This window comes from Athene noctua, chromosome 30, assembly GCF_965140245.1.
Source record: "Athene noctua chromosome 30, bAthNoc1.hap1.1, whole genome shotgun sequence".
In the NCBI taxonomy this organism is placed as follows: domain Eukaryota; kingdom Metazoa; phylum Chordata; class Aves; order Strigiformes; family Strigidae; genus Athene; species Athene noctua.
The window spans coordinates 873,391-940,509 of record NC_134066.1 but is presented as its reverse complement, the minus strand read 5'-3'; the positions used below and the strand labels follow the sequence as shown (position 1 = coordinate 940,509).

Here is a 67,119-nt window from a genome sequence, read left to right as displayed (position 1 = left end):
GTGGAGATGCCTCTTAATATCACCACTGGCCACCTGCTTGCCCATTGGTATCCACAGATCGCAGCTCTGCAGACGGCCATCTGCGACGCTGAGCAGCGGGGAGACTGCGCCCTCAAAGATGCCCGGCAGAAGCTGATTGACCTGCAGACTGCGCTGCAGCAAGCCAAGGACAAGATGGCATGTTTGCTGAGAGACTACCAGGAGCTGCTGAACGTCAAGCTGGCCCTGGACATTGAGATCGCCACTTACAGGACACTGCTGGAAGGAGAAGAGAGCAGGTAGGAGCATCCCGGGCTGGTAAAATCTGACAGAAGAGAGAGAGGCAGTGAGACATCCTGGGGGGAGGCAGCTCCCCATGGGTGCAGAGGGGAGCACAGTCCCTTTTCTCTCCCCATGGGTGCAGAGGGGAGCACTGCCCCTGTGTCCTCCTCGTCCTCCCAGGGCAGCTGGGTCACAGGCAAGCTGCAGTCCGATCTCCTGCTTGTGGTACAAAAAGGGGACGGGATATTAAGATGTCTATGGGATTTGGGGACGCAACCCTGCAGTGCTTTGACCAGCACCTCACACCCGGGTGCACAGAGAAGCTGAAGGACCTGCAGGGTTTCTAAGGAGGCAATGGCTGGGCCACACCTCCACTTGCTTGTGTATTTGAGGAATATTCCCCTAAATACATCTTTGAGACATTTCTTTTCTTAACAGGATATGTACCGGCAACCCTGTGAGCGTAGGTAAGCTAATGAAGCATTCCCTTAATTTCCTTTTAAGCTTTACAAGTTTCCTTACAAACTGGGTTTTAGCTGCTCCGGGAATGACAGAGCCTGTTTTTCTCCCACAGCTGTGGTCAGCGGCGGTGGCACCGTCGGGGAGTGCCGATCCCTATCTGGAATCGGAGGCAAATGCACCGTCAAGACAGGGGGGGCTGGCGCAGGGTTAGGGGTGGTCTCCTCCTTCGGTGTCAGTGGCACTGGCTTTAGCACCCGGAGTGTAGATTGCCTCCCCAGGGTGGGGGGTGGATTTGGGGCGAGGAGCGCGGTCAGCTGCATGGGGCGAGAAGTCATCTCGGGTGCGGACGGGGTGCAGTGCACCACCGGTGTGGGCAACCTGGGCAACGTCGTGTGCGCTGGCATGGAGCAGTGCAGCCCGGGAGCCGTCATCATTCCCGGGGCAGGGGTCTGCGGCACCGGGAACAGGTACAGCACAGCTGTGCGCGTCGTCAGAACAACCCGGTAGAGACCGGAGGGTAACAACACATCGTATTTTAAAATAGTCAGCATTTCTGCATTAAAACAGTATTCCCCTTCCTTCTGACAGCTGTAGGGATCACACAACCATGCGCCGCCCGTACCCACACAACTAGGCTAGTTGCTCTGCCAAAAACTCTTTGCATGATCAAAACCCACCTTCTCTTGCATGTTCTTCTTGGGGGAAACTTCCCCCGCGGTCTCAGCCAGGTGAGAGTTTCGTTTCAGAGAGTCCGTACCTGCCTTCACACGTCATCTCAGCTCTTAGATCTGTCTCCTCTGCTTGACCCCTTTTCAGCAGGGATTTTCTTTCCCTAACGCAGCTATTGCAAAAGGATGAAAAATTTTGCTCATCCCAACTTCAGAAAGAGCAGCCACATTTTAATTGTCCGAGATGGAGCTGCAGCTATTATTTAACTTCTTTAATGACACGAGAAAATCCAATTTTTCCTGTTTATGAGAGGGTTGGTAATGCTTATGTAAATTGGTCCAAGTCGCTACACCAGGTTTGGTAGAGCAGATTTTAATTACACACCAACGAGCACCTTATATTTCTGTAGTTAAATGCATGCGTTGTTTTTCCTGTGTGTGTACTAGATAGACAGATTTAATGCTTTTAATGTGTAAGTGAACAGAGTTGATTATCCTTCGCTTACTCCAGACTCTCAGCTGTACCTTCAATAAACTACATGCATAATTCATGCTTTGCTTCATGGGTCTTATTTCCCTCCCTGATACTACAAAAGCATTGATATTTTTCCTCAAACATGAATCTCCAAATGGGCGGGGCTGTTAGCTTGCAAGAAAGTGGAATTTTAACAGAGTTTTTCTGAGACTTTGTCTGCTCTCCTTCCTGATGGATTTTTGCATACCTTTATTCCATCCAGCGATGAGTGTGGCCACAAGGAAGTCTGGAAACACAGTGTAAACCAGGATATTTAACTGCTCGTGGGATGTGCAGCTCACTTGGGATCTCTCACGCTGTCTGGGATCTCCGGAGGCAGAACAAAAAAGCAGCCAGGCCCTTGTTTAAAGAAATCAGTGAGAACCAGCTCAGGTAGTAACAAAAAGTGAATAATCCCACACCCCACCCCTGAAACCCTCTCACAAGAGGAGGCTAATTTTAAAAAGGAAGCAAGAGAAAAGTTACCGTTCCAAAACGCAGCATCGGGGCCTTTCTTCCTCAAACGCCCCACCTTCCCTAAAACACATGAACCTACACAAAGAGCAGAGTCTGTAGGATGTGCCTGGACGCCCCCCTCCAACATCCCTTGCAGGGAGGGGAAACCCCTCTCCCATCATTTCAGGAGAAGGGGATTTAGGTGAGATCAGGCTGCCCCCGCCCTTTTCTCTGCGAGGGTCCCCAGTTTCCAAGGGACCCACTGAAAGGACTCTATAACACCCCTGGGAAGGGCTTGCCACGGTGGCACTCACCACAGCTGGATGCAGGAAAACCAGACAGCTGTGCCGGCTTCTTCCCTCCCACTGCTCCCCTGGGAGCAGCCGAAAGCCCCTGAGAAAACTTTTCTCCAAACTGCCCTTTGGAGAAGTCTCTCTCTTCACCCCATCTGGGAGAAGCACAGGGTGAGGGCAGCTTAATTTACCCCACAAAAGGTGCACCGAGGACCGGGTGTTGTAATTTATTCCCCAACGGCCCACTCTGCTTCCTAGACTTTCCCGCCGACTCATGGCTTGTCTGCCCCAATCTCTCCATGGCTGGAGGATGAGTTCAACCACCCTGCCAGGCTCGGTCTGTCCACGCCAGCGTGATGGTGATGAACCCACCACTGGTTGAGCGTGTCCCTCTGCTTCCCTCCCAGCACAGAGGCTCTGCCCAGCGTGGTGGATTCAGGCAGCCCAAGTCTGCGGTGCTTTTCTGAGGGAAAGCAAGATGGTTTATCGGGTGTGATGAGCAGATCACTAATTGTTTTCTAATAAATGACATCCATTAGCAACACCGTCTGGGCTGGGGCGGTGGTGGTGAAAGCCAGATGGATCAGCTCTTGCTGAGAAGGCAAAACCCATCTGCCTTAAGAGGATGTTTTTCAAAATGGTTATCTTCATCTTCTCTGTCTCAATGCATACTGCTCGGACTTCATCTCATTTGTATGTAAATAACAAGCAGAAACACCCAGAAGCTTCCAGGGCCCAAACAGCTCATAATTTATGTTGATCACCTCCCTGCAAAACAATACCTGCACAGCAAAACCCAGCCAGCTCCCCAGGGTACCAAAGCAGCCCAGCAGCTCTTGCATTTCTGGGAGAATACCTTTAATCATCCCTGCCCTTCTCAGGCCCCAAGTATTGCAAAACCCATATTTTCTGCTGCCTGTTCATGTAGATCGGGCTGTTTTGGAGATAAAAAAGGCCATAAGCATGTTTTGGGGGGTGGTTACAATGACAAATACTGTTTGGTGTCATCTCTGGACATGCCCTTTGGTAGATTGACAGAGTCTAGTAGAGTTGATCCGACTTGACAGATGCAAAAAGCCACACCAGCCTCTGGGTACGGAGCCCACAAACCTCAGCTCCCGCACACAACAAACCAGCCTTGTGCATTTTTCACCCAGCCTTTTCATCACTTGCATACCTTGTGGACAGTGGGCTGAAGGAAGAAGAGTGTGGGAGCTTAAAATGACAATTCCCTCTTTCTTGTTGGCAGCCCCACCTTTAATCCCATTATATTCATTCAACTCTAATATCTGATCCGAACCCGTTTGTCAGCTTGAGGACAATCTGCCTTTACTGGGGTCAAGAAAGCATGAAGACAATCTCATTTTCCCATCGCACCCGGGTTTTGAATTTTATGCAAATAATCGAGGCAATAAATGTTCATGAATTTTAAGTGACATCATGGATTTGACAGACAGAGCACTCGGTGGATCAGGAACTGGCTGGATGGTCACACTCCAAGAGTTGTGGTCAACGGCTCCATGTCCGAGTGGAGAGCGGTGACGAGTGTGTTCCTCAGGGGTCGGGGTGGGGCTGGTGCTGTTTAACATCTTTGTTGGGGACATGGACAGTGGGACCCAGTGCACCCTCAGCTCACCAACGACACCGAGCTGTGTGGTGTGGTGACACACCGGAGGGGAGGGATCCATCCTGAGGGACCTGGGCAGGCTGGAGGGGTGGGACGGGCAAACCTCATGGAGTTCAACAAGGCCAAGTGCGAGGAACTGCCCGTGGGTGGGGGCAGCCCCAAGCACAAACCCAGGCTGGGCGAGGAGGGGATGGGGAGCAGCCCCAAGGAGAAGGACTTGGGGTACTGGTGCGTGAGAAGCTGGACACGAGCCCACAGTGTGGGCTGGCAGCCCGGAAAGGCCCCGTGTGCTGGGCTGCACCCAGAGCAGGGTGGGCACAGGGCGAGGGGGGGATTCTCCCCTCTGCTCCGCTCTGGGAGACCCCCCTGCAGGGCTGGGTCCAGCTCTGGGGCACCAACAGCAGAAGGACACAGACCTGCTCGAGCGGGGCCAGAGGAGGCCACGGAGATGCTGGGGGGGCTGGAGCCCCCCTGTGAGGACAGGCTGAGAGTTGGGGGGTTCAGCTGGAGGAGAGAAGGCTCCAGGGAGACCTTAGAGCGGCCCCCCAGGGCTGAAAGGGGCTGCGGGAAAGGGGGGAGGGACTCTGGCTCAGGGGTTGGGATAGGATGAGGGGTGACAGTTTTAAACCGAGGGGGGAGATTTAGATCAGATCTAAGGCAGAAATTCTCCCCTGTGAGGGGGGTGAGGCCCTGGCACAGGCTGCCCAGAGCAGCTGTGGCTGCCCCCTCCCTGGAAGGGTTCAAGGCCAGGTTGGACGGGGCTTTGGGCAACCTGGGCTAGTGGTGGGTGGCCCTGCCTGGGGGCTTAGGACTAGATCATCTTTATGGTCCCTTCCAACCCAAACCAGTCTGTGATTCTGTGCTCATAGGTAGATTCAGACCAACATTTTCCAAAGAGAAGCAAGCCAACCAGGAATCTCACACTGCAATGGGAAATTCTGAGTGGCCCAACTCTCCCAGTTTGAGCCTGCCTGGCAGCATTTCTCCATGGATAATCAGATATTTGGTCTTCTGTATTCAGTAGAACATGAAGCACCTGCTTAATTTTTCTTCCAGAGATGCCAGTGGGATTTTAGCTTCTACTTAATGGTTTTGTAGCACTGGGGCACATGAATGCATCTTGAAGGGCATGTAGAGTCCTGTCCTGCAAATATGTTTAAGCTCCAGTCATGCACACAGCATGGGCAATGCCACCAGCACTGCAACGTGTTGAAAACGAACTGAGCCCTTAAATATGAAGAATAAAATACTCTAAACATTGCAGTTCCACAAAGTCTGGGATGCCAGAAAATGTTCACCACACCCTATTGAATTTGCTCTTTTTCCCAAGGACTCCAGGAAGTAAAATAAAGAGAATTTGTGGGAGTGTTTTTCATGCTGGTTAAATCTTAGCTTTTGGCAACATTTTGAATGGAAAGGTTCGGAGATCTTTAAGAGAAATCACAGAGAGAAACTCAAGACTGATTACATATTAATATTAATATGGAACTAATACCATTTCAAAAATCTGGGCAAAGTGTTTTTCAGAAAATCTGCCTCTTTTCACTGAAATGCTTTTTTAGATCAAGATGAAAATGCATCAACCAGATCATCAGCTGGCTGGAGACGTTGCAACAGCAACCCCTGGGTGGGACGGAATTGTCCTCTGGAGATGCCAATATCTCCAGAAAGGAAGCCTGGGAAACCTGCCAAAGACTAAATACCTAATGCTAAATGCACAAAACTTGAGGTGACATATAAATAACAGTATCTCAGAGGAAAATCACGGATCAGGACCTCTTTGCACTAGTCAGCTCAAAAAAGATGGTCTCTGCCTAACCAGTGTGAATAGGCAGGCTGGATACATTAGAGCCCTGAAAGAGGTGTCAGGCCTCATGAACATCACACCTGCGCTCTGTCGTCAGATGAAGAAGCCCCACAAAATATTTTTGTTCAGATTTCGCCGTTTTATTCTAACTGCCTTTCACTCTAGTTAATTCAGAGGACTCTCCACTAAGCTCTACACTGATCTACCGCATCTTATAATTAGCATAGGGGTGTCTGGGGAGCTATTTCTCTTCTTTCACCCTTTTTTATTTATTTTCTTTTGCTTCACAGCTAGGACCTAAAACAAGACATCCCTGCAAGCATACAGAGGTTTTGCACTAAGGCTGAGCTCTCCCTGCCAAAAATCAGGGAGTTAGATAACTCTTCTAGCTGAGCAGATTCGCCCCGGTTCCAATAGGTGTGTTTGAGTGCACTCGGTGTTTAACAAGTTTCAAGAAGACAGCTGGCTGTCTGGCACGTCAAAACCATGAAGGCACTAAATTGATCACTGGACTTCCATGCAACCAAGCCCAGATCCCCAGAGGGATAAAAAGGGCATCCTGCACTCCCTTCCATCAGAGCTGCGCTCTCAGTTTTCCGCTGTGTCGGGCTGTTTTCTCCTGCTGCAATGAACCGGCAAACTTACAGCATGAGAGGGGGAGGTGGAGGCAGATCTTACAGTGCTGCCTCAGCAGTTATTCCAAGCAGCCACAGGGCTGGCTTTAGTTCGATGTCTATGGCACGCTCTGGAGGAGGTGGAGGAGGTTTTGGAAGGTTCATCGGAGGAGGTGGTGGTGGTGGTGGTTGCGGTTTTGGCAGCAGGAGCCTCTACAACCTTGGCGGTAGCAAGAGAATATCCATCGGTGTTGGAAGCAGCTTCCGAGCTGCTTTTGGGAGTGGAGCTGGTGGTGGCTCTGGCCTGGGAGGTGGTGGTGGTGGTGGTGGCTGTGGTCTTGGTGGTGGCGGTGGCTGTGGATTTGGTGGTGGTGGAGCTGGTGGTGGTCTTGGTCTTGGTGGTGGTGGAGCTGGCGGTGGTCTTGGACTTGGTCTCGGTGGTGGAGGTGGTGGATATGGCTTTGGTGGAGGTGCTGGTGGGCTTGGCTTTGGTGGTGGACAGGGAGGTGGTGGGTTTGGCTTTGGTGGAGTAGGAGGGCTGGGAGGATACAGTGGAGGGCTGGGTAGTGGCAGGAGCCCAGTGGGATTTGGTGGTGGCCCACCTGGAGTTGGTACAATCCAAGAAGTGACTGTCAACCAGAGTCTCCTGGCACCGCTAAACCTGGAGATAGATCCAAGCATCCATCAGGTGCGAAAAGATGAGAAGGAGCAAATCAAGACCCTCAACAACAAGTTTGCTTCTTTCATTGACAAGGTAAGACTTTATCAGGTGCTGTGGAATTGTGATTGAGAGGGAGACAGTCTTGGAGCTACAAAAACACAACTTCATAGATCTACAGTCCACTGCATGTTTCCTATCTGCACGTCTTCATTAAAGTAATCAAAAAAGAATGTTCTTCTAAACAGTTACAAGGCAGAAAATTAGGCTAGAAGCTAGTAATAAGAGGATTAGATCCAGTTTTTGTGCCTGAGAGATAAGATATATTAACTCAAATGGAGTAAGGCAGTTTCAGGTCCAAATCTGGCTGCTTAAGCCGGCTCTCTCTGTGGGGAATTGCAGCAGATGTGTTAGTCCTTACTGCTTTATTGCCTGCAAGCTAAAGTCCTTTTTATATTGACTCAGCTTAGGTCCTTCCTTGGCTTTTACTTGGGTAAATATGTAGTATATATGAGCAATTAAGTACTTGTCTTTTAACCTGTAGTACTCAGATCTTAGCTTTAATGAAGAAAGATAAATATCTCTAACAAAGAAAAAAAAAACAAAACAAAGGATGTTAAAGAAAGCAAGTGATGAAAGAGCTGAACCCACATTTTCTAATGATTGCTCATTGGCTTGCTAAATTAAATTGTCTCTGAAGAGAACTGTCCACTGAGGGCAGATTTCTTAGCTACTGGATGGGCTAACACAGCCCTAGATAATCTGGAGGATATTCACAGCTGGATTTAGTGCTCCTGGTTTGGGATTTCCATGGTTTGTGCATCAGGCCTGGTTGCTGATTACTGGCCATCGGCATCTTCTGCTAAGCCTCTTCTGCTTCCCAATGCTCAGGTTCGCTTCCTGGAGCAGCAGAACAAGGTGCTTGAGACCAAATGGACCCTCCTGCAGGACCAAGGTCAAAAAACCAACTCAGGCAAAAGCAATCTGGACCCACTCTTCGAGGCTTACATCAACAACTTGAAGCGGCAGCTGGCCAACCTGCTCAACGAGAGAGGACGCATGGACGGGGAACTGAAGAACATGCAAGACCTCGTTGAGGACTTCAAGAACAAGTGAGGGTCTGTTAGTGGCACATCCAGGCACCCTGGGGTGAAACAGGATGCGTTAGGCAGTAGGATTAATCTCGCTTAAATTCTGAAGGTCAAACATCTAGCCTGAGATATTCATCAAACTTTCTATGGGAAAGGGAAAAAAAAGTCTCTCCAGTCTGTGCTCTAGCCCTAACTAATCCCATTCTGATATATCACTCCCGCGAGGTCTCTCTCCTTGCAGAACCCCCCTCTTCCTCGACAGGAGCAGAAAGGTGATCCATTGACATTTTTCTAATCAGAACATCCAGATTCAGCCAGGACACAACAAGTTGTGATGACACTTGCAAAGGAAAATAATCAAAACCAGTTTTCCCCTCCTTGTTCCATCTCCATTGTGTCAAAATGTCGTTTCAATCATTCGAGAAATGGGATTCCCACAAATTTGATTTGGGCAGTTTCCAGGAAAACACCATACCCAGCCCAGAAAACTTTGCAGTCCTACCCCTACAACTTTTCTGCTTACGGAGGTAGGATACAGTATGTCTTTCCCTTTATCCCTGCAGATATGAAGAGGAAATCAACCGACGCACAGCAGCGGAGAATGAATTCGTGGTGCTGAAGAAGGTGGGTGAGACGGGAGGTGTTATGGATGCTGAGCTAGACCGAACCATTGCACAGGTTGGGAATGTCCTAGAGGATGGGAGATCTCATGGAGCTGCATCCTCATCCTCATCCAGCTGTCATTTGGATTGTGGTTTTGGGGGAAAGGAATGGAAGGGCTTGGAGGATGGAAATAAATTCTTGTCCCATTCCTGTCTCACAACATACACACATGCTTGCCTGGGCAAAACAGATCATGTAGAAGCAAAGATGGTCAGTAGTGCCAGGAACCCCAGGTACAACGGCCAAATGGCCTGCACCCCCCTCCTTACCCAGTACCAAACTTACACCCAGTACTTCTTTCGGCCAAGAGATGTGCTCCTGGTGCTCTTCCAAGCGGGATGTGCCCAGCACAGCTTCTCCAGTCAGGCAGCACCACTGCAGCAGTGGAAGGGGCAGCCTCATCTCCAGGCTTGGCCAGATCTTGGCCAAGAAGAGGTACCAGGTGCTACAGATGTCCCCATGGCTGCTCTTTTCCAGGACGTGGATGCTGCTTACATGAACAAGGTGGAGCTGGAAGCCAAGGTGGATGCCCTGACCGATGAACTCAATTTTCTCCGAGCCCTCTACGATGCGGTACAGACACCCTCCTCCCCTGATTTCTGTCCTGTTGTCACCCCCTGGGCAGTGACTGCTGCCATTCATGGCACCTGGGAAGGTAAGTGCAGCTGGCCGGGATCCTGTGTGTTCTCTCGCAGGAGCTGGCTCAGCTCAGTGCACAAGTGTCCGACACCGCTGTCATTCTGTCCATGGACAACAACCGGGACCTGGACCTCAGCAGCATCATAGCTGAAGTCAAAGCTCAGTACGAAGACATCGCCAACAGGAGCCGGGCCGAGGCGGAGGCTTGGTACCAAACCAAGGTGAACAGACCCATAGATGCCATGGATGCGTTTCTGGGGGAAATTACTGCTGTCGCTATATGAGGCTGTTTGAGACACATCTTGTCCACCTGGATCTCAGATGGTTTATTCTTCCTTCTGAACCTCAGTTTGAGGAGCTGCAGGCCACAGCTGGGAAACACGGGGACGACCTGCGCAACACAAAGGGGGAAATCTCTGAGCTCAACCGGCTAATCCAGAGGATCCGGTCGGAGATAGAGAACACGAGGAATCAGGTATGAATGGCAAAAGGAGCCTGTGGAGCCCCGTTGGGTTGTCTCTTAGCACCACAGCTCTGCTTTGCTGAGGAGGGACTTTAGCAGCCACTGAGTATGATGCATCTCATTAAACATGTTGAACTCTCTCCTGAAAAGGGCACCGGGCTGTCACACATATTAAATCATTCTTGCCAGGCTGGCATTTCAACTCCAGCAGTGTTAGCTATGGGTGAACGACTTCAGTCATAACTTTCTTCATTAACACTCACCCCAAGCAGAATGGTTTTCTTCCTTGGGGGACTCTTACCCCAAAAGACAAGCAGCATTTAGGAGTCCCAATCGCTCCTCTTGCAGTGTGCCACCCTGCAGACAGCCATCGGAGACTCCGAGGAGCGTGGGGAGCTGGCCCTCAAAGATGCCAAGGCAAAGATAATTGACCTGGAAGATGCTCTGCAGAAGGCCAAAGCTGACATGGCCCGGCAGCTCCGCGAGTACCAGGAGCTGATGAATGTCAAGCTGGCCCTGGACATCGAGATCGCGACCTACAGGAAGCTGCTGGAGGGCGAGGAGAGCAGGTGGGGGCAAAATCCCTGCAGGAATAATAGCGACTGCCGCTTTGCCCCTTGCCAGCAGTTGTTCCTCTTGCCTATCTCCTTCCGTTTGCTCTAACCTCCCCTTTATCTGCCCTCCAACAGGCTCAGTGGAGAGGGACTCAACCCCATCAGCTATTGTAAGTATTGCAGCACTTGTCTTGCTTTGGGCCCATTGGGAACAGAAGCTGTGAGCAACCTTGGGAAAAGGGAGGTTTCGCCCAGTGTAAGACGTTCAGGGCCCTTCACCAGTGTCAGTGGCTTGCGCAGGGGACAGAATTTGGGTCCAGTCCTGTGGATCAAGGTCCTGATGATGGTGCTTTCTGCAACTGGGTGACTGCCAAGCAGATGTCCAACCCTTTGGTTTTTCTTGCAGCTGTCATCAGCTCCAACTCTGGCATGGCTGGTGGGGCTGGGTTTGGAGGAGGATTTGGTGGACTGAGCCTAAGCGGAGGAGGTGGTGGAAGCGGTTTTGGTCTTGGAGGAGGCGGCGGAAGCGGTTTTGGTCTTGGAGGAGGCGGCGGAAGCGGTTTTGGTCTTGGAGGAGGTGGTGGAAGTGGTTTTGGTCTTGGAGGAGGTGGCAGTGGTGGAGGCTACAGCTTTGGAAGTGGAGGAGGACTTGGACTCGGGGGTGGTGGTGGTCTCGGAGGTGGATACGGAGGAGGCAGCGGTCTCGGCACTGCAAGTGGTTTTGGCTATGGAGGAGGTGGCGGCAGCACCAGTGGAGGGAATTTCAGCTCTGGAAGTGCAAAAGGCACCAACCCAGGTGTGAAAATTGTCTCTAAAACCTCCTCCAGCAAAAAGAGCATAAAAAGCCAAAGCCTGAAGAATGCTACACAGCCTGAGTAAAACCAACACCAGGCCCTCCCCAAACCCACCGCTCCCACATTGCTCCTGCATTACTCCCGTATCGCTCCTGCACACCACCATCCCCTCCACCCACCTCTGCCCCGGCTCCCTCCGTAGTTCTTAAGCATTTGGATCACAGTTCAAGAAAAGCAGCGGAGCACGTGTTAACCAGATCTCAAAGTACCTGAAACAGGATTAAAAGGAAAACAAGGGCCTAAGTGATTTTCTGACTGGGGAATTGTGTTTTTTTGTTTGTTTGCTTTTAATGAGGCTGAGCGGCTTGTTTGTAATTGTGACAGCCATCAGCTAAGGCAGATCAAATAGCAGCGAAGAGGCAATAACTCGGGGTTTTAGCTCAGTTCTGGCTCACAGAAGCCCAGGGATGGGCTGGGAACTTTCTTTCAGTTCAGCCCACTTTGCCTCCACTGCTAGGATGAACCAAACTCACTCCGTCAAGCTAAGCAACTCATCTTTATCAGAGATGTGGGTTATTTTTCTGCTATGTAGAAATATCCCAGGAGGTTGCTGAAAGATCCCAGGCAGTGGTTTGCAAGTGTGGGACCCCTCTTAAAATCCCTTATTATGGGAGCACAGAGCCCATTGGGAGTCACTTCTGAGTCACTCGAGTGTGATGGAAAATCCCTCTTTTCCCCATTCACAGCTGAGCTTCAAAAAACACGTTTCTTCCAGATGTGCTGAGCACGGCAGCTGTGTGAAGTCAGGCACACAAGCCTGGCCAGTGGCTCAGAATATTAGGAAAGCAATCTGAGATCCCTTCTTCTGAAAAGTACCACCCACAGGGATGTGGATTCCACTTGCAATGAGCTTATCTAAAAGGAAGCCCAAACTACTCTTCCATTCCTGTCCTTCCTTTTCTTAAATGGAAGTTTGCCCGTAGTGGCACCTTACATATAATCTCATGGATGTATTTCGTCAGAGAAGCCATCAGTGACTGATCAAAAACTTAGGGAAAAGGGCTTGTTTTCTAAATGATAGGATTTTTTAATTCTTAATAATAACTGAGGCAGAGAGTTCTTCAAAAGATCAGTGTGTGCAGTTAAATTGGGTTGCTGTCCTGTCTCGTGCTAGGTTTTGTTGGAATGGCTTAAAAAAAAAAGTCAAAATCAATCCAACAGTCCGAGTCTCTCTGCCTTTCCCCACTGTTGTAGTAGCAGCAGTCGAGGTGAAAGTCTGAGACAGTGGAAGTTACCCTGAAAAAACTGCCTGAAGGGCCATGTCCACACTTCTCCTTGGGGGTACTTCAGCATCTCCACTATGTTTCTGTATGAAAAGAAAGACGTTTGGTAAACTCAGAAGTGCAGTCAGATTTCAGCCCAGCACATGGGAAACGAGGCAATCGGGAGCAGGAGCCCAAAGGCACACCAGTGCCCCAAATCTACTTTCCCCTTTCTGATGGAATTTACCTCTCCAGCCTTCCACCTTGTCTTTTTGGTTTTGTGACAATACCATTAAAAAAAAAAAAAAAAAAAAATTGCAGCTTTTTATACTTCAGTGATAGTGATATGACTGTGTTTTCCTTCCTCTCTCTCTTTTTGGAATGTGCCCAATAAAACTGGATTGTAATTTATTTATTCCTACATCTTTTTATTCTAAAAGAGAACCGACGTCATTAACTGTTCCCAACCTTCAGCAGAGTGAGCTGGAGGGGGATTTTGCTTTACTGTGGGGGAAAAGTTTCAAAATTCTGATAAAGTTGTAATGAAAAGCTTGAAATCAGTTGTCCCAAAACAAATTGAAGAATCAGAGAAAAGGAGAAGGAGGGTGGCAGAAAAAAAAAAAAAAAATCAGTATTAATTTCTTAACATATGATTTGGGTTAATCCAAAAGTTTTTCTTCCATGGAAGGGAGAATTTTGCACAGCTCTGCTAGCTCAGGCAAAACCCCAGTGTTTAATTTTTGCTTTCGTACAAGACGTAGCAAAACCAAGCTTATAGAGAGTTCTGGGGGAGGATTTTATCAGGATGATCTAGACTGACGATGGGTTTCGGTGAGCTGGGACAGAGCAACTCACCAACCGATGCAGGTATTTTGGTCAGCCGTCACGGCAAAAGGAGAATGAAAAAGGGGGAAAAAAAAAGCAAAACCCTCAGACAAATACTCAGACCTTATTGCATTTCAAAGAGTCAGACGCTTGGCTCTTCCCTGACCTCTCAGCATCCCGGCTTTATATAACTTGGTGCAGCAAACGGGAAAGAGCAAGCAAGTACACGCCAAACCCAGCAGGTTTACAACTGCTTGAGCAAAACTTCAGTGAAACCCAGACGCACCGAAACACGGGAGCGTCACATCTCCCTTCACCCAGAAAATCACAGGAGCTGCAGCAAGAAACACCAAAGTCCGAGGACAAAACCCAACTCCTCGGTCCCTGCTGTGGCAGAGGGTGTTGCAGATGCACAGGCCAAAAGTTAGTAAAGGTTAAAAATAAACTCTGAGTCACCCCGTTTTCTGTACTCACCTGTGCAAATGCTGAATTACACAGCACGGGTGTGAGGAATTAACACACCTAATGACAACCTAACCTTAACTAACCTTAAAAGTTTTGAATGCCTTTCTTCCAGCCTGCGCTGAAAAAAAAATAAGAGTCCAGAAGTGGTGCTCGCGGGCAGCTGAGCTCCTGCAAACATCTCAGCTGGCCCCGTTCCGCCTCCCTCTGCTCTGCATCCCCAGCCCACCCACCACCCTCCAGGCAACCCCCCTGCAGCAAATCCTGCTTCCCAAACTTTCTGCAGGCAACTTTCCTGTCTGAGGGGGCAAACACAGCCCTGAGCAGCTTCAGGAGGACAGTGCCTGTGTGAGTGACACAAGCCAAGCGAAGAAACTGTGTGGGACTGCGAGATTCTGCAAGAGTTTTCCTTGTTTTGGTGCCTAAACCATCATTTGCTTTACACTTCTAAATCCTTTGTAATGTTCCACTTAATTACTGTTGTCTGCAGCAACAGGCTTTCCTAGAAGAGCTGGGGAGGTAATGACTGCCTTCAACACGAATCCTTTCTCTTCACTTTAATTAAAACACTTGCAGGCTGTGCTCTGGTTCCCAGGTGTGACTTTGCATAGCTCTTTGGAAGTCAAAGGCAGGCTCGCTGCCTGGCCACCATCCACAGGATCTGGCACACATGCGCCAGTTCACATCTGCAGGCTCAGGAAAGCAAATCTCCATACATCTGCAATGCTTCTAGCAGAAATAATTTATTTTCCCTGTCAGCATAACCCCAGTGGTGTTATTACTGAGGTTACCTGCTGCTGTGCCTGAGCTCTGAAGGGTGTGTGTGGGGGGGCATGTTCGTTGCTTCTGGACGTGGGAGCGTGGGTGCAGTTTTCCCTGCGAAACTCTGCGTTTCCAGCACCCAGGATGTTCCCGTGTCTCCACTCCCGAGGCGAGAGCACCCCCTTGCTACCGCCCAGCTTCTCCCTTCCCGAGGGAGGGTGCCTTGCAACAGCCCGTCCAAGGATCGGCTTCCCCATAGCTCGCCCGAAGGCGCTGCGGGTGCCCGTGACTCACACTATTGGCAATAAGCAGCCACAGGAGGGCTTGCGGGAGATGATGGTTGTGAGTGCTGGCTTCTTCTGATTGCAATGAGAAAAAAACTCAATGCAAAACAAAACAAAACAAAAAACCCTCCCCTTCTGCTCAGGTTCTTTCAAGTTCCCAGACAGAGAAAACGGCAGTTGGAAACACATCAACAGAAACAAGCTACGAGATGCAGCAGATACCCTTAAGCTGCTCGTTTTGGATCAGGCTCCTGTACTTATTGCTCACGTAGCCGATTTAGAGAATCTTTTTGATTTATCTGCTCAGGGTTTCATCTCTCTGCCCTGCACTATTATTTTATCTACCATACAACCTGGCTGAGGTGGGTAACCCTCACGGCACAAGGATGTGGCTGGGCAGAATCCAGTTTGCAGAATTATTTTGGGCGGGAGGGAGGGGGTATCTTCTCTTGTAACCTGTGTCCAGCTCTTCATGGCCACAAGAGAAGAGCCCCCCATCTCTTCTTCCTTTACACCGTCCTAAAGCACGACGTAGCCTCATCGTGCAGCTTGAAGCTCCTGGGTGAGGGTTCATCCAAGAGCCTAAGATCAAGAGGCAAAGGCTACTTTAGAAAAATTTTCCGACTGAATGATCACAGCAGAGTGAAGAAGGGGGTGGCAGGAGCTGGAAGAAAAGTGGGTGAATTCCCCTTCACAGAACGTCTTGGAGAGCCAACAATGACGTGGAAACTGCTGGTTAAAAACAGGGGGGTGGAAAAAAAGTGATAAAAATACCACTTCACAGGGAGCTTTTGAACCCTGAGCCTGACAAGGAGATTCAAAAGAAGAGCAATCATTTCCAGCATCTTTTTAATAACTATTTTATGTCTCGTAGTACTATTGACTGTTATTTTATTTTGGAAAAGGGATTTACTTGCTGTCTTTGAAAGCCATGCCAACTCATTCCTCAGTTTCCCCCACAATGAGGGATGACAATTTTTTTGTAAGATCCCAGAAAATACTGCCACAAGACAACTTCCACTCAGCTCATCTCTGCAAACCTGTGATCATTCAGATCCCTTTTCTGAAAGAAATCCAAGGAATTCGCTGATAAGTAAAACTACCTTCAGCCCCACCTTTCCCAAGCCAGTCCCAGAGCTGGCAGCCTTCGAAAAGCCCCGATTTCTGCTGCCCTGTTTGCTGCGCAGTGTGTTAAACCCTAAATTTCACCTTGCAAAAGCTTCGGTGCAAGGAACTTTGCTCAAGCGAGCGAGCCTTTGGCTTGCCTAAGGAAAACCAGCTCCCAGGGTCTTGGGAGAATCATGTTGCATCCTGTCCCTGAGTGCAGACCTCAGCGAGTCGTCCCATTCAATTCTAATTTCATGACTCAGAGCGGCAGGCTTTGGTAGAGGGGGGAGCTCCCTCACTCCGTTACTTTCTTGCCTGCAAACAATGCATTTTTCAGCGCCTCGCCGTAGCCTAGGTGTGTTTGACAAGGCAAGTTGCTGCAAGGCACGTCAAGTTCTGAATTCCCGTGCCAAGTTTTCCAAGCAGATAAAAGAGGAGGCTCCCAAGCTCTCCCATCACAGGGGTTTCTGTCTCCATTGCCCTCTGCTCTTTTCCTGCTGCGCAGCTTTTATTCACCAGCTTTTTTTTTTTTTTTTTTCCCTCTCCCGCTCTTTGCGTTTCCAATTGAACAAGCCACCATGAGTCGGATCTCTTTCAGATCATCTACTGGAGGGGGCATGAGGGGATTTAGCTCAGGCTCTGCTATCGTAGGAGGTGGCAGTGGTGCCAGAAGCAGTTTTAGCTCTGTCTCTGTCTCCAGAGTTGGAGGAGGAAGAGCCGGAGGTGGAGGAGGCTTTGGAGCTGGTGGTGGCTTCGGCAGCAGAAGTCTCTATAACCTAGGTGGAAGCAAAAGAATTTCCTACAGCTCAGTCGGTGGAGGTCTACGGAGTGGAGCCGGTGGTGGATACGGCTTTGGTGGAGGAGCTGGCTTTGGTCTTGGCTATGGTGGTGGAGCAGGCGCTGGTTTTGGCTTAGGAGGAGCTGGTGGTGGTGGCGGCTATGGGCTGGGCAGTGGATTTGGGCTGGGACATCCAAATAGTCGAGGTGGCCCCGGGTTCCCTGTTTGCCCACCTGGTGGCATCCATGAAGTGACCGTCAACCAGAGCCTCCTGGCACCCCTCAAGCTGGACATTGACCCGGAAATCCAGAAGGTGCGAACACAGGAGCGGGAGCAGATCAAGACCCTCAACAACAAATTTGCCTCCTTCATTGACAAGGTGAGAGTTTGGTCTTAAACATCAAGCCATGCATATTATCAGTTGCCTCGGGAAAAAATAACAGGAAGAATCTTCGTTTGGATTTAGGGGCTTGCCTGAACTGATCCCAGACAAAAAAACAGCGTGGGTTTGGCTGAGAACTAAGAACTGTCTTATGTTTCTTCTTTGCAAGGATGAGTTTTTCAGCATCTTATTTTATTGAAAAAGTAAATCCCCCTCCTCCCTGTAAAAAACATCCCGGAGGCTTGATGGATCTTCTACTTGTTGCAAAATGGCAAAGCTCTACACAACTCACTGGGATAACACCAGTTTAAACCAGTAAGGTGGGCTGAGCATCTAGTGGGGGGAGAAGGACCCAGAGGTGCTTACCCTGCTTAATAGCTCTTGAAAAATCTCGCTAAACATCTTAGAGGCTTTTGATACGTTTGAGGATCCGGTGCCCTAAATCAAGAAGATCCCAATAATTTCCCCGCAACCGTCCCAGAATCTCTTGACTGTTTGTTTGGTTTGGGTTTTTTGGGTTTTTTGGGTTTTTTTTTCTGTGTTGCATGATCCCCCCTTTTCCTGGCAGTGGATTTTTTTGTGCGTTGCTTGCTTGGGCTTCAGCATGTGCCTGTTTTGTTTCTCCCCAGGTGCGCTTTTTGGAGCAGCAGAACAAAGTGCTGGAGACCAAGTGGAGCCTCCTCCAAGAGCAAGGTCACACAGTTACCAGGAAATCTCTCGAGCCCCTTTTTGAAGCTTACATCAACAACCTCAGGCGGCAGCTAGACAGTCTTCTGGGGGAGAGGGGACGCTTGGACTCTGAACTGAGGAACATGCAGGACATGGTGGAAGACTTTAAGAACAAGTAAGAAATCGTGTTCTGTAGCATAAATGATTAACAAACGGGAAAATCAGGGCAGGCGGTTCATGCTCGCTGGTGCACACCTTTGCATTTGCACTGGGTTCCTCTTCCAGTTTGCAAAATGAACATATAAAAGCAAAACTTGGTCTTAGAATTACCTCTAGCTACGTCAGATTTCTTAGGTGCGGGAGCAGCGTTTAGCACAGCATCCACGCACCCGTGGGAAGCTGCTCCAGTGTAATGGAGGTCATGGTCTGATCCTTTGAGTCTCCTAAAATAATACACCCGGAGACAGAAAAAATCGTAACGCATGAGTGTATGGACATACAAAAAGGGAATGAAACATTGACGTAAACTGCCAGCTCCCAAATCCCCTGTTTCTCTTTTTGCAAAGGAAATCCCCGCCTTTCCAGAGGGCCCCAGGCGACCCGCGTGCGCTCACCCTCGCTCAGCTCTGACCACGTGAAAGATGCTCAGCTCTTGTCTCTGACTTGTCAAAGAAAATTATTTCCCTGGGGAAGCAAATTAATCCCCTCTGGAGATAAGGTGTCCAGTGGAGGTGGGACATGCCAGTCTGCATCTGATGACTATGAGGGACATTTAGGTGCTTTTTTTGGGGCGAGGCCATTCATTTTTAGTTGACTGTAGTCTGGTAGAACAATCTCTCCCTTATTCAACCAGATCTGGCCAAGTGCAAATTTGAGAAAAACACCTTGGAGGCCTGAAATAGGTTTATATTAGATAGTTGAGCATGTGAAGAGACATTTTTTGGGTGGGGATGGGGGGATGGCACTTAGAGCTGACAGGGTGAACTGACATAGCTTCTGGTATGTTGTACTTGGGTACATTTCAGGTCTTGATGTGTATTATAGGTTTTTAGAAATACTGATCTGGCCAAAAATGACAAATTATATCGTCTGGAGTTCAGAGCTACTGCCTGGGAAAGAGAGTGCATTTTATTTCAAGTCTGGGGTTGGTTTTCAGTCCACTGGCTAATTTCTATTTCTTCCCATGTCCACGCGGAGATCCATCTGCAGGGATATTTCTGCCAATATTAGTTAGAGGACTGGCTCAAACCTGCCTTTAAAATCCAGGTCCTTGCCTCAAGAGCCTACATGTTTTGTCTACTTTCTAGCTAAGCCCTGCCCTGATTATCTGATGAGAGGATGTTGCTCAGAGCCATAAAAAGTTCCACAGAAACACAGTCTGAGGCATAATGATCTCCTCTTGCACAACCATGGCTAAAGAATCACAGACCTTTTTTTTTTTTTTTTTTTTTTAATTAAATGCTGCAGCGGGTTATTCCGAGCCATTAGCATTATTATAATATCAAATAACAAATAGTTACATTATTATATATTTGTAGGTATTGCAATGCAGCTTTGTTGAAAACCTTTTGCATAACTTTCCTTTGGGCAAAGGTCACCGAGAATGTCTGTTCCTGCTTCCTGCCGAAACGGGCTCTGATCCTGCACACATTTCTCTATGAGCTTGACTTTAAGGGCAGTGATAAAAATCTATTCATTTTAGCTGGGACTACTCACACCATGGAGTCTTGCAGGTTCAGAGTCCGTGATCATTTGCTCTGCTCTGGACTGCAGACAGACGGGAGTAAGGAATATATCTGCCAGCCACAACCAAGGATTTGGGACTGGAGTGGTCCCATCTCTGCCTCCCATGATGGTTTTGCTCTTCATTTCCACCAAAACCCTCTCACTCTTTTTTCCGAATAGATATGAAGATGAGATCAACCGGCGCACTGGTGCAGAGAACGAGTTCGTGGTCCTCAAGAAGGTGAGTGAACTGGGAGTTATGGGACAGCCATTGAAATGAACTCACATGAACAGAGTTCAAGCAAAGCGGATGGGCGCTGGGGTCCTCCAGCCTCACTGTTGGGTCAGGCTTCGATGCCGGTACATCGAGGTGTAAGGGCTGGGTCCTCCTGAGGCCAGGGATGGGCAGAGCCTTTGCCGTGCCAGTGGAGCAGCCCTGATTTCTGAAGATATCTCCTCTGGTTGCCGGTGTGAACCATCTGGCCTTTTGTGGCTCTGGTTAACTCTGTCCCTGGTCACATCCCTGTGAGTCAGAGCTTTGCTTTCTGCCCAAAAGCCTGGTTCTGGTTCACAGTAAATGTCCGACATTACATTAAAAAAGAAATACCTTGATCATAGCAATATAAAAAGAAGCCTAAAGAATAACAGACCTGGAAGCGGAGAGACGGTCCCACTGGTGTCCTGAAGCCACTTTGGCTTGCGGTTTCATCTTCGGTTTTCTTTTCTTTAGGATGTGGATGGCGCTTATATGAACAAGGTCGAGCTGCAGGCCAAAGCAGATGCGCTGGCAGATGAAATTAACTTCCTGAGAGCTCTTTACGAAGCGGTAAGCAGTCGGCCCCCGTGATAGCATCCTCCCCAGCTCCCTGCTGTTCAGTTCTCCTCCTCCCAGATCTCCAGCCACCACGCTCAGTGCTGTACGGTGGTAAAAGAGAAGGTCGTCACCGCTTTTTTGAAATTATAATGCAGGCATAAGATGGAGAAGGGTAGATAGTTAGAGACAGAGCAGGGGGAAATGAGAAAAAATGTCTCAGTGGAGAGAGCTCTCAAGCCACCTCTTGTCTGTGTGGTTTCCACCACAAATACCAGACCATTAACTTAATTTTTTGCATCTTCTGCAGGAATTGTCCCAGATGCAGCAGCAAGTATCCGACACCTCTGTGGTCCTGTCCATGGACAACAACCGTAACTTGGACCTCAACAGCATCATCGCAGAGGTCAAAGCGCAGTACGAGGACATCGCCAACCGGAGCCGGGCTGAGGCGGAGGCTTGGTACCAAAACAAGGTGGGTAACCAGAATGACCGACTGATCTCTGCGATTCATGTGGCTGATGGGGGGCAGCACTAACGGAGGAAGGATCACAGCATTACACTGGAGGTTGTTTTCTCTGCGTGTTGCGATAGGCTCTTGCATACAGATCCCCAGTGTTGGCTTGTGGACCGCTACTGTTGACCAGCCTTATATTCCTTGCAGTGAAACCAAGGGACAAGATCCTTAAATGTCTTGACCCTGGGCTCACAAGGAGTCACTGGTAGCCTGGCCTTAGACACAGTGCACTCCTCCTTCCCTCCCAGGTTCTCAACAGTAGGTGACAATGCACAGGTGCTCTACGCAATGAAATAGCTGCTGCCTTAGCATATACTGATAACTAGAGGCAAATGCTGCTGTTCCATGGGCAGGTTGCTCAGAGGAATGTTGTCCCCCACACTTAACCCGCATCCAGACCTGCACTTTGTGCCCTGAAGTCCCCTCACCCTTCCCTCAGCCCCGTGGTGCCTCACCGGTGCTCTCCTCCTTTCCACATACCAGTACGAGGAACTCCAGGTCTCTGCCGGGCGACACGGTGACGACCTGCGTAACACCAAGATAGAAATTTCAGAAATCAACCGGATGGTCCAGAGGCTGCGGAATGAGATTGAGAGCGTGAAGAAACAGGTAGGAGGGGGATTCTCCTGCAGAGTAGCTGCTGTGTGGTGGGAGGCAGGCGGGAGGTGATGGTGGCCAGGCGTGGCAGAGCCAGCTCCTGGGCTGGAGCCGGGCTGGACGGCCAGGCCTTCCCCCCTGCACTAAGGAGGGCATGGCCACCCCTGTCTTTGCCCACCAGAGAAGGTCATCTCAGAGCAAGGATGTGCTGTGATAGTTGCTTTCTTGCTGTAGAAGCAAATTGTGAGCTACCAAGCTCCCCCAGCAAAGGTGTGTAGTGAAGCAGTGATGTTGGTGTCTGCTTTTCTTGGGGAACAGGAGCGTGGCTGCAGCTCTCCGGTCACTCACCCTCTGTCACTGTCCTAATGGCCCACCAGGAGCTCTCAGTGCCATCCTGGGAGCCACCAGCCAGTATCTACAATACAATAGCAATATCAGGAGAGCAATTTAGGGTAGCCCAGGATAATCAACCATCTGTTTTCCTTACTTTCAGTGTGCCAACCTCCAAGCAGCCATCACCGAGGCGGAAGAGCGTGGGGAGCTGGCCCTCAAGGATGCCAAGAACAAACTGGCTGAGCTGGAGGATGCTCTGCAGAAAGCCAAGGCCGACCTGGCCCGGCAGCTCCGCGAGTACCAGGAGCTGATGAACGTCAAGCTGGCCCTGGACATCGAGATCGCGACCTACAGGAAGCTGCTGGAGGGCGAGGAGAGCAGGTGGGGGCAAGCACATGGACCTGTCGTGTGCTGCTCTTCAGAGCAGGGCACATTCCTTGGGCTCAAAGAGACAGCTCACCCCAAGAGGCTCGAGCACCAAGTGGTGTAAAACAAGGGCAGAGAGAGGGATTGTTTTAAATCGTGAGCTTTGTAGGAAAATATTAGTTTCTCCACCACTTGGCACCTGATGCAGTAATAAAAATGAGCATTATTACCTTTCATACAGACATGTCCCACCAGCGGACAAGCCCTACTGAAGGCCAAAAAAGTCTAATTAGATGGTCTCTGTGGCTAATGTTGTATATTGTCTATGCTTTGGCATTATTGCTTACTTTCCCCTCTCCCACCAGGCTGGCTGGAGAGGGAGTCGGAGCCGTGAGCGTCTGTAAGTATCCCCCCACTTTCCACCCCTGCTGTCTCAGCCCCTGCCGCAGGGGTGATGGTCCAGGTCCCCCCATCCTGGGGAGCCGGCAGGACCCCAAAGCGGGTGTGTGTTGTGTCTCCCTGCAGCCGTGGTCAGCAGCTCCAGCGGGATGGGCTACGGTGGCGGCGGCAGCTGCCTGGGCATGGGCGGAGGTCTCGGCATGGGCGGGGGTCTCAGCATGGGCGGCGGCGGCGGCGGCGGCGGCTACAGCATGAGCAGCAGTGGAGGCTTCGGAGGCGGGAGCGGAGGGTTTGGCGGGGGCCTCAGCTACGGAGGAGGCAGCACCTTCAGCTCCGGGAGCAGCCGAGGTGTCAGCTCCAGCACGGGAGGCAGCGTGAGGATCGTTTCCAAGACCACCACTAGCAAAAAGACCATCAGATAAGGATGGCGAGCCCGGGGCCCCCCATGCGGACGACGGCGTGTTTCCGAAAGCAAGTGCTGCCCTACGAATCAATGGTGTAAATAGCTGCGCTAGAGCCTCTCCTTCCTCCGTCCTTCACCCTCCACCTTTGGGGCAGCGGGGGGAGACCAGGACCCCGCCGCAAAAATCTGGAGCACCTTTGGCTAAAGCATAGGTTGTAACAGGTCACTGACAGGGCTTTGGAGAGCCGTCGTGGACCCCAGTGGTGGCTCTCTTCCAGCACAGTCCTTGTTCTTCCCTTTTTCTCCTCCTGGAGTCACACATTTAAAGCAAAGTGGAAGCACTTTGCTGAACGGGGACAGCCGCGCTCGGCCACGCACATTCATTTCACTCGTCCTGAAACAATGGTGACAGCCTCGTGAAACCACAGTCCTGGGTCCTCAGCAATGAAAATAGCTCCAAGACGCTCTAAAAGCCTCTGCCTGCAACACGTGTTACAACCTCCAAATGTGTCTGCAACTAAAGATTTTTTCCAGCCCCTTCTGTTTTCTCAGGCACTTGTGGGAAAGGTTATTGCTTTCTGTGTATATGAATTGCCACACTGATTTCTAACCCTCATGGCTACAGCCTCTTCACTTCCAGGCCTACCATGCTGTATGGTCCAATAAAAAGCATTTGTCATTTTTAAAACCTGTTGCTTTTTGGTTTTTCTTCTCTGCTGATGTGGGTATTGATGTGTCCTGTGCCCCAGCTGCAGTGGGGACTCTGCAGAGGCAGTTCAGGAGAAAGGATCCTTGCCTTGAGGAAACAAAACTCAGTTTTAAAGGCTCAGGCTCTGGGACAGGCTGGGGAGGGTGGAAGGGAGAGTGGGATGGATGGGGAGCTGGGGTACAGGGAAGAAAATCTGCCTCAGGGCTGAGCCAAAAGCTGGGTGAATCCCACTGTGGTGGTGAACTGCAAAGCTGCCCTTTCTGCCCATCACTGCAGGAGTGAGAATACACAAGGGAGTGGGAAAAGGAAGGCGATTCCCAAAGGCTTAGGTGGGATTTATGAGTTAGCACATGTGGGGCCTGGCTCAGCCGTTAGTTAATACAACCAGTAGCAAATCTTATAGCAGAGGAGCCCAGCCCTGGCAGCAGCGGAGGCGGGAGGGCAGGGACACAGCGAGAACAACATCAGACGGAGGGGAATGGAGCAGCTGAACACTGCCCTGAACAGAAAGAGGAATTGGAGGGAGGGCAGCACTAGCAAAGAGGGCAAAGTGCCCAATGTCTGCACGTGCCGCGCTTGCACATCGAGGTTTCCCATGCACACGCAAATATCTCACTAAATGTCCCAGCTGCTCCTCTGGAGGGGCTGTTCTGGGGCCTCAGCTTCCTTTTGAATGAACCTGGAGGTGTTCCAAGGTGCCCACAGCAGCCGGCCTCCCGATTCCCACCCAGCCCCCCCGGGGAGGTTTCCAAGAGCTGCGGGGATGGAGGGTTTCACCCAGGCTCCTGTGCTGTTCCCGGGCTCCCTCCCGCGGCTCCGTGGGCATCCCCTGGCTCCTGCACCCTGTGAGGCTGCAGGGCCGGGCAGGAATCCTGGCAGTGGCATTTGGGAAGCCTGGTGTGAGGGGGGAACCCAGCCCCGAAGGCGGGAGCTGCAGCATGAACCAAGGGGCCAGGGCAGGAGGGGAGCAGATGAGGAAGGGCCCACAGCCCACGGGGACTGCTGGTCCCTAAAGGACACTGGTTTGTGTCCACCAACCCACCCCTCATCCCTTGCAAACTCCAACTGGGGGTGCACCCAGGCAGGACCCCAGAGAGTGAGAGGAGAGGGGGGCATCAGCCATGTCTGCAAGGCAAAAGCACCTTGTGCACGGCGTGCCGGAGCGCTGAGGCAGGGAAATCTCTCTGAGCTCCTGAGGCGCTGGGACCCACAGCCCGTGGTGCTGCGCAGAGGGGTGCAAGCACCCGACACCCCAGCATGGTGTCTCCAGCAGGTGGGGGCCCAGAGCAAGACAAAGGCTCGGAGCACCCTGCAAAGGCTCCGAGCCCCAACAGTGCTACGGTAGGGCTGGGGGGGGTGTCACACCCGCAAGTCTCCCCTCCCACACATGGGAAGGGGCGAGGAAGTGATGGCTTTGGGAAGTCAGGGAGGCCGTTTGCACCAGAGGAGGTTTTGTGGGGGGTGATTGGGTTGGGCTTCATTCATTTAACAGTTTGCATCAATTTTCAAGCATCTGACCGTGTTTCTTAGACTCTTTTAAGGAAACAGAGTGAAGCTTGAAATGAGGAGGCATCTGTAACAGACAGGGCGCCCCAACTGGGCTACTATTACTAAACTATATTTTGGTGTGCTTTTTTTTTAATTATTATTAATTATTGAACATGTCAAATATAGGTTTGTTTTGTTTTGTTTTTTTCAATAGAAGTGTGCACAACATGTTGCTATGCCACCAGCCACAACGATACATGGGCCACTACCAGTGCTGGACCCTCCACAAAACTTGTTTGTGAGCTGCACTGCCAAGGCCTTACCCATCCCCACAGCCCCTGGGGGTCCCTGCAGCCCCCACCAGTCTGGTGCCACAGGCTGCTGCGGGGTCCTTCTCCTGCGGTCTGAAGGTGACGATGCTCTCGAGGCAAAAAAAAGCACTGAGCAGCTCTCAGACTCTTTTCTGTTTCCATAGGAAGTGTTTTGAGAGCACACCCTGGCACCTCTTCTCTGAGAAAGCAGACAGCAGATGCAAAAAATCACCTTCAGATTTGCAGAGAGCTGGAAAACTCATCTATTCAGGTCAAATTTGACAAGTCATTCTAGCTGACAACTTAAACATTAGGTGAAATATTTTTTTTTTAAAACCAACATTTAATTTCAATGTTTCCTATGGGAATGATCCCATCTCTGGAATGCTGAAACATCTGCCCTTAACATTTCCCAAATGAAACCTCGCAGCTTTTTGACTCAAAAGCAGATTTTTTTTTTTTTTTCATCAAAGAAAATTATTTTGTTTTTAATTTGCAAATGGTTTACACAGCCTGCAAATGAAACAAGACATGAAATGGCTGCAGGGAAGGTAACACAGGACGCAGCAAAACCAGCAGCGGAACAATGTTCCCAGCTACCATCTGTGAGGCATGTTCAGTCTGAGCGTTGCTATTTAAACAGGGCAGCAACATCCTGCTGCCCAGAGCGGCTGGAGATGGGAGTCCGGCCGCACGCGATGCCTAGCGCCGCGGAACAGCAGCGGGGACCTCCGGCCTCACACGCGGCGCAATACGGCACTGCGCCGTAAATAAACACGAGGGCCCGTAAAATTGGTTGAACTGTGACTGGATGCGCTTTCCAGGGCGCGTGAATAATCCTTGTTTATCTTAAGAGCTCTGGGAGTAGGGTTGTGCGGATCCAGTTTGCTTTAAAACGGAGAAATTAAACTTCACGCGCGCGCGTGCTACGGCTCTTTGCCAGGAAACTTGAACCAGGAGCAGCGCTCGGTGCAGGATGGAGCTGAGGGACACGCCACATGTAGGCACAGAGATGAGCCAAAATAATGGGACATTCCAGCAAACTTCCAGGGCTCGGTTTTCTTTATCGGGAGAAAAAAAATGTACCCTGGGGCCATGAGAAAGGACAAGATGCTACAGTACAGCTGCGATAACCTTCAGTGTTGAAAGATCTTGCGTTCCACGTGGAGCTCAGTGGAGATCACAGCCCCAGCAGCCCTACTCAGGGATTAAAGACAGGCTCAGAAAGCATCACAGCTCAATTTGGGATATTTAGGTGTCTTCGGGTACCACTATCTAAGCACCACTGTTGCATGCAGGATAGGATAAAGGAGGTATCACCTAATACCCACCTAAGGTCAGAGGCTCTTTCAAGATACAACAAACCACAGGGGGAAAAGAGACCCCCCCCTGCTCTGCGTAAAGCACCTGGCAACAACAGCAATAATGAAGGCAAAGTTATTCCAAAACTCTGGGTTGCATCGGTGTCTCTGTGCTAGCCCAGAAAACAATTATCTGGAGAAAGCAGGTCACACCTACACTTCAAAGTCATCTAGTAGTTATAGCTGACTGGCCTCCAGATACTGCTGGGAACAGGCTCAAAGGACTGCAACACCCATCACGGGGCAACACCTATGGGAAAGCTTCTGAGGAGTTCATCCTAATTCATCCCTTCGGGAAATGAGATTCACGGACACTCGCCTTTCACTTGGGAGGTCTCTCAGGGGTGCCCGTCCCCGCAGCACAGGGCTGCTGTGAGTTGTGTGGTCCCCCGTGGAAAAAGCTCAGGGTGACCAGCAGGACTTCATTAACTTAGGATGAAATAGTAAATTATGGTCAAAATGAGTAGGGTTTGAATTTAGGTTAGTAGCCTAAGTTTAACCCAAAGGCTTTAATTTAAGCAATTAACCTAAATTACAGCCTTGACTTTACTGATAATTAAACTGAGATTAGGTAGCACAGGTGAACGAACCCGAGTTAGTAAGACACACTCTTATTTTACAAATATATGTATTTTTGCAAACAAAACACACAGAGGCACTTCTGAAAATGTCAGCCTTGTCTGAGAAAGGGCATCCATCATCAGCCGAAGGCTTCCAAGGCGGATGCTGGAGAGGAGCTGCGGTGCAGAGAGATGGAGAGGAGAAGATGAAAAGTTGGAGGTATCCCCACTTCACTGGCTGGGTACACAGAAAATGGTTCAGATTTCTGACTAAAGGGGTTGGAGTTGCCTTTATGGCCCTGATAGAGACAGAACTCACTTTCCTAATCTCAAAGGATAGTTATTACCTGGATATCAGCGTGAGGCCAGGACCAAACTCAGCCAAGACTTTAACTCCCAGGTTTACAGCATGGTGTAAAAAGATCTCCTGCCTCTTGGTCTGGGACTTGTACCCGCTGCTGCCTGTCTCCTCTGCTCAGCCTGGTAGGAAGAAATAAGGAGGGGAAGGGAAGAAAAAGGGCTCCGGAGCCTGCTCAACCTTGCAGACGGCCTCTGCTACGTCGCAAGGGATCTCACACGGTGGGACCTGCCTGAACAGAGTTCCCTTTGTTTGATTAGGAGGAAGAACTACAGGGCAGCTTGAGTGAGCACAAGCATGATCCTCTGGTGGAGGAGAAAAAGTCCGTATCAGAGCAAGCTATCTGCATTAGAGCAGCAATTACATGCCTGGAGCTGCAGGGTGCATGGGAGACACTCCCCCAGGAGCTACCTGGAAACCCTGTGTTTCATCAACAGAGCAGGGTGGGGGCCCCCCTGCCATCACCCCATACCCCAAACCTGTAGCTACAGCTCCTTGTGCTCACAGTTCTGCCTTTTGTAATTACCTCTCAAATTCCTTCCAGATGAGTGACAACCGCATCACCTCCACCCTAGTGCAAATGTGAAATGGAAAGAAATTAATTTCTTTTTACTTGGTTGGAGGAGCTGTATTATTACTATTATTAACAATGGACACCAACGCAGTTGGCGTATTCTTTGGCCAAAAAAGACAAGTTTCATATGTAAAAGGAGCCTGAGGGGAAAAAGGAAAGTACTGACGCATCACGCTGTTAGTAACCAAGGGTGGGTTTCAGCCTGGCTAACTCTGCACACCCTGAGTCAGCCATCTGGTCTACCCACGTAGTGTTGGTGAAGGTGGAAAGCCATCGTCAGGGGCCTCTCCGACCATCTACTGTGGAATGGAGAATCTGCCATTTGGTGGTCAACCCCACTGACTGCACGAGAATACAGAGAAGCTGTCAGATAGTCAGAGTTACGGGCGATGGATAGCACCCGAGAGAGCAAGTCCCAAAGGAGCCATGGGCGTTTAAGGAGGCTGGCAACTTGCATCTGCCTCTGAGTATCTTGCTATCTGGCACTCGCATCTAATACGAATTAAGCACACTGAGGGGGTGTAGGGGGGGGAATCAATCTTGTGCACTGAAGTCATGACACTTGCCAATTGGGTGGGTAAAACCCTAAGGCTGATCAATAATCCACGGCCTTTGGGATGCAGAGCTGTTGGTTGCAATCCATTTACTTCCAGCGGGTGCAGACGTGCAGACAGTCAGACCCAACGATAGAGCCCTGATGGGCAAAAATTGCAAGTTTTAGCTCTTCTTTACAATAAAAGCTCAGTCTTGCAATAGACACCAAAATAAACGAACAATTGCTATTTATTCCCCCCTTCTTTTAAAAACTCAACTGCAGCTGGGGAAACAACGGGGACACAAAGTGTTTCTGGGTGTTTCCTTCACCCAGCTACCCTGCAAGACGGGGGCAGATGGAAGCACAACACCCCTCAGCCGTGGTGATTCCTCAATATTACGTTATTCCTGTACGGCCGCCAGCAGCTGCTCGGACTCGCAGAAAACACAAGAGGAAGCTGTTCGGGGCGGCGGGGGGGGGGGATGCTTTGCAAGTTCACCCTCTTGTATAAATAAATTATATATGAGTCATCTTTTCCTGAACAACCTGAAACACAATGAGGGCCAGAAACACTCACTGTCACCCAAAATGAATTATTTTTCACATTTTTCTATTTGACTTGTTGCTCAAGCTGCCTGCCATGCTAAATGCAAAGCAAAGGGCTGCATTTGGTACCTGAGAAAGGAAAGATCCAGGATATCTTACTGTGTCCAGATTGCTGTGGATCTGGGCAGGGGGAATCCTGTAGAGCACTTTCCCAGTGGATTCAAGCAGGCAGGATCGCACTTTCAGATGTGCAGTGCTGAAAAAGCTGATTAAACCTTCGGGAAACTACATGGTGTTTATAAACTGCAAGTTGGGAACAGCCCCGGAGCACTCAATTTCCATAGAGCCAGTGGATTCAAAGCAGTCCCCATTCCCACAACCTTTCCTCCTCTTTTTTCTTTTCTTTTCTTTTCTTTTGGTTGGTTTGTTTGTTTGTTTCCATCCTGCTAAAACGTCCAAATCTTCAAAGCCGACTATGGAGCTCGATGGCAGCTGTCAGAATCTGCACATGAACAAAAGACCTTGTCAAAACATCTCATTTTCATTTTCATTTTCATCCCTTTTTTTTTTTTTTTTTTTTTTAGTGACAGAGGAATAAGTCTGCAGAAGCAGGATCTTTGGAAGCTGAGCCTTTACAGGGATGGAAGCAAAACTTTTTCGGCAGGTATACTGTGGTGGCATGGAGGGGACCATGCAGCACACGTCACCAAACCCCAGGACAGAACGATTCACTGCAGAGCCCTGCTCTGCCCACCACAGACCCCCTTCCTAAAGCACAAGGGACTGTAACTCTTCAAAGCCCTGCCTGTGAACAGAAAAGGGGTGAAAGCAATCCCAAGGGATGAAGTTTTCCAATGAGAGAGGCGTTGAGTGACAGGCATTTTGAACGGTGTTTTCCTCCCTGTGCCCAAGGTGACTCATTGCAACTTTCAAACGCTTTGATATGGCAAAGAGTCTGGCTGTCTACAAAGAGGGCAGAAGGCGACAGTTATTCCCAAACAATACCACTGTTGCTCAGAACCTGGCTATATTATTTCAGAAGGGCGTGTGTGCGGAGTGAGTTCACTCTCCAGAATGCTGTTGGACATGCCAAGCCTAATTAATCAGAAAGATGATCCACCTCATCAAACCCATCCCAGTCTCATACATGCATAAAAGGGCTCTCCTCAGCCCGTGGAGAGCACAGGTTCATCTTTCTCCTTTCCCTCCTACTCCTTGCTCCAGGCCAGCACCTTTGCTCCTTTATTCTTGCTGTAGCATCCATCCCAATCCAAAAGCCAGCAATGTCTCGCCAGTCCACCGTGAGGATTCAGAGGGGAAGAAGTGGCTTCAGCGCTGCTTCGGCCATCATCCCAAACACCTGCCGCTCCAGCTTCAGCTCGTGCTCTGTCACCCGGGTCGGAAACTGCAATGCTGGCAGCGGGTTTGCTAGGGTTGGTGGTGGCTTTGGAAGCAAGAGCCTCTACAATGTTGGTGGATGCAAGAGGATCTCTGTGGCTGGAAGGGGTGGTAGCTTCTATGGATCCGCAGGTTTTGGTGGTGGCGTTGGTAGCGTGTACGGTGGTGGCTTTGGATATGGTGCGTTTGGTGGTGGCATGGGTGGCCCTGGATTCCCAGCTGGGGGCATCCACGAAGTCTCCGTCAACCAGAGCCTTCTGAAACCTCTTAACTTGGAGATTGACCCCAGCATCCAAAGGATCCGAAAGGAGGAGAAGGAGCAGATCAAAACCCTCAACAACAAATTTGCCTCCTTCATTGACAAGGTGAGACAAGAGCTTCCCTAAATATCTTCTGCTGATTTTTTTTGATGGAATCAATTTTCTTAGCTGCTCTATAAACCCATAAGCTGATCAAGAATGAAGTGAGGAATGAGACTGGAAGATGCCCAGTCCCAGGAAACTCTAGGGAATGGTACCTGCTACATAGTGGCTGCTATGAATTAATCATCCAGTATTCGAGTTCCTCATTTGCTGCCTGACATCTCATAGGCAGTGGAGAGAGCGAGCTCTAGAAGACAATCCCATCCTTCTGGAGATGTTGGGCTCTCTCCGTTGAGTACTATAGTAGCCTTGATAACAGTTTTGTAGACGGTTAAATTGAAATGCAAACAACCCATCTAAAATGGCCAAGAAAGGAATCCCATGAATTGGCACTAGGGAGAAGTAAGCATCTCATTGCCTGAATTTCCTCAAAGGCATTTAAAGCTCATCACTGCAACAGTACCGGCGTGTTTGGACTGTTAGTTCAAAATAGCAAAATCTAATCTGACACTGTCTGTCCACTTCATTTCCTTGTTAACTCTATTAAGTGCACAGAAGCATCTGCTTGATTTCTGCTCTGGCTGAGCAGCTCCTCTTTGGTTTCAAGGAAAATACTACTTTTTTTTTTTTTTTTTTTTGAGTTTTTATGGGGTGGGGGAGCTATATTGAAGGGAAGGAGAAATGAGACCTTACTGTTGTTTTCTTAATGAGTGCAAACCCTGTTTTGTTCCTTAGCTGGTTTTACATGCACTCCTCACAGGAAATGCATGCACCTTGTCCTGATTTAGCAAAGCAATGAAGGGGAAGCCTGCTGCAAGAAAATCAGTAATCATTCCAGAGCTTGTTCACAATACTGAGCAGGGTCCGTGCAGTTAAATAGCAAATCCCTTCTTCTAACAGATGAGAATTGGCTGTGAAAGCCAGCTGGGAAGAGCTTCACTGCCTCAGCTAGTACTGAGCTCCCACTTTTGCACGGAAATCTCTCCATAATCTCTGCTCTTTCAAAACATCTTCAGGATATTTCTGCTTGCAGGTCCGATTCCTTGAGCAACAAAATAAAGTGCTGGAAACCAAGTGGAGCCTGCTTCAGGAGCAGGGGATGAAAACAGTTAGGAACAACCTGGAGCCGCTTTTTGAGACTTACATCAACAACCTCAGGATGCAGCTGAACAATCTGCTGAGCGACAAGGGAAGGCTGGAGGGAGAGCTGGTCAACACGCAGTACCTGGTTGAGGACTTCAAGAAGAAGTAAGTCTATCGAGTTAGTGGTCCACTTACCTAGGTAGGTGCAGCCTTTCTCCATTCAACACCCTTAAGCCAACTGGGGGATCCAGGCGAGTCCGAGACACAGCTCCTGACAGTGAAGGCAGTGACATTTTCTCAGGATAAACGGTAACGGAGTAACAGATCCAAATACACAAACATTTAGGGAATAATTTAGAATATGATCAAAGACTTATTAACTAAATTACCGACTGAGAGAAAAAAATTACATGGTAGGTCTAGAGAGTTTCAGGACAGCATGCTTAATTTGCGTAAGACGGGCAGAAGGAGTATGACTAATGGCCAGAAATAGGAAAAAAAGAATAGATTCTTTAAAATTTTTTTGATGTACTTGTTTTAACTAGTTTAGCCTAGGAACATGCTCATGGTCTCTTATTCAGATGCTCTGTAGGAGAAAAGAACATTGTATGCAAAATGCTCTTAAGGAAGTTCATTCCAGCAAACCAAAATCACCTCCATCTGTTACTTGCCTAAACAAATGCTCCTTCTGCTTCCCTCCATTAGGTATGAAGATGAAATCAACAGGCGCACAGTTGCAGAGAATGAATTTGTGACACTCAAGAAGGTGAGACCAAATTACAGAACACCATCCGATGACTACTTGTAGAACTCTAATCGCCTATTAATTCACAAATCCGTCCATCCATATTCCAAAAGCTTTTTTTTTTACAGTTTCTTCCCCGGGACTGTTATTGCAGAGATACGCGTGTTCCTGACTTGTTAATTAGAGTTTAAAACACATTACCTAAATCTCTCATCCTCCAGGATGTAGATGCTGCCTATATGAACAAGGTGGAACTACAAGCCAAGGTAGATGCGCTGACTGAAGAAATTAATTTCCTGAGAGCCCTCTATGAAGCAGTGAGTACAACCACCTCCCAAGACATTTCAACCCTCAGCTAAGAGCCCCCCTCCCTCCTTTTCTCTGAAAGCCTGTAATTTCTTCCCCGGGGAGATGCTAAATCCTTTACCTGTTTAGAGTTACACCAACGGATTTAGCTGTTTAGATAACAATCTGTAGCCTCTCCCAGGTCTGCACGCTCATCTGAAAGGATGAAAAGGCATCTCTAAGTGAATTAGCTCACCTAATCCCCTGTGCACTTCGCAGGAGCTCTCTCAGATGCAGACCCAGATCTCCGACACCTCTGTCGTTCTCACCATGGACAACAACCGAAACCTGGACCTGGACAGCATCATCTCGGAGGTCAAGGCGCAGTACGAGGACATCGCCAACCGGAGCCGGGCTGAAGCAGAGTCCTGGTACCAAACCAAGGTGAAGAAACTGGGGGTTTCCGTGCTGTTATCTTCATGTCTTGTCTTGAACAGATAAAGACCAACTCTTCCAAGAAATCCTTCTAGAGTACTGTATCTTGCACAGCAGCGCTCCAGCTGCTAGTCTGGGCTTGAGGAGGGACCCATGCCTTCAGGCACCTGGGTTACTCCAAAACCGATGGATTTTACCTTGGGTGATTGTTCCTCTCTCTGTGACAGTACGAAGAGCTGCAGGCTACAGCAGGCAGGCACGGGGACGACCTCCGTAACACCAAGCAGGAGATCTCCGAGCTCAACCGCCACGTCCAGCGACTGCGGTCTGAGATCGACAGTGTGAAGAAGCAGGTAAAAAGCAGCAAACCCCACACTTTTAATCATTTTACCCCCTGACTTGCAACAGAGAGGAAGGAAAACAGAGGCAACCTAGAGAACTTCTGCTCAGTTTGATCCTTTTTCTTTCCAAAGGAGAACTGTCACTAAAAATGGTAAAACTGATGGTGCTGGAATAAGACCTTATTATTTCAGGGTAGATAAAGATCCAGTCTGGGTCTTGTACGGGGAATCTGAGTGGGAGTTTCTCTTCTGCAGTGCGCAAATCTGAAAGCGGCCATTGCGGACGCCGAGGAGCGTGGGGAGCTGGCCCTTAAAGATGCCAAGGCCAAACTGGCCGAGCTAGAAGATGCTCTGCAACAGGCCAAGGCTGACCTGGCCCGGCAGCTCCGCGAGTACCAGGAGCTGATGAACGTCAAGCTGGCCCTGGACATCGAGATCGCGACCTACAGGAAGCTGCTGGAGGGCGAGGAGTGCAGGTGGGTGAGAGACAAACCTTCTAGTCCTGATGTTGGAGTAGCAAAGCAATGCGAGCGCTGGAGACGCTCGGCATTTTTGAAATGCCAAACTGGGCATTAGGGAGGGAGAGAGATTATCCTAGCTAAAGGAAATAACATTGCGGGAAGGATCCCCAACTTACGCCAAGTTTTTATTTTTATCCCAAAAGGTCTCTAGGAAATGTACCCTATTTTTTTTTCCCCCCACTATCAACAGAATTCTTATCCTCTTACCTTGTTCTATCTGTCCCCTAACAGGCTGGCTGGAGATGGCGTCCCAGTGAATATCTGTAAGTCTCTCAAATATATGCCATTACCTTATTTAAGCAACAGTGTGTCTCTGCACCAAGAAGCAATGCCCAGAGAAACTGAAAGCTTTTCCTTCTCCTTCCTGCAGCTGTGACCAGAACAACGGTGGGAACAGGATACGGAGGAGGAAGCAACCTCAGCATGGGAGGGGGAATCTGCAACATGGGGAACAGCTTCAGCTGTGGAAGCGGTCCTGGGGTCACCAGCACCACCCTCGGAGGCGGCAGCAGCTCCAGTGTGAAGTTTGTCTCAACCTCCTCCACCAGAAGAAGTTACAGAAGCTAAATGTTTCCTTTCAGACCCCTTCACTCGCCAGAAAACACCTTAATGCTGGTCCTTTACTAAAGCATAGTTGGGGTCAACAGAACGAGGGCCACCCAAACCCTATGTCTTGTCGCACAGGAGCCTCACTTTAGGAACTCTCCCTCCGCTGTGTTGTCTCGCACGCGTCGTGTAGGGCTCTGCTATTGAATGTGAGTCCAACTGTTTTAACTGTTTTAAATTTGCAACTTGCTTGTTACAGCTCAGCATTTTTTGGCCGGATTTTGTATATAAAATGTGTCCCATGACTGTTTGTCTCTCTTCACTTTCTGGTGTTTGTCTAATAAAAATGCATATGTAATTTATTCTATTTTGTGGACCTTTTAATTAAAGACATGGAACAGCAAATGCAAATGCAGATAACAAGCACTTTTCCTAGGGCCCTGCCCAGTTAAAGGCTCAGATTTTCGCTCGTCATTCACATTTCCTGAATCTCTCCCTTAGCAGCCAAAACACACAAGCACAGCGTAGCACCAAAGGGAGGTTTGCCGTTGATTTCAATGTTCTCCCCACTGTGCAAGTAAAACACCTGGGAGCTAAACACAGGGCACGCCAAGGCAAGAGCCGGGCACAGGGGAAAAGGTCTAAGATTCATTTACTGTGCAGCTTCCAGGCAATACAACATCCAGCAGCCTGGCTCCCAGGGGGTACAAAGGGCAGTGCCAAGCGTGTGATGTACCTGCATAAACTTCTAACAATAGGGAACTAATTACTAGGGGAGTCAGAGCAACCACCCGCAAGTATATCAGTCCATCTCAAAACCCCTTTTACCGTGAGCTGTCTCACCTCGGTGTAGGTGCCAGCGGTGCAAACATCTGCCTGAGCAGGTTGAAAGAGCTCCCTTGCTGTTCAGAGCACTGGCCACACTGGTTTAGGTGTTTATCTTGGGTCTTGATGCTGATGTTCCCTCCACTTTGACTATCAGCAGGTGGAGGATCTGGTCCATACGCATTCACGTGCTGTGTTTAATTAGATGTCGCTCACGCAACAGCTATAAAAAATATCCAATGGGAAACCTGCTGGAAAGTAAAAGTTGTCAAGAGCCAAAGTTTCTTCACGTTTCTAGAACACATTGGAGACAAGATCTTGTTTTGAGAGGGTGAAGAAAAGCCAGAGGAGGTGTGGCAACTCTAGATGTGGTTCTGACTAATTGGGAGAAATTAATTGAGAAGTAAAAGCAGAGCATCACCTGGCTGAATGCTACAGAGTGACAGATCTCTGTGCTGGAACATCAACTGAACAAATAGGTGTGATTAGGAAAAAAGTCCCAACCCTCACCCCATGTATTTCAATAAGTTCAAGTAATGGGTAGAGAAGAACTCTTAGGAAAATACTCAGAATGGTGGGCAAATAGAGGGGAATTGGCTTGAATGACGCAGAGACCAGCAGCTTCCCATAATTTTCCAGGATCCTGTGAACTCTGCACGTTCCTCTCTGCACCCCTCTGGAAATCTCCTTCCCCAAAACGTGCAGGCTCGGTGACAGCTCTGCTGCAGCTCTCCACTCCTGCTCCACCACCTCTCCCTCCCGAATACTCCCTCCTGAGTACAGCAGCCTCCTGGGAAGGAGCAATCGCCTCACGCTGAGCAGCAGCCCAGGCAAGGTCAAGTAATGGTTTCCTCACTGCTGCCTGGACACACTCTCCAACCAAAGAGGAAGAATGTATCTAGGCAAGAGGCACGCCAGACGGGCACCATCCATTGCATCAACACAGAGAGGATGAGGCCCTTCATCGAGCACGGGAGAGGCTGGGGCCTGAATATTTGTTCTCCCAGGGCATTCCTTTTTAAGAAAGATACAAAACCACACCGGCAAAGGTTTGCACCTCTGGATACATGACCAATGTACAGCTGTCCTGGCTCTGGTCACCATGTATGTGACCTTCTGCATCCAGCCCTGCTTGGTCAAGTTAAACAGACGTAGCGATGACCTGGGGCTCATATTTCAGTGGGAGAGGACAGCCCTCATTAATTCTAGCACAGCCCAGATTAAAACGTTAGTCACAATAAAATGAAGTGCTGCTTGCACTCAGGGGCTTGAATTTGCAATGCATGGAGGGAACTGATTGCTAATTGCTACCCATAACGTTTTTACAGAGTTTTTTAAGACAGTCAGTAGCTTAGTCACAGAAGCTCCGCTCTCTTAAAAACTGCTGCTTGTTGTAACGTACAGTAGCTGAAACACTCCCAGAACAGCTATTTTAATTTTGTTCCAAGGTGTGTAATGGAAACATTATTGACTAGAGAATAAAATAGAAAAAAAAAAAAAAAGCAAAAAAAAAAAGCATGGCTGAACGTCAAAAAGAGATGGTAGGCATCTCCACATTACCCTCCTGGGACCTCCTGGTCAAACTCACTTGACTGCCTGGCTTCCACATGTGAAATGGCAAGCACAAGTGCACACTTGAAAGATGCATCTGCAAACACCTGCTCCATGCCCCGGTGCCTGCTCGTGTCTTTTTAATGGCTGGGGAAAGCTATGACTTCCCAGCAACACTCTGCAGGTGGGCTGCTACCTCCCTCCTCTGATGAGTAGGTGGGCACTCGTCCTAGAGCAGGCATCCCCGAGAGAGACGTACCTTGGCAAACCGAAGGGCTGCAGGGTCCGAGAGAAGCGTGTCCATCCCTGGGCACTCAGACTAGATGCTGGGAGTGACTTTTGAGCATCGTGCCTGCTCTAGGACGAGTGCCCACAGGTGCTGCCACACAGCACGCACCGAGCGAGACAAGACACCATGTGTCTTTCACTAGAGAAAAGCACTATTTGTCTCTTCCTGGGTGCTACGCGGAATAAGGGAGTTGTCTGAGAACAATGCTGTAAGCCTTGAGCCCAGGCACTGAATTTCCCTGTGAGTAAGAGATATCAGAGGGGGAAGACAACAGACACGGGGAGGGCAGCCTGGGAACAGGCTTCACACCGTGTAGAGACAAGGTCACCCCATGAGTCAGGAAACAGCCCAAAAATATGTGAAGGTGAAGCCCTGAGAAATTGCCAACTCAGGTTTTGTGTCGTCACAGACCGGTCATATTCTGATATTTCATCATTTCTTGTCAGTCTGAATCAGGATGAAGCGTAGACACTTTTCATAGAAAGAAAAGGTCTGAAAATGCCATTCATAAAATTACCCTCCATGTCCTTCCCACTCCCCAGCTGGTTTTTGATAGCTGATGGTCCCAGACTTCCACTAATGACCCATCACCACTCTGGCTTTCCCTCCATCACTTCTTTCTCCCTTCTGTATCAGTTCTGCTTTAAATGACTCTTGTTTGGACCTGAGAACAAGAGTCCAGAATTTCTGACAAGTCGGGGCCTGAGGTGCTGATGCCCCGCTGGGGTTTACTCAAAACCACAGCAGCAGGAAAACACAGACCCACAATAACAGATTTCTCAGATCTCGGACCACTGCACCGTGAAATAATGTGCCTTTACGCAACAGAGGGATTGATTCACCCATGAAATAGAGATGAGTGAGCGCTTGCCCAACGAGGGGAACCATTGACTGCAGAGGTGAAAGGAGGGAGTGGGAAAAGGATGGCTGCGAACAAGAGTTGAGCAGGCAGTATTTAGTGTTTTTTTCAGATATTTCAACAGCCAGATCATGACTGTCACAAAAAAAATGCAACTTCTGCACTTTGTGAGTGCTTGTGCTCACGGTGAACTCACTGTCTGCTTTGCTGCTGGGTGTGCCGAGCCCAGATAATCAGTAAGATGAGCACCACGCCAGACCCATCCCCAGCTGGTAAGGGTATAAAAGGGCCAGTCCCAGCCTGGGGGAGCGCAACTTCACCTTTCTGCCTCCATCCACTTCCTCGCTGCTTTATTCTTTCTACCGCCCTCACCCTGCCCACGTCAGCTGCCATGTCTCGGCAGTGCGCTGCAATGAACCAGAGCAAAACTGGCTTCAGTGCTGCTTCTGCCTTCATCCCAAACGCCAGCAGCGCCAGCTTCTGCTTACGCTCTGCATCCCAAGGTGGAAGCTGCAGTATCGCCCCTGGATATGGAAGATTTGTTGGAGGTTTTGGAAGCAGGAGCCTCTACAGCCTTGGGGGATGCAAGAGGATCTCTGTAGCTGGAAGAGGTGGTGGCTTCTACGGACCTGCAGGTTTTGGTGCTGGCCCTGTGATCTGTGGTTTTGGCGGTGCAGTTGGTGGTGCCTTTGGGTTCGGTGGCGGTGTGGGTGGCCCTGGATTCCCTGCTGTCCCAGCTGGGGGCATCCACGAAGTCTCAGTCAACCAGAGCCTTCTGAAACCTCTCAATCTGGAGATTGACCCCAACATCCAGAGTATCCGTAAGGATGAGAAGGATCAGATTCAAACCCTCAACAATAAATTTGCCTCCTTCATCGACAAGGTGAGACACAGGATTCCTTGGTTATGCTGTGTTGATTCTTCAGTGGGGAAGTACAAACAAGGGCAAGTTGTATCTTTATCAGCAACTTTGCTGCCCCTGTACTGCCATTTCTAACATTAGCAGCCTGGGAATAAAACCTGAGGGGTTCTAGTTTTGAGACCATTCATCCCTTACCTTAATGCCAAGATGAGACCAGCCAACAGGGGGAAAATGGTGATATAGGGTGTAAGGAAGCAGAGTCTGCAAAGAGAGCAGGAATGTTAACATCAGATGTGCAATGTTTGTACAAATTGTCAGTTGTTCCACAAGGGCTGAGAGCTCCCAACTTCCAGCAAGTGAATCCTTGCAGGATTGTACCTTGCCTCTCTAAGGTAAACCATCCTAAAATCACCGTTTCTGAAACACCTCCTTTCTCTATCCAGGTCCGATTCCTTGAACAACAAAACAAGGTCCTGGAGACCAAGTGGGCCCTTCTGCAAGAACAGGGGAACAAAACAGTCAGAAACAACATTGAGCCCCTCTTTGAGACCTACATCAACAACCTGAAGAGACAGCTGAACAGCTTGCTGACAGACAAGGAGAACTTGGGACAGGAGCTGAACAAGGTGCAAAGCCTTGCTGAGGACTTCAAGAACAAGTAAGTCTGTCCATTTGTGGTGTGCGACAGAGGCCAGCTCGCTCTTGCATCTGTGCAATTAGATGAGGAAAGAGGCCTTTTTGCTGATATAATCTTCTGAGTAAAGCCCAGGTTAAGTTTAATACGAGACATATTCAGCTTCAGTTCCCCATGGCTGAAAGTCACAGGCAGAAGGGGATAGGGCTAAGAGACCAAGGTACGTACAGTCATACAAAAAAAAAAAAAAAAAAAGAGGTTGGTCCTGAAAATATGAAATAATTTTTGTACAGGGCTAGGCTAACCCTCCATTTCCATCCTGCAGATATGAAGAAGAGATCAACAAGCACACAGCTGTCGAGAATGAATTTGTGATCCTGAAGAAGGTGGGTGCAGGATGTTGTGCCTCCCAGCTCCGCACGAGCACAGCAAGAAACATGTTCTTCAGCTTTTCCTCTGCTTCTCTGAAAACCACTTCATTTTTGTGATGTGTTTCCTCGCCTAGGAGGTGGATGCTGCCTACATGAACAAGACAGAGCTGCAAGCCAGGCTGGGCTCCCTCATGGAGGAGATTGATTTCCTCAGAGCTCTCTATGAAGCCGTAAGCACCAGCATTTACATCCTTCTCCCAGTTTCCAGCCTTCTTTCCCACTTTGGAGGCTCAGGACTGTTTATTTTCCACTCTGCTCCGCTAAATAATTCAATGTTTTTCCATTTCACTCGCTGTCTTAACCCTGTCTGAAACCATCTTGGAAAAACCACTTTGTCCATCCAGGCCTACCCTCTAACTTGGGCGTTTCCTTCCTCTGAGCAACATTCGTGTCTCACGCCTGCGACTCACTGGAATACCTGCTGCTTTTGCAGGAACTGTCTCAGATGCAGACCCAGATCTCCGACACCTCTGTCATCCTGACCATGGACAACAACCGCAGCCTGGACATGGACAGCATCATCGCAGAGGTCAAGGCGCAGTACGAGGACATCGCCAACCGGAGCCGGGCGGAGGCCGAGTCCTGGTACCAGTCCAGGGTGAGTGCCTAGGAAGGCTTCTGTAATGGGAAAACCACACTCCCTCCCCCAGTTTCCCATGGGGAGGTGGGTCCCACTGTGATTTTTATAACGCGGGATGTCTCCAGATTTAATAATCCTACAAAGGTTGGAAGTGTTAATTTGTGATTGAGAACATACTCATGCTTCTGAGCGCAAACACCCACATACCCACATTCTGCTTGGCTCTAAACCCAATATAATTTACCTTGGGTGATTGTTCCTCTCTCTGTGACAGTACGAAGAGCTGCAGGCTACAGCAGGCAGGCACGGGGACGACCTCCGTAACACCAAGCAGGAGATCTCCGAGCTCAACCGCCACGTCCAGCGACTGCGGTCTGAGATCGACAGTGTGAAGAAGCAGGTAAAGGGCAGTGTGAATGCATAAGACTAAACTCTTGCTGTGGTCTGACTTCTTGATTGTCTGGCCAACTCCAGGGAGTAAAAATAAATGTATCTCAGTGAGTTCTGCTGGATAAGGAATGAGTATGACAGCATTTATTTCAGTGCTGTAACACCACAAAGAGTAACAATGCAACATGAGTAAAACTAAGATGATGTTAAGAGGTGTGGAGTTAGATTAAATCCAGGTTACAACCTGGCTCAGAACATGACCTCAGGGTTCAAAGAACTGGTCTATGCTCTAGATAAGGAACATAATGACTACTTCTCCTCCACAGTGCGCCAGTTTGCAGACAGCTATTGCAGATACTGAGCAGCGCGGGGAGCTGGCCCTCAAGGATGCCAGAGCCAAACTGGCCGAGCTGGAGACAGCCCTGCAGAAGGCCAAGACAGACCTTGCCCAGCAGCTCCGTGAGTACCAGGAGCTGATGAACGTCAAGCTGGCCCTGGACATTGAGATCGCAACCTACAGGAAGCTGCTGGAGGGCGAGGAGTGCAGGTGGGTACAATTTTGTATCCCAATTTCGAGAAGGGCAGTGGAGTCAAAGACCCTTCTTGGGTGTAGAGTTCCCACGTTCAGAAGACCTGAAAGGTGTTTGAAGGCAAGCCCAGGAAGATGAGGTATTTGCGAAGATGGTAGCCTTCATGCAAACTTTCCAACTTCCACCAATAATATTCCAAGAAGATTCTCCTGCCTTTTCAACCAGCTCCTGGTCATGGGTTCCCCTTGAATTCTCACTGGTTTACTTTGCTCCCTAACAGGCTCTCTGGAGAAGGTGCCGGCACAGTGAATATCTGTAAGTAACTTTTAAAGACAGTTTGTCAACTTCTACATTTGTCTCCCTGCGACTCAGAGCCCGCTGTTTGTGGATGTCTCTAAAGAGGGTGTTCTCCTCTTGCAGCTGTGACCAGAACTCCTGTAGGAACGGGCTATGGAACTGGAAACTGTGTCAGCTTTGGAGGCAGCAGCGGTGTAGGAGGTGGGGTCTGTGCTGGAGGAATGGGCTTCAGCTCTGGAAGTGGACAAGGCACAGCCAGGTCATGTGTGGTTGGTGGAAGCAGTTCGAGCATAAAGTACATCTCCACCACCTCTTCAACCAAGAGATGTTATTAAAGTCAGACACCAGCACCGTTAGCTCGCGTGTGCCGAGTTTGCTCTCGTCTTGTGTGCAATCCTTACCCTGTTACTTGCAAAAGATCTGGAAGTCAAAGCTGTCTGTCCTTATTTATATAAAACACGCCATGCTCCTGTTCTTTGACTCTCTGAAATCCTCATTTCCCAGTGTTTGTCTAATAAAAGGCATGTGGTATTAATTCTGTCGCATCCTCCTTTTAATTCCAATTACTTCATAGGACCTTGGGGAAAAGAGTGGCTGACGTAACAGAGTAGAGCTGAAGGTAGATCAAAGTCATACACACAAGAGCTGAGACCTTTCCTTCCTCTGCGCTCACTGCAACTCCATGGACACCTCTTATATCCAACAGGAATAGAGCACCTGGATGTTCCATTCCCATTTGTGTGAGCAAAGTTTTTTAGCATCAGTATCTTCCGCAGGATGGGAAAATATCCACTCTTCTTAGCAGGCACTAAAGAAAACGTCCTTCTATCTTCATTTCTACATTGCAGCATCTCAGCATTTTCATGCTGCCTTGATAGCGCCCAAACTCCCGCAATCTTTCAAGGTTTTACGTGGTGAGTCACATAGGGATTAAAAGTAGTTTTTCCCAAGAAAACAAGTACTTCAGCTCATGCTGTTCTGTACATGCACTACCTGCAGGGGCTAATAAAATGCCGTCACTGCCATTACCATAATTAGAAATGGAACAGACCCATTAACCCCCCCAAACTCACCCTCTTTGGGAAGAATAACATCGCCAGATATAGGCTGTGAGATAGTTAAAGACCCTGAGGGTAAAGAAGGTTTAGTTCCCCTTCTCTGATCTCCTGCACAGCGGTAACGAGAGACAAACGACAAAAGCACCAAAGCTCATCTTCAGGAGAAAAAAAAAAAAAAAAAGGTGCTGAGATTACCACAGCAGATTGTGCTGGTTCAGTCTCTCACACAACCTCGCTGAGTGACTAAAGCACTAGAGGTAAACGTGACGCACATTAAGTGCACGCTGACTCCTAGCCTAAAGAGAAGGCGATATAATAAACCCCGGCTTTTCGTTAGTCCTCTAGACCTCAACACAGTAACACAGCACTGGAAAGGAAATGGCTTGTCCTCTGCAACACCTGCCCATCGTCCTCTGGCATCTCTGGACCATGTTTCCATTGACACCAGCAGAACTGGTCAAGGGTCTGGAGCACAGGTCTGATGGGGAACAGCTGAGGGAACTGGGATTATTTAGTCTGGAGAAGAGGAGGCTGAGGGGAGACCTTATCACCCTCCACAGCTCCCTGAAAGGAAGCTGCAGAGAGCTGGGTTTGAGCCTCTTGAGCCTAGCAGAAAGCGACAGGACAAGAGGGAATGGCCTCAAGTTGTGCCAGGGAAAGTTCAGACTGGATATTAGGAAGCATTTCTGTACAGAAGGGGTTGTTAGGTGCTGGAATGGGCTGCCCAGGGAGGTGGTGGAGTCCCCATCCCTGGGGGTGTTCAAGAGTAGGGTCGATTTAGAGCTTAAGGATATGCTGTAGTTGGGAACTGTGCTAGGTGAACGGTTGGACTAGATGATCTCCAGGATCCTTTCCAACTTAGATAATTCTGTGTGATTTAAACACTGTCCAGCATCAAACAGCCATCCGATGACCTGGACTTTTACAATTCAGGCTGTTTCCTCTCTGGGAGACCACGTACTTTGAGCTATCTCATCATTCAGCATTTCGGCTAAGCAAAGCACTCACACTCCCTCTAGTCAACAGAAAGGCACAGGTGCCTCCCAAATTATCATCTTTACCAGAAGTACCTCTGTGCAGGTGAAGTGTTGTCTGCAAAGATGAGGAGTGCAGACCAAGACATCTAACTTCTTGCCTCGGACAGGACAGGTTGCTCCTACCCCAAGTGAGCTGGCTACCAGAGAGAAAAGTAATTTTTATTCTTTAGCAAAGCATGTCCAACTGGCATTTTCAACATCTCTAGATTCCCTCTTGTGGCAACTTCAGTCTCATCAGCTTTAAACTAAACGGGCACCGACACCACCAACCAAGTTAAAAGCAAGCCGAAAGGGAACTTCCAGATGTAAATATGTTTTATTTTTCCCCACCAGTAATCCCTCCTCTGAAAAATACAGGTTAGAAAATTTGGTTAGTTTTATGAGCCTGAAGGTTGCCAGCCCGCTGCATTAGCGAGTCTGGTGATTAACGGGTTGGGGAGGTGGCCACGTGCCAGCATACCAAAGCGATTAGCTCAGCCAACGGAGCTGCGGTCCTCTGCGGACAAGCCCAGCTCTCCAAAAGGATAAAAGGCAGAGGGGACTCCCGATCCAAACTCCCAAAGATTTCCACTCATCTGCCATCTCACCTCCTTGTCCTCTGCCCTCACCACCGGCGACTGCACAGCAGTTAGTGGGCATTAGGTCAGGAGGACTCGCTAAGAGTTCCAGTGCTGCTTCTGCCACTATGCCTGTTCATCGGAGCAGCTTCAGCTCCGTGTCCATGTCCCGCAGCAGCGGTGGAGGCGTGGGACGGATCAGTGGTGGTTTTGGCAGCAGGAGCCTTCACAATCTAGGGGCAAGCAAGAGGATTTCCATGAGCGGAGGGTATTGTTCTGCTAGACCAGGATACAGTTACGGGTCAGGTCATGGCGGGTTGGCATACAGGGTTGGTGGAGCTGGGTTTGGGTTTGGAGCAGGATGTGGCCCTGGAGGTATTCAAGAGGTCACAGTCAACCAACACCTCTTGGTACCTCTTAAGTTGGAGATTGACCCCAACATGCAGAGAGTGCGGCAGGAGGAGAAGGACCAGATTAAATCCCTCAACAACAAATTTGCCTCCTTCATCGACAAGGTAAGACACGTTCCACTTAATCCAGCCTGGCATGTTTGTCATTGCCTGTAGAGTAGAATCAGGATTGCTCTCAACATTATAAATTGACTTCTAAGTCTTTAATGCACAGAGTTAAGGATTTTGTTCAGCTTGTTACCGCTGTCTCCAGACTGTCTATACAGCTCATTTTGTCACAGCTCTATAGACAGTCTAGATAGGGTGCAAATTATTTTTCCAGGTTTCTTTACAGTTGAATATTGCTCGTGGTTTCCAAATCTTCCTATCAACGATCTTTTGTTGACATGCCCACTTTAAATTATATAAAAATAAAACCAGAAAACCCCTCACATTAAAGCCCCCATCTCATGAAAAGTGAGGCAGGTTTTGAGTTGATCATCCCCAGTGATTTAAATTGTTCTGATGGGTTTCAGGTGCGGTTCCTGGAACAACAAAATAAAGTACTGGAGACCAAATGGAGCCTCTTGAAAGATCAAAAAATTGTGAAAAATAACCTTGAACCTATATTTGACGCGTACATCAGCAACATGAGGAGACAGCTTGAGGCTCTAGGAGGGGACAGGCTGCGGCTCAGCTCAGAGCTGAAGGCTATGCAGGATGCTGTTGAAGACTTCAAGATCAGGTAAGCAACACACACACAGAAAGAAACCTGTCCAGTTTTTCACTCTATCTTCTTCCTGGATGAGCTAAGAGACCCAAGGCAACCCTAAAACTGTGAGACCTCAGGAAGGACTAAAGTGATTAGTTCCCCTCCCTTTACCTGCTGGATACATGTCAGCAAGACAATTTTTTTGCAGGGACAGGTGAAATTTTTAAATGTTGCAAAAGGCTCAGACATCCACAGGAGTTCAGGAGCAGCTTCTCAAAAGCTTAGTCTGTCCAGAGCTTAAGTTTTCCAAACGGTTTCAGCTCCCATGTAGCCATTTTAATACAGACCAGGATGAAACCTGAATCTCCACAAGACTATTAGGGACTCTGAACACTCACACTTCTTACCAATGTGGGTTCCCTTCCAGGAGGGACAGATTGTCTAAAAAGAAAGATTAATTTTAAGTGTGTGCTTAAGTGTTTTTTCTTTTTCTTCCTTTTTTTTTTTTTTTTTTTTTAAATTATTATAATGTCCCTTAATATCAATGTACTGGATAGTTTCAGCACTTCTGAACGTCAGGAGTTAGCTTCCACCCCATGGAAAGTCACTGCGATCTTGGGCGAACATTTCAGCTCAGCTCGTTAACTCTTTAGGCTGTTAGGAGGAGGTGTTCCCTCTCTCACCCACTCTTTGCACTTTGGACAAACATCTATCAAGACCTTCGTGTCTGCTACCATGCCCACGAGGGATACACTGCTTAATGGATGTGAATAAGTAAGAAAATTAAATTGTCAATCTGAAACCAGAAAAACGAGAGATGAGAGCTGGGTGCAGGCTGCAATTCAAAGCAAGGACACACGCGTTCTGCCAAAAACCCTCTGCTCTCCCTTTCTCGGGAGATCATGTGTCTGACACTTTCTGCCACCTTTACCAACAGTGCCTCTAGCCCAAAAGTAGCCTCAGAACAGAAACAACTGCCTTGGGGAAGAGAAATCCTCATCCACAGACTACTTTGAGACTTTATTTTACGGTTCTCTGTGCCTTCAGCAAAGAAATGTTTACCGGACACTAATCTGTCCTGTGTCAGTTTGGCCATGTAAGACCTCGGGGTCTGCTACAAATCAGTCATCTGGATTTCATTAATTCATTTTAGGAGGCGACAAATGACATTCTGGAGATAAATATCCTCTCCATCAGCTACAGAAGAGACCCCAAAGAACAGAAATTAGCCAAAATAGCCAAGTTCGAGGTAGCTGACACCACACTGACTTGAGATAAATCCCAGCTTTAAGCCCAATATCGCTCTCAATTAACTGGGTCAGAGAGTGTCCTCCTCCTCCTGTTCTCGTCACGGGTCCATGGTGAAATCAGTTGTAAATTTTGAAAAGCAATGTCTAACATCAGCACAGTCTGGAGCAGCAAAGCAGCAACAGAGATTGCCCAGCTGAGAAGAGAGCTTTGGGCGCATCATGACTTCAGACAAGAAACCCTCTGACAACCAACGGTCACGTCACAGAAGAGGTTCAGACTTTAATACTCTGCCTGCACCTGACAAAGTGGCAAATATTCTTTCTGGCTCCAGATCAGGGAACCTTTGGGCCAAAGCCCAGTTACATCATACACATTGCTGGGCAGGGACCATCCCCTTGCATTGTGGCAACAGTGCCTACGCCTTCCAAAAGGACGTCACTGCTTCTGTCCCCAGTTCCTAGGAATTTGTTCTTCTTACCTTTATTTATTTTAAACTTTGTGGATCCCAAAGTATTCTTTCTAATGCTTTGCTCTTCTGAGACTAATACTAATCCAACGGCAATTAGGAATTAGACGTATGCCAAATTAGTTTTCCTCTTCTATGTGCCTAAGAGCTTACAGACCCGCAAATCTACATACAGGCGAGGACTTTACTTAATGGCAATGATTTTAAGGCTTGGATATTCCTGATGTAAAGAAATCTTCCCCCATGAAAGGCTAACGTTTTATTAGCTGCACGGACGCTCTCCTTTGAACTCCTGTCTTTCATCTCCCCCATTTAATCATTTCATTTGAGCTGGGCATCAGTCCACAGCTATTGCTTTTTTTTATCCTTTACCAAGAGTGGGACTGTGCGCTGCTGCTAACCCAGACCTTGGCTTTCCTTGCCCAGGCCATCATCCTCCCTCCTCCTTGGCCATCCCCAGCCCTCCCGAAGCCACCGCGGGAGCTGGCGTCAGAGATCCCGGCTCTTCTGACTAACCCAGGTGTGGCAGTGATGAGCTCAGCCACAGCTCCACCCAGCCCTCCCAGCCTGAGAAAATTTAGAGAGTACAAGGTTTCCATTCACAGCAAAAACTTCTGGGAGGATAAAATGTGCCTTTAATGAAGGCCTGCAGCTTTTCTAGATGGCCTCCTCCCACCCCCTAGCCCAAGGGTGCTGTCTTTCTATCATAATCGGTGAGATATATCTATCTAATAACATACATATAATATACGCACTGATCTAGCAAGGACATAGTGTTGTTAGTAGCTATTTTTGTTGTTTCCTCCAAAGATCTACACATCAGTGGTAAATGCCCCTGGGAACAGACTCTCTGTTCTCAGGGTCTCCCCACAAGCACCCTGGGGTGGGTTGCAGTACAGAAGCTGTAAAGCGATGCTCATCTCCCCTTCCCAACAGGTATGAAGAGGAGATCAACAAGCGCACGACTGCAGAGAATGACTTTGTTTTGCTCAAGAAGGTGAGGCGCCAACAACAAAGAAGGGACACACTTTTTAAAAGCAAAACACATTTGAATGCAAATAACCCTTTTTATCCGGCAGTGCCAAGCTGGGCAAAGCACTTAGCAAAGGTGTAGTCATCCCTCCTTGAAGTAGAAACACCCAGTTGTGCCAGTGTGTCAGTCCTTGGCAATAGCTCCTTCTCGTTTCAGGCCCCTCATCCAAAATTCAGGTGAATTCTGGTCCTCCAGGTACCAGATCATATCTGGATCATCTGTAACTTCTAGTCACTCCACTAGAGCTCTGCGAGTTCTGCAGCCTTTCTGTATCCAATCCCACCCTCCACAGCCCCCCCAAAAACCAAGAAACTTCCACTGTTTCGAGCATTGTCCGAATATATGTCTGGCAAAAAAAAAAAAAAAAAAAAAAAAAAGGAAATTCAGTGGCTTCTGACGTGTCAAAAATTGCTTAGATCTATGGGACAGCATCCCTCCCCCCAGAAAAAAAGGTGGAGGGAAGAAACCAGCTCCCTCTTGGATCTGTTTAAAAGTCACAGAGGTCAAGAAAGTCTTCAGCTCAGGTTTGTCTCCAAAGGTTCATATTAAATGACAAGATAGGCAAGGTTTGGTTCACTGCCTCTATTGTTGTGGTTCCAGGATGCCGATGCTGCCTACGTGAACAAGGTGGACCTGGGGACCAAGGTGGATGCACTGACAGAGGAGATTAACTTCCTGCGAGCCCTCTATGCAGCAGTAAGAATCTCCCAAATTTCCCAGTTCTGCCATTTCCCCATTTTCCTGGTACCGACAGGATAGACCCAGCCCAGGAGAGCTGTTTGGAGCTGCGGTTCCTCCCCAGTCCTACCCCTCTACCGCTCATAATCTCCGAGACCAGCACAACAGTGAAATATCTGGGGCCAAGAATGAATTTGTTTGACTTACAGGAGCTGTCTCAGATGCAGTCACAGATCTCTGACACTTCCGTGGTGCTGTCCATGGACAACAACCGCAGCCTGGACCTGGACAGCATCATCGCAGAGGTCAAAGCGCAGTACGAGGACATCGCCAACCGGAGCCGGGCTGAGGCCGAGTCCTGGTACCAGAGCAAGGTGAGGATGTGAAAAGTAAACAGGCGAGCTAGGAAAAATTTTGTTTAGCATTTCCCAAAGGCCATTTTATACTGGAGAGTGCACGCAGAGACAACGGGAGTCGGGTGTAAGTTCAAATTGATTTGGATAGGATTTCATTTTAGTTTCCTGGACATGTGAAAACGCCATTTTGACAACGAGAGGTAGAGGAGCATAAGGAGATAGAGGGAGGAAGGAAATATGCTAAAGGTCATGAGGAAGAGCTTGGACTGAGTACAGAAAGAGTCAGAACACCTGGTCAAGAGAGGATCAGAGCAGGATCGATCTCTACCAATGAGTTCAAGCTCCTGCCCAGCTCTGACTGTGCCCTCGTGTCTCATCTCTCTGCCCACCCCAGTATGAGGAGCTGCAGCTCACAGCTGGCCGGCACGGAGACGACCTCCACAACACCAAGATGGAGATCTCAGAGATGAACCGCACGATCCAGCGGCTCCACTCAGAAATTGATAGTGTAAAGAAACAGGTATGGGGCACAGGACCCCTCCCAACATGGGGGCACCTCCATCCCCACTACCTTGCTGTACCCTTGCAAGGATGCCTGGGAATCGGGGTCCAAACTCACGGAGCAGTCACCAGGCCTATTTCCACTTCTTGCAGTGCGCCAGCTTGCAGACGGCCATTGCAGATGCTGAGCATCGCGGGGAGATGGCTGTCAAGGATGCCAGGGCCAAACTGGCTGGCCTGGAAGATGCCCTGCAGAAGGCCAAGGCTGACCTGGCCCGGCAGCTCCGCGAGTACCAGGAGCTGATGAACGTCAAGCTGGCCCTGGACATCGAGATCGCGACCTACAGGAAGCTGCTGGAGGGCGAGGAGAGCAGGTGGGTGGCTCCCGCTGCAAACAAGTGTCCAAACCCATGGATGTTTTCACATTTGCCTTGCAACAAGAGAGGGAAGGGCCACAGATCTTGCAAGAAGACAAACCCCTGCCCTACACAGTTACGGTGTTATTTCAGTTCCTATCAAATGCTCAACATTAGACCGTAAGACCCCAGACCATTCTGTTCCCCAGTGTCCCTGGTGCCAAACTTGTGCTTGAAATCCTCATAAATAATAAGCCCTTACTTCTCTGTCCTCTCTTTCTTCCAGGTTGGCTGGAGAAGGCGTTGGTTCAGTGAATATTTGTAAGTAATCTGGCTCATAAGCAATATATTGAATTTGCATTGAGTTATTCCTTAAAAGTACCTGGAATTGAGGATAAGACAACGAAAATTAGCTCTATGCAGCCAGTAGTTACCAGCACAAAAATCGAGTATACTTGGGGTTTTGCAGGGCTCTGTGGGACTGGGGAGGCCAGAGAGCCTGACACACCTTTTCTCTGACCAGATCTGAACTTGAAAGATTTTGTACTTTGAGATTGTCCCTGGGACACTCAGAGGTCTAAGGCCAGCTCTGCTACAGGATAGGAAGAAAAGCCAGAGAATGAGATCTGTGAAGTACAGGCAGGGGTAGTCTGACCAAGAAAAACCATGAATGTGTGCAACTAAAGGCTGAAATTCCTCCGTACTATTCCAAACAAACTAACCCTCTGCTCATGGTTTCCCCCCACAGCCGTGGTCTCATCCGGGAGCAGCTACGGAGGTGGGAACACGCTGGGGCTGGGCTCAGGCTTCAGCAACAGGCTCAGCATGGGGGGGAGCGGTGCCAGCCCCAGCAGCGGGGGCTGCCTGGCCGGGGAATTCAGCTCTGGCACGGGAAGAAGCTCAAGCATGACGTTTGTATCGAAAAGCACCACCAAGAAGAACTATTGGAGATAAATCATGGCAGCACCCAGCTCACCCGGAGCAGAATTTGAGCATCACCTCCTGCTGCCAGCACAAAGCTTATTAGCACCATCCAAAGAACCACACTTATCGCTTTCCCACTAGGGGAAGATATTCCCAGCGCTACTTATTGGCTTGGGCGAGGTGCCTCTTCAAGTCCAATTAATTCCTCTGCATAAAGGCTCACTCAGCTGACCAGAAGCCCGGTGCTGCTTGTCAGCGAGTAATCAGCCTCCCCATTAATGGGTGCCATCATTAGAGCTCAGCTCATGGCTTCCCAGGGCTCCCTTTTGCTCCAGCGCCCTTGTGCAAATCCCGAGTAGATGCAGGACTTAGAGCAGTGCACGTGAAAGCAGAACGTGTCCCTTCACCCACTCATGGTAGAAACCAGGAGGTGTGTAGAGACCACAGTCCCTTGTGCTCCCTCCCTGCTCCCCACCGCCAGGCTTGCTCTCCCCAAAGCCTTGAAAATTTGAAAACAAAGCGACCTTCATTATAGAGGCAGTTTCTCTGTTTCCCAATTCCTCTTGCACTGCTACCGTTTCACTCCAGGCTCTCTAGCTCTACCTACATCCAAAAATGCAGCTTTCCTTTTCCATAGGTAAAAGGGGTTGGCTCTCTATGTAAATTTAATTCTTTGCCCACCCAATATGTCTAATTTAGGCCAAAAGACCATGTAACCAACAAGTTGCCAGACCTTGTCTCAGCAGCAAATCATTCTCCTTTCCACCAGTCAGAGTAAGCTTAAAGCAGAGACAAGGGTTAAAAATACAGGAAAAACAAAAAGGAGGAATAGCAGTCTTTGGTATAAATTTTACACAACCTGGAAAAACATCTCTGGTTTAGTGTCTTTGTTCTTAGCTGCCTTTTTTTTTTCTTTCTTCCCCCTTCTCTTTTTACGGAAGAAGTAGGGAGGCAAAGAGAAGGGTTGGAGAATTACGTGCCAAAAATGTAAATAGCTCATTTCCTCTCATCTTCTGCTCCTGTTGAGCTGTATGAAATGCTCCTGTTGAGTTTTATGAAATATCTTCAATAAACTACAATCAAACTTACCATGAACAATGTGGGTTTTCTGTGTCACTATGAAATTCACCTAAAAGTGTCATTTTAGAATAAGGTTTAGAAGATTTGCCACAGGCACTTGTTGTCACTCAGAGCCTTCCCATCTCCTCCTCCTCCTCCCCATCTGTCCCAGAGAGGGGGGAACATTAAGTGTTTTGGTGACAGGGGTCACAGAGCAGCAATAGCCAAACACTGTGGGAGGTTTTCCAAGTCGCAAAGCCAACAGAGCCAGCCCAGAAGGTGAGAATGGTTTCACCTGGCCATAAATGTCTACATCTGGGCCAGAAAAAGGACAATTTTGGGTCAAATGATTTGTTCCCCAGTATCGCCTCCCTCCCTCCGTGGGACTGAAAGTGCTCCAGGCAGTTGGCTGAAGATATCTGCGCTGCAGAAACACTCCAAAAGGTGTTTTAAAGTCAGAAAAGATGGATCCCACACATTAGGGATAAACTTCTGGAAAGGCTTGTTCCAGACCTGCAGCCTGTGCGAGGAAAACAGGAGGGATTTGTCTCCATCCCCTCTCTGGGGAGGCCACCAGAACTGTCAGGCCAAGTGCTAGACAGGGGTGCGATCCCAGGGCAGTGGGATGCTCCCGAGCTGAGGTTTCTGTTGGGTCAGCAGATCGAAGCCGGGCTGGCTCAGACAAGCTGGCGGTTCTGAGCTCTGCTCAGGTCTGTAATTAAAAACCCAAGAGAGAGAAAGCGAGAAAAGAAGCCAACATGACTTCTTCCATTTCATGGAAGATGCCAACTTGTAGCAGCTGTTCTCCAGCATCCAAGGCCCAATCACAAAAGACGCTGAGCTCTCTGAACTCCTTTTAGGCTGTGTCCCAAAAAGTGCTTAGCACATACAACTCCCACACAGCTTTACCCTAAAATGTTGCGCAGCTAAATGAGGCGGGCCAGCTTTCAGGCTTGCATGCATGAGCTTCTCTCTGATCCTCTTCATGGAGCAGAACATGTTCTCAGGCCATGATGAATGCCAAGAAAATCACATGAAAGCAAATGTACCTTTAGAAAAGGCTGAGATTTTCAGGGCTAAGCCCTATGTATTATCCCACTGGAGGCAAAAGAATTAAGAGGGTTCCCACCCATGGCACGGAGCCCTTTCAATATTTCAGCAAAGGTGGGACTGAAAATCACCTATTTCCTCCTCTAGGAAAGACCTATCTGCCTTTCCTGCATCTTTGTCACTCTGAACCCACGTCCTTTGCTGAAAAATAAATGTATATAGAGTCCAAACTTACATTTACAGGGATTTGCCAAACAATTTCACCAGAAAGAAATGATCAAGCCCAGTTCTCTTGTAAACTGTTCCTCACAGACGACGCTTCTGCAAGCAATAAGATGGGACCATCTGACCAGTATCTGTCACACTCCCCCCAAAACTAGGAAAAACAAGAGACTCCCTCCTCGGGACACTCAGTGGAGGACAGGTAGCTTGAGCGATCACCTCCATCTATTCAACATTTTCCTTTTGTTTTTTTCCCAGCTGGTGCAAAGGTCTGGGCTGGAAAATCTTTCACTGCTTTCTCCTGCTCTCACACCTTGCCTTGGTGCACCAGTTTTCTGCTTGTAGTTACAGATCAGCCCTATCACCAAGAAATATGCTTGCACGGGTCCATCTCCTGTCCCAGGGAATTAAAAGATTGTTCCTGAGGCCAACAAAACGACAGAGGTCAAATGAAAGAAAGAAAAGTGTAAATTATAGGATTAGGCTAACACACGGAGCAACTCTGGCTAAAGGCTAATGTAATATCAAACTAAATCAGTGTTTGGGTCCCTAGAATGTTCCCAAGAGTTTAACTCAGATTCTTCTTTTCCCACATGTAAAACCAAGCAACACTCAACACTCCTTCCCTCTCTCCCAGTGCCCTGCAAACATCAAAAGATTGGTTCTGTGTTGTTCTTTCATGTTTACTACAAAAAAAAAAAAAAAAAAAAAAAAGAGGTTTGTAAATGCAGGTTTTATGCGACCAGGGATTCCCTCCCATTTAAATTAGAAACGCAGGCAATAACTCAGTGATAGGTGTGTGCTTAAAAGCGGTTCATGTCACTATTCAGCAAAAGAGACGTGTGGGATATTACCAAACAACCTGAATTCATAAACACCTTTCAGAATCATCTTTTAGGGCTGGTTGTGCACCCGAAGCCTGTTTTCCTGGGACACAAAAAGGCGGAAGCTCTGCTTCTCACCACAGAGGGTTTCTGGCCAGGCCGCACCACCTCCTGTCCTGCCTTCAGCTCCTCCCTCTGCCTTCACTCCCCTCCAAGCTGGTCTTGACATCCTGCCAATCCCACCTTGTCTGCTCCGGAGTTGGGGGCATGAGGAGCTTCAGCTCTTGCTCTCTTGCGACCCTGAGAAGTGGGAAGAGCTGTACTGTCAGCACCACCTCGTGCTGGGAAGGTGGATTTGTGGGGTACCCCAGGCAGCAGAAGCCTTGGTGGCAACGAGGGCTGCAAGTCCAACACCCACTGCCAAGGTCAGTCAGTGAGCATCTGCTCCGGCTGCTCAGGCTGGAGGTAGACCCAAACCTTCAGTCCATGAAGCACCAGGAAAAGGAGCAGATCAAGATCCTCAATCACAAGTTTGCATTTTTCATTGACAAGGCAAGCGGGGCGATGCCCAGCTCAGCGGGGAGCGCAGCCAGCGAGCTGTAAGAAGCTGCCGTACGGCGCGGCCGAGACAAGGGCTGCATCTGCCGAAGTGCTAACTAGGCACAGCAGCCAAAACTCACAGCCTGGCTTTGCAGTAAGGGCCTGCTCAGGGTTGATGAGGTGGACATTTTGCACCACCTCAGAGTGAAAAGGAGCCTTCAGTGGGGGCAAGAAGGTATTTTCATGCTCGAAGAGTGGTGTAAAGTCTTATTGCAAATGGCAATCAAGCTTTGCTGTTACATGCAGAGAAACTCATTCTCTAAAGCCCCATTTTTACATCACTTGAACCCTAACTTGAGTAGAATTACCTCTGAGTTACCCCACTCTGGTGCTGAGTCTAACTTGGTGCTGTTTGCATAGTCACAACCACGATATTTTTCTAAAGAACCTTCTTATGAGGAGACTCTGTTCAACAGATTTTAAGTGCATGCCTATCCTGAATAGCTCAGATTTTATCTTTCAGTTTGTCAGTTCTGGGACTGTAATGTTCATTTCTGTGCCACCAGTATCACAAATCACTGTACTTGGAATGCTTTACTTCTGGGTTTCAAGTCCAGTTCCTGGAGCAACAGAACAAGGTGCTGGAGATCAAACGGGGATTTCTACAGGAACAAAAGTGTTACAGGAGCAACACTGAGCCAATGTTTGAAACTTATATTGGCAACTTGAAGAGGCAGCTGCATGTTCTGGGAAGCAACAGAGCCAAGCTGGAAACAGAACTGGGAACCATGCAGTGTATCATGGAAGTTTACAAAGTTTAAAAACCATGAAAGCTCCAAAACTAGGGCTAGAACCGACCCTCACTTAATTTTTGGATGGCAAAGGCTGCAGGATTTGCTCCAGATGTACACATCTATGACTGGCATCAGCGGTTGGTTTCCATGCTGAAGTTGGAGGTGGTAGTGGAAGACTAGATTCTTTCTTAAGCTAAATAATGAGGAGCAAAGTGATCTTTTTTCTTCTCCTCGCGGGTGTGAAGAGGAAACCCACTGGCAAACGTGCAGAGAATTTTGTTACGTTCAAAAAGGTAAGAACATTTCAAACCAACTCAAAACACTTATTCTGGGCTTTTGGTATGAACAGCAGCCAATATTCCTGGAAAGAGGGTGAGACTGCCTCTCACTCTCCAGAGACTCTGACTCAAAGGCCAACTTTTGGGAAGATTCAATTAAAAGAGTTGAATCCCACTCTAAAATGATTCAGTTTCAGCTGAGCTTGTTCGCTTGGGATGTTTGTGTACTCCAACTGGTCAAAACCTTTCCTTCTCTGTGTATAGTGATTTTTTTGTCTTCTGCCCAAGAGGACAGGAGAGCAGAACAATTTAATAGTATGGTAAAATTTATGTCCTTGAAAAGAGTAGCCCTAAGAGTTTGGAATCTCATCGCTCGCTGGCATTAAGCAGTTTGCTCTTTCATTTCATAAACCCTTCAGGACACGGATCGTTTTTATGTGAACAAAGTTGAACTGGAAGCCAAGGTGGAGTCCCTTGTCCAAGAGATCAACTCCCTGAGGAGCTTGTATAAAGTGGTAACGGCTTTTCCTTTTTCACTCCCTCTCTCTCCACCCCATGCCTCTGCAGGGGCTCTGTGCAATTAGGCTCCCACAACCCATCACTAAAGATCACAGAGATTTTTGGTGTTTCATGTGTACATCTGTTGATGACTCTGGATTTCAGAGGCGTTACTCTTGCACCGCACGGGCAATATCTGTGTCAACTTGAGGGTGAAGGTAGAAGCCAGAGAGATTAAACCAGAAAATCTCTCTTTGGGTTTAATGCAGCGAGCCTGAAGCCATGGTACGTGGAACCCACTGCATCTCCTTGTCTCCAAAACGCGGTGATCCACAGGGAAAACACCTCCTGCAGAGACTGACAGTCTTGCCGCTGCCTCTGGGAAACCACTCAGCTCCAAGCATCTGTTTCAGACACATTTATTGTGCTCTTATTTATGCTCTTTTATTGTGCAAATGGACAACAGCTGAAGCCCGGACATGGATGACATCATTGCTGATGTCAAAGCTCAACATGACGACATTGCCAATGGGCCGATGCAGGTACTACAGCCAGGTGAGTCATGATGGACTCTCACAGAAGTAGTTATGCCCCACTTCTGTCTGCTACAGGCTCTGCTTCTTCATAGGTCCTAATTTGGGTTGAACAGGCTTTTTAAAGCTCTGCTTTCTTAGCCACCTGCTATGTTCTCCCTACGCGTGGTGCATCCTCTGTTAACGTCTTCACACACATTGCTGAATGAGTCATTCGTGTCCCCCAGTGACAAAGGTTTTTGCCTTAAAGCTGAAGATCCGGGACTGTGGCCCCAGAATCACACAGTAGGTTTAATTACTGACTCATCGCCTCGCTCTGGTATTTATTTTCATTGCGTTTTCTCTCTCCTCAGTATGAGGAACTGAGAGAAACCACTAGCAAACATGATGACAGCTTGCATAACACAAAGAATCAAATTGTGGAGCTGAATTGGGTGATTCAGAGACTCACGGGAGAATGTGAAAACACCAAAGTCCAGGTTAGGATGACTCAGGGGCAATAACGTGTTCATCACAATTCCCAGGTTGTGGCTTTCCAAAACACCTCTGCTAGAGCAAGGGAGCAATAAAGCCAGTTTTGATGAAATACATGTCAGGTGCTCAACTGTAAGACTTGCCTGTAATCCAAAGTACAGAGTAAAATAGTCTGTTATGACTGATAACTGAACTGCCATCAGCAGAGCCCTGCAGTGAGAAGACAACACCTACACCAAAGTCTCAGCTAGGCAGAGAATCATCCTAGAGTTCAAGGTTCACCTACAGAGTCTGAAAATATAACAAAGTGCAGGAGGATGAACACACAGACAGGCAGATTCAAGAGCTCTGAACTATTCAAAGCGCATGTAAATAAGTGGCGGTAGGGAAAAATCTCCTACCTGCAGAGATACAAACTGGAAGGAGCTATTGCTGAGGAGCTCGGGGCAGCGGTTGGTGAGGACGCAAAGTGCAAAGTCTCTGAGCTGGAGGTATCCCTGCAGCCGGCGAAGCAGGATATGGCCTGTGAGTACCAGGAGCTGATGAACGTCAAGCTGGCCCTGGACATGGAGATCACGACCTACAGGAAGCTGCAGGATGGAGAGGAGAGCAGGTGGGTGCTGGTACAGCCCTGCAGGATGCTTGCAAGGAAGCAGCAGTAACACATCTAACCCCATGGCCGCCCTTCAATCCGCCAGCTGAGCCACCGCCTCTGGAATCGCAGCAAATCCCACGAGAACCGACGTCCTAAGGAGCGACATGTTCCAAAGCGCTTCCCAGCATTTCTGGACCCAAATGCCTTACAATGTCAAAAGCTTCTACTGCGCCCAGACACTGAGGTTTTCCCTCAAATGGAAGACTTTGAATGAATAAAGATGATGTCTTGTGTAGCCTCAGGTTTGATCAAGCCAGAGGCTCAGCCACAGCCGTGCCTGGCCACCTTTGCCGCTCCAGCCAAAATGACTGGGTACCTGCTCACACACGAGCTAATTGAGGGGACAGAGAAAAAGCCCTTGGCCAGGACTTGCTCACACTTACACACATGAAGCCAAAGCAAAACCCTTTCCCTCCTTGGGCACGACACCAGACTTGGGAAAACTTCCTCCAGGCATGAGCTGAGCAGTCGAGTCATGGTAGATCCAAAGCACTTGCCTGGCCTGTGGGCAGCTTCCCACACCCCCAGACCTCCCAGTTACTGGCCAGTTACAGGGACACACACTAAATGTAGACTTTGGTTTTTACATATCTCCATTTTCCCCTAAGGTAGATGATGGCTGCCCTGTGAATATTTATAAGTACCAGATAAATCCCTATTCCTACTAATCCCCCTAGATCTACTCTGTAGGATGGAAATCCTGAGCTGGAATGTTTTCTTTGCAGCTGTGTGTTGATCTCCAGGAATAATCACATGCAGTACTGACCCATGCTTTGGTGGCAGCTACTCTTCCAGCAGCAGACCCCTATTCAGAAGCAGAGGCCTAGTGACTGGAGAAGGCATCTGTGGTAAAAGCATCGCTGGCTCTGAAGATATCCGTGCTCCTTGTACCACCACAGGATACAGTGCTGGGAGTGGGAAGAGCTCCAATGTCAAATTCATGTCCTCTACAACCTACTACATGTCAAAATACTAAAAAACCAACAAGTATTTGAAAGGAGGGTCCTCACTCCCCCAGTTCCTATCAGCAGCAGCCTGCCAGCAGCACACACAGAAAACACGGGGGGGATTTTAAAGCTTTCAGTCCAGCCTGCGTTGCTTATTCTCCGCAACGTTCAGTATTTTTATGAAACTTGCTCTTTTCATTACCTTATGCTGTAGGTTTACAAGCTGGCTCTTCTCAAAGTTTACCTGTTCCTCCTGGGGTGAGTAGGTCTAGCAAAGCCTGGGCAGCAAGGCTGGTTTAACAAGGCAGTGAACAGTTAGCACAGCTTATGTGTTAAGGAACCACTTGCCTGAGAAGATAACTGGGTTAAAAAATACTAAGTATTACAATAGAAGTTTCTGCTCCTCCAGTGTATGGACAATGAAAAGTTAAAAACCAAAGGGAAGAGAGGAGTCTTGCCTGGATCTTGCCTTTATCTTGTTTTTTCTCTATTTCTCCCCAATAAACTGACACAGCAAATCTGAGATCACAATATATAGCTCCTCTTTTCAGAGTTACAAAACACACATTCAGGAGACAATTAAAAAAAACCCCAACCAATCAACAAACTCAAACTCAAATCAAGGCCGAGACCATCTCTCAGAGTCCCCAAGAGATCCACTGGCTGTTGGAAAATGTGGGTGCAGAGCCAGTCCATGTTCCCAGGGAGGGGGGCGAGGAGATTGGGTCACAGCACGTCTCCCCCACCACACTCCTCCTGTGCCCATCATTCAGTGACCATCACACCCCTGGACCTAATCCCCTAAAACCAGGATGAAAGAGGGAGGGAAACTCCCTCGGGGCAGAAAATCACCGCGGTATGACCGATGTGCTAAAAGTGGCTACAGCCAGACTGTGTGAATGCAGCTGGGTTGTGAGAGATCACAAGAACAGGAACAAAACCACGAGATATTTTCCTGCTCTGAAGCCTGTGGTAGGCTGAAAGAAGAGGAATTCTTGCATTAGAAAGTTTTTCTGAAACAAAAACTTTTTTTTTTTTTTTTAAATTAAGATTTTTTCCATTAAAATAAAATGTAGCACCAAAAGGTCTCACTCCCAACATGTTCAACCCAGTTTGAACTATTTGACTTAATTAAGCTAGCTCAAAACATTTTGGGTTATTTTGGAGTCAGTTCAACAACATATTCAACTGCCTTTCCTTGTTGCATTGGAGACCCTGCAGCTTTATCCCTCTCTCCTTTTGGGTCAGGCTCCCTCCCTGCAGCTTTATCCCTCTCTCCTTTTGGGCCAGGCTCCCTCCCTGCAGCTTTATCCCTCTTTCCTTTTGGGTCAGGCTCCCTCCAAGCTCAGCCTCCTGGAAGCCCTGTCCTCAGATCTCTGTCCAAAAGCTGGACAGTTGCATTTGGTGTCGTCTTATCAAAAGCAGAAAGCATTTCCTAGGAGGACAATGTGGAGAAAAGAGATGCAGCCGGAGCCAGAACGTAAAACTACATGATCTGACACCAGGATTGAGGACAACCCCAAGACCAGCTCTAGATCTTCTCATGCCCCATTCCCCTAAGGATGTCCATGAGCCCTGGAGCCAACGTGCCCAAGAGCTCCCAGATCCCTACAGCAAAGCTGGTAATTTTGGCTTGCAATTGTAACCAACCACGGAATAAGGAAGGGGAAAGAAATGCAGTAAACACAACAAAATCATTAGTTTGAAACATCCACCCTGCCCCTACAAACCATGCCACCCTCCCACGCAGCGACGCGGGTACCAGCGCTATCCCGGTCCTTCGAGGGATCCAGACACACACACACACGTGTGTGAACAGCAAAGCCAGGAAGAGTCGGAGCCCTGACGCCGCAATGAGGGCACCTGCCCAGCGTAGAAGGCGAAGGACCAAGCCTGGCCCTGCCCCAAACCAGGTGGGAACCCAAACATCAAGCTGAGGGATGAGGACACACCAGTTTTCTGAGGGTTTGGCCAATAAGCGTGTCTGCAAAAGCTACCATGTTCCAGGTATCGGCTTCAATTTCAACTAATCAGCAGTTCCCCTCCCCCCAATAAATTAACACATTGGAAAACAGGTATCAGCAACCTGCAGAAAAATCACCTTGAGAAATAGATTTGGCCCTGCAGATGCTTCCCCGTCATTAAAACACGTTGCCTTTTACAGGCAGATCCAATAAAACCTGGTCTTTTACCACTAACCTGCCTGCAAGACTTCGTTCATTAATTCTCAGTAAATTCACATTTATTACTGATAGTTGTTATTAAACAGGAGGTTGAATCACATCCTCCTTCAAAGCTCTTACTCACAAGCTGAGGTATCAGCAAAACATAACGATCTCCTTTGATAGAAAAGTGGTTTACATTTTCAAAGTCTCAGGGCCACTTCATCCAACCTATAAAAAGGGGAACATGCAATTTTTACCATGTCCTGAAAATAATTCACCCAGCCCAACTGCCCTAATTTTTGTTGCTATTACACAAGATCTAAATATGACCCCTCTGACTTAACAGCATTCTTCCACTCTTTATGGGGCAAATGTGCTCCTGCTTTCTCTGCTGGTAAATGGGGCAAATATGCTGGTGCTTTCTCTGCTGGTAAGCACAATATATGTTAAGTAGTTCATATTCTTTGCATCATAAACATTTTGAGGAAGTTTCATGCAGCCTCGCCCCCATTTTCCAGGCAAATAAAAGGAAGAAGTTGCTCCGCTGTGGTCAGAGGGAACTGCACCCTAGAATCTGCTCCCAGCTCGTCACCTGTCTCAAGCCTTCTCCCACCAGCAGCCATGTCCTGCTGCTCCTACAGCATCAGCCCCGGCCACGCCGTCAGGAAATTCAGCTCTTCCTCTGTAGCTCTTCCCAGGAGTTGATGTAGTTTCAGCGCTGCCTCGTGTCACTGGGGTGGTGGCACAGGCTACCGTGGTTTGGGTTCCTTCAGCAGCACAAGTCCTGATGCCATCGCGCGTTTCGGGCCCAGAATAGTTGTTGGAAGATGTTCTCCTCCGAGATGTGGATATGGCTTTGGTGCAGCTGACACAGGGTTTGGCTACAGAGGTGCTGGCTTTGGCTACGGAGTTGGTGGAGTGTCCAGGCCATGCACCATCACACCCATCACCATCAACAAGCAACTTCTCCAACCGCTCAGACTGGGACTCGATCCCAATATGCAAATGGTGAAGTACCAAGAGAAGGAGCAGATCAAGACCCTCAACAACAAATTTGCTTCTTCCATGGAGAAGGTGAGCTGAGAACCCCTCCCCAGGTCCAGTTTGCAGGCACTAGAGCCCAGGTGAGGTGTCTAGCACGGAAAGGGCAGGGAACCCATGTAAAACATTGAGGGCAACTCACATAAGGGTGCCAGCTGAGCTTCGAGGTGTTTATGAGCCACAGGGGAAGCTTCAGTGTACAGGCACTATTGCCTCTAGGCCTGACTACAGGGAGGGAACAAGCTAAAACCAGTTTCATCAGCCTTCCAGTTCCTTTCCATTCCTCTACACACGTCCTGAATTTACTGGAACTCTATCCTTTCTAGAAGTGCTTAGTTTTTTTGTGCATTTCCACATGGGTGCCCGAGAACAAAAGCACACTGGATTAGGAAATGCTGCATTCACGTGTACCAAGAGCAGGAGCACATTTCACTGCTGTGACATGGACACTGGCTCTCACAAGCTCTTAATCCTCATCTTGTTTCTTATTTTGCTTTCTGGCATTCAGGTTCGATTCCTGGAACAGCAGAACAAGGTGCTAGAGACCAAGTGGAATTTTCTGCAGGAACAAAACCACTGCAGGTCAACCATCACACCCATGTTGGAGGCTCATATTGGTAACCTGAAGAAGGAGCTGGAAGCACTGGGGTGCAACAGAGCCCAGTTAGAAACAGACCTGAAAGCAGCACAGCAGGTTTTGGAAACCAACAGGAAAACGTAAGTAAAAAACAGAGAAATGTGAGTGCAGGGCTCAAAATGTTGTTCAAGACGGGTAAACAGGCAGAAACCATGAACCTTTTGTGGTAGTAAATGGTTCCCAGAGAACGAGTAGGTAGATGGAGAGATCTACCAGGATCTCAGTATATAAAGCAAGGTCCCAATTTACAAAGAGAAGGAGGAAACAGAGGATGTTCCTCTTCCAGGTTCTCTTTCTCTCCTTCCTAATTCAAAGAATTAACATTTAGAAATGTTCAGCAGCCATTTGCTGTCGCCAAGGTCAAATCAAAACAGTTCTGCTGCTATTTTGTAAAGACTCAGCAACCTCTCTGAAAACGTTTGCTTTCCCATGGGCTATGAAACAAGACCAAAGCATCCCAAAACACTGTTTGGGGAGAAGGAAAAAAAAAATTAGGAGTTTCACTTCTTGAAAGAAGGCCTGCAGAAACCCAAACAAAGATGTAATTGCGCTGAACTCAAACAACATCTCCCATTTTCCCACGCAGGTACAAGGACGAATGCAGCCAGCAGACGTGCACCCAGAGTGAGTTTATTGCCCTGAAGAAGGTGAGCAAGGGGCTGTTTGAACTCTCCTCTCCAGGCTGAGGTCTTTGGGGTGCTCGCGGTGATTTATTTCCCCAAAGCAGCACACAAAACAAGTACAAGCAGGAGCTGGTGCTTGGGTTTGCTTGAACTCAAATCAGCAGCAACGGTGTAATTGGGAGCTGGCGCAGGGTCACGGTACCAGCACTGAAAGTCCCTCACCCCAAGGGCAGCCCTAAGTCTGCTCTCACTAACAAACTTCCTTCTTCTATCCCCAACACGTCTCCAGGACGCGGACTGTTTTTCCTTAAACAAAGCAGAGCTGGAAGCCAAGGTAGAAAGCCTGAAAGAAGAGGCTGAATTCCTGAGAACGTTCTGTGAAGAGGTAAGAAGCCTCCCTATGGCTCCAGCCACTGCTTACATTTCCCAGCTGAATTTTGAAGCTGCTTATCCCAAAGGACAGAGGAAAAGGGGGTAACGAGGGTGAGTGGTGAGAATCAGCGATTCATCTCTGCATGGTCACCACGAAGGGGGACCAAAGTGCCCAGTGTGGGTGGACACACCAGCCTGGGGCTGGACTGGGAGCAGAGCAGGACCAGCATCCCCCTGCCCAGCTCAAGCCAGCAGGAAATCCACCAGCTGCGGGCCCAGGTCTCAGATACTTCGGTGGTCGTGCGGATGGACAACAGCCGAGATCTTGGCTCGGAGGCACCACTGTGAGGTCGAGGCTCAGTACGAGGACGCTGCCCACAGGGGCCGGGCAGAAGCGCAGGCCTGGTATGAAAGGAAGGTGAGAAAACCTGGCAGAGGGAGGGTTTGGGTGCAGTTTCTCTCTTCAGACCAACTTCAAGCCTAGAGAAGCACCCCCCACTCCCCTAATTTGCTGTGATTTAACTCAAGGTTTGGGGATAGGCAAGAATGTCTTTTGGGGTTTTTTTAGCTCGAGGAGTTGCGAGTCACTGCAGGCAGAAGCGCTGACAGCCTGCGAGAGACAAAACCCGAGACAGCTGAGCTGACACGGACAGTCCAGAGACTGAACGGAGGAGTGAGGAGTGCCAAGGCCCAGGTGAGCACAGCCAGGTCTGGTTGTTTCAGCAGGGCAGAGTGAATTGCTGTTCTTGCAAGCTCCCACAACTAAATTAAATGGTGCTGTAGCACCTTACAAAGGGTGTTGACAAGCTAGGACTCTGCTGCTCCAACTAGGGCTGCGTTAAAGCCAAACTCCTGCAGTACCTGAAGGTGGATGCAGTTACAGCATCCCAATCCCTGCGAGCAACACAAGGGAGCACTGAAACTGCATATCCAGCTCTCTCAAACCCCTGCTGGAGGGGACTGCGTGTCCATCTTACTGCTGGGCTGAATGAGCAACCAGACTTTAAACCCATCTCTTGATAATTCATCACATTTGAAGACAGCAAGAGGCAGCCAGGACTGACCGTGTCACATTCCTTGCAGCGCCGCAGGCTGGAAGCTGCCGTGGCTGACACTGAGCAGGGTGGGGAAACGACCGCCAAGGATGCGAAGCACAAACTCTCCGAGCTGGAGACAGCCCTGCAGCAGACCAAGGCGGACCTGTCCCGGCAGCTCCGTGAGTACCAGGAGCTCATGAACATCAAGCTGGCCCTGGATGGCAAGATCGTCACCTACAGGAAGATGCTGGAGGGTGAGGAGAGTAGGTGGGTGATAAACAAGCTACTTTAGATGCATTTGTTGGAAGAGAAAACGACTGGACAGTGCTATGTCAGAGCTGCCGGGCTACAAACCAACCACACAGTCCTGATGCAGATCAGTTCTTGCCACCAGTCCTAACAGAGCTCCACTGGTGCAAACCCACCCAAACAGCCAGGCCTGGTGCCTCCGAACAGCGAGAGACCGGCTGGAGAGGGTCAGGCTCATATTTGAGGCTAAAGGCCTTTGCATTTGAAGGTAGATTGATAATGTGAAAGCTCCTCCCATTCTCTAAAGGCTCTGTACAGAAGAACGTTTTGCCATCGACATCTGTAAGTTGAGGTATTCACCTTCTACCAAGCTGAGGCATCTTCTGCCTTTTTTCCAGGAAATTCCTGAAACCAAAACTCAGCTTTGCTCTGCCTTTTGCAGCTTCTTGCCTTTCTCACCTACAGCCCAGAGCCTGGCTTTGCAAGTGCCCATGCATCAGCCAACAGAAACTCGTGCTGGAGGGGCAGCGTGGGGGCCTGTTCACAGCAGTGAGCTGCAGTGATGGTGTTAGCAGCAGGAGCACAAGGAGCTCCCACGTGAAGGTGGTGTCCATGCCCAAGTCAGCCAGGAGCAACATGTAAAGAGCTGTAGATAAATGGCAAGGCTGAGAACAAAGCAACACACATCCCTTTCTGCCAACACACAGCAACAGCCAAGCCAGAGCCGGTGGGCACCCAGCAACCCCAGACTGCATGCCCATTTTCCATTACAGAATCCCAGAATCATCTGGGTTGGAAAAGCCCCTGAAGCTCCTCCAGCCCAACCATTACCCTCCCCCTGACCCTTCCCAACTGCCCCAGACCCCTCAGCGCTGGCTCAGCCCGACTCTTCAACCCCCCCAGGGATCCCGGGGACTCCCCCCTGCCCTGGGCAGCCCATTCCAACGCCCAACAGCCCCTTCTGCACAGAAATCCTTCCTCAGAGCCAGCCTGACCCTGCCCTGGGCAGCTTGAGGCCATTCCCTCTGGGCCTATTACATGGGGATACAAAAGGCAAAGAGGTCTCTTCCATGCTCAAGAGTTTTTCTATTTCTGCTAGGGAACGCTAGGAGCTGAGAGGGCTAAAATCCCCTTCATCTCTCCCATTATGC

At 48.9% G+C, this 67,119-nt stretch overlaps 7 protein-coding genes across 12 annotated transcripts in view; all 7 read left to right on the top strand.

Annotated features, from left to right (window-relative positions):
• LOC141971946 (keratin, type II cytoskeletal 4-like) overlaps positions 1 to 1,230 on the top strand; it is a 6,724-nt gene extending 5,494 nt beyond the window's left edge. The window contains exons 7-9 of the mRNA XM_074929629.1: positions 58 to 278; positions 700 to 728; positions 836 to 1,230. Coding sequence (XP_074785730.1) covers positions 58 to 278; positions 700 to 728; positions 836 to 1,230 — 645 coding nt within the window. The remainder of the gene's footprint in view (positions 1 to 57; positions 279 to 699; positions 729 to 835) is intronic.
• Positions 1,231 to 6,715: 5,485 nt separating this feature from the next.
• LOC141971945 (keratin, type II cytoskeletal cochleal-like) lies at positions 6,716 to 11,649 on the top strand. The gene is made up of 9 exons (XM_074929628.1): positions 6,716 to 7,456; positions 8,252 to 8,472; positions 9,015 to 9,075; positions 9,592 to 9,687; positions 9,810 to 9,974; positions 10,103 to 10,228; positions 10,565 to 10,785; positions 10,906 to 10,940; positions 11,177 to 11,649. The coding sequence occupies exons 1-9, from the start codon at positions 6,716 to 6,718 to the stop codon at positions 11,647 to 11,649; spliced, it is 2,139 nt and encodes a 712-aa protein (XP_074785729.1).
• A 5,154-nt stretch (positions 11,650 to 16,803) lies between these two features.
• Positions 16,804 to 23,429, top strand: LOC141972014 (keratin, type II cytoskeletal cochleal-like). 4 transcript variants are annotated; one of them, XM_074929741.1, is made up of 10 exons: positions 16,804 to 17,175; positions 17,251 to 17,423; positions 18,056 to 18,270; positions 20,001 to 20,061; positions 20,551 to 20,646; positions 20,942 to 21,106; positions 21,632 to 21,757; positions 22,239 to 22,459; positions 22,810 to 22,844; positions 22,970 to 23,429. In XM_074929741.1, the coding sequence occupies exons 1-10, from the start codon at positions 16,845 to 16,847 to the stop codon at positions 23,263 to 23,265; spliced, it is 1,719 nt and encodes a 572-aa protein (XP_074785842.1). In that variant the 5' UTR covers positions 16,804 to 16,844; the 3' UTR covers positions 23,266 to 23,429. The 4 variants fall into 4 exon arrangements, with proteins under 4 accessions (XP_074785842.1, XP_074785841.1, XP_074785843.1 ...); XM_074929740.1 differs by having other exon boundaries at positions 16,804 to 17,190; XM_074929742.1 differs by having other exon boundaries at positions 16,804 to 17,423; positions 22,970 to 22,993; positions 23,075 to 23,429.
• A 7,445-nt stretch (positions 23,430 to 30,874) lies between these two features.
• LOC141971834 (keratin, type II cytoskeletal 75-like) lies at positions 30,875 to 35,797 on the top strand. 2 transcript variants are annotated; one of them, XM_074929428.1, is made up of 10 exons: positions 30,875 to 31,236; positions 31,306 to 31,451; positions 32,482 to 32,696; positions 33,237 to 33,297; positions 33,498 to 33,593; positions 33,841 to 34,005; positions 34,224 to 34,349; positions 34,593 to 34,813; positions 35,090 to 35,121; positions 35,229 to 35,797. In XM_074929428.1, the coding sequence occupies exons 1-10, from the start codon at positions 30,972 to 30,974 to the stop codon at positions 35,423 to 35,425; spliced, it is 1,524 nt and encodes a 507-aa protein (XP_074785529.1). In that variant the 5' UTR covers positions 30,875 to 30,971; the 3' UTR covers positions 35,426 to 35,797. The 2 variants fall into 2 exon arrangements, with proteins under 2 accessions (XP_074785529.1, XP_074785528.1); XM_074929427.1 differs by having other exon boundaries at positions 30,875 to 31,451.
• A 3,522-nt stretch (positions 35,798 to 39,319) lies between these two features.
• LOC141972027 (keratin, type II cytoskeletal 75-like) lies at positions 39,320 to 42,987 on the top strand. Its single transcript, XM_074929763.1, has 9 exons — positions 39,320 to 39,811; positions 40,234 to 40,448; positions 40,750 to 40,810; positions 40,930 to 41,025; positions 41,289 to 41,453; positions 41,710 to 41,835; positions 42,152 to 42,372; positions 42,636 to 42,670; positions 42,776 to 42,987. Exons 1-9 carry the CDS (start codon positions 39,320 to 39,322, stop codon positions 42,985 to 42,987), a joined length of 1,623 nt encoding a protein of 540 aa, XP_074785864.1.
• A 2,334-nt stretch (positions 42,988 to 45,321) lies between these two features.
• LOC141972022 (keratin, type II cytoskeletal 75-like) lies at positions 45,322 to 52,969 on the top strand. Of its 2 annotated transcripts, XM_074929756.1 has the most exons (10): positions 45,322 to 45,577; positions 45,662 to 45,819; positions 46,230 to 46,438; positions 49,059 to 49,119; positions 49,756 to 49,851; positions 50,043 to 50,207; positions 50,584 to 50,709; positions 50,844 to 51,064; positions 51,333 to 51,367; positions 51,795 to 52,969. In XM_074929756.1, the coding sequence occupies exons 1-10, from the start codon at positions 45,433 to 45,435 to the stop codon at positions 51,998 to 52,000; spliced, it is 1,422 nt and encodes a 473-aa protein (XP_074785857.1). In that variant the 5' UTR covers positions 45,322 to 45,432; the 3' UTR covers positions 52,001 to 52,969. The 2 variants fall into 2 exon arrangements, with proteins under 2 accessions (XP_074785857.1, XP_074785856.1); XM_074929755.1 differs by having other exon boundaries at positions 45,322 to 45,819.
• Positions 52,970 to 57,714: 4,745 nt separating this feature from the next.
• Positions 57,715 to 66,011, top strand: LOC141971817 (keratin, type II cytoskeletal cochleal-like). The gene is given in 11 exon segments (XM_074929412.1): positions 57,715 to 57,777; positions 58,122 to 58,247; positions 58,650 to 58,855; positions 62,852 to 63,083; positions 63,559 to 63,767; positions 64,274 to 64,334; positions 64,600 to 64,695; positions 64,938 to 65,026; positions 65,028 to 65,100; positions 65,251 to 65,376; positions 65,766 to 66,011. Coding segments are annotated over 11 exon segments (1,527 nt in total).
• The last annotated feature ends 1,108 nt before the right edge of the window (positions 66,012 to 67,119 follow it).

Excerpts from the sequence above, each read along its gene's own strand:
- LOC141972014 (XM_074929739.1), top strand. The coding sequence starts at position 16,845 with ATGAGTCGGATCTCTTTCAGATCATCTACTGGAGGGGGCATGAGGGGA. Across the intron at positions 18,271-20,000 it reads GTGGAAGACTTTAAGAACAA|ATATGAAGATGAGATCAACC; the intron begins GTAAGAAATCGT and ends TTTTCCGAATAG. Across the intron at positions 20,062-20,550 it reads AGTTCGTGGTCCTCAAGAAG|GATGTGGATGGCGCTTATAT; the intron begins GTGAGTGAACTG and ends TCTTTTCTTTAG.
- LOC141972022 (XM_074929755.1), top strand. The coding sequence starts at position 45,433 with ATGCCTGTTCATCGGAGCAGCTTCAGCTCCGTGTCCATGTCCCGCAGC. Across the intron at positions 50,208-50,583 it reads AGTCCTGGTACCAGAGCAAG|TATGAGGAGCTGCAGCTCAC; the intron begins GTGAGGATGTGA and ends TGCCCACCCCAG. Across the intron at positions 50,710-50,843 it reads TTGATAGTGTAAAGAAACAG|TGCGCCAGCTTGCAGACGGC; the intron begins GTATGGGGCACA and ends CACTTCTTGCAG.
- LOC141971834 (XM_074929427.1), top strand. The coding sequence starts at position 30,972 with ATGTCTCGCCAGTCCACCGTGAGGATTCAGAGGGGAAGAAGTGGCTTC. Across the intron at positions 31,452-32,481 it reads TTGCCTCCTTCATTGACAAG|GTCCGATTCCTTGAGCAACA; the intron begins GTGAGACAAGAG and ends TTCTGCTTGCAG. Across the intron at positions 35,122-35,228 it reads TGGCGTCCCAGTGAATATCT|CTGTGACCAGAACAACGGTG; the intron begins GTAAGTCTCTCA and ends TCCTTCCTGCAG.
- LOC141972027 (XM_074929763.1), top strand. The coding sequence starts at position 39,320 with ATGTCTCGGCAGTGCGCTGCAATGAACCAGAGCAAAACTGGCTTCAGT. Across the intron at positions 40,449-40,749 it reads GCTGAGGACTTCAAGAACAA|ATATGAAGAAGAGATCAACA; the intron begins GTAAGTCTGTCC and ends TCCATCCTGCAG. Across the intron at positions 42,373-42,635 it reads CTGGAGGGCGAGGAGTGCAG|GCTCTCTGGAGAAGGTGCCG; the intron begins GTGGGTACAATT and ends GCTCCCTAACAG.
- LOC141971945 (XM_074929628.1), top strand. The coding sequence starts at position 6,716 with ATGAACCGGCAAACTTACAGCATGAGAGGGGGAGGTGGAGGCAGATCT. Across the intron at positions 8,473-9,014 it reads GTTGAGGACTTCAAGAACAA|ATATGAAGAGGAAATCAACC; the intron begins GTGAGGGTCTGT and ends TTATCCCTGCAG. Across the intron at positions 10,229-10,564 it reads TAGAGAACACGAGGAATCAG|TGTGCCACCCTGCAGACAGC; the intron begins GTATGAATGGCA and ends CTCCTCTTGCAG.